Consider the following 72,089-nt stretch of genomic DNA (forward strand, 5'->3'; position numbering starts at 1 on the left):
GCTGCTTAGAGCATCCTTTATGGAGGTAAGAGTTCATACTCTGAAATATAGTTTGATTGTTGCTGCTCATGATAAGCAGTCGTTCCTGTAGCTTAAAAACAGGAGACAAACTAGGAGAAGCTGGTAAGTCTAATCAAAGAAGTATTTGATCTATATCAAAGGATACTTAGGGAATGTTATGACTTGTAGCCTTGGGCTCAATAATGTCCCCAAGTATTATTAGAATTAGGAAATCATAAAGCAGTGGTCCAGGAGATGGCACAGTAGGTAGAGCATTTGACTCTCAAGCACAAGGTCCTAAATTCAATCCACTAGCAGCACCACCTGTGCCAGAGTGATGTCTGGTTCTTTCTATATTTCATCTTATCCTTCTCATACATAAATAAATAAAATCTTTAAAAAAAAAAGAAAATTACAAAGCAAATCAACCACCATTTTTTTTTAACTTTTAGCATTGCTTTATTATTTTTTATTTATAAAAAGGAAACATTGACAAAACCATAGGATAAGAGGGGACACAATTCCCACCACCAGAACTCCATATCCCATCCTCTCCCCTGATAGCTTTCGTATTCTTTAATCCTTTGGGAGTATGGACCTAAGGTCATTGTGGGATGCAGAAGGTCTGGCTTCTGTAATTGCTTCCCTGCTGAACATGGGTATTGACAGGTCAATCCATACTCCCAGCCTGCCTCTCTCTTTCCTTAGTGGGGTGCGGCTCTGGGGAAGGGAGGCTCGAGGACATATTGGTGGGGTTGTCTGTCCAGGGGAGACTGGTCAGCATCATGCTAGCATCTGGAACCCGGTGGCTGAAAAGAGAGTTAATATATAAAGCCAAACAAATTGCTGACCAGTCATGAACCTAAAGGCTGGAATAGGGCACATGAAGAGTTGGGGTGGGGGTCAGCCATTTTGTAGATAGTTAGTAGGCATATTTTAGTTAAATTCCAAAGGCTATACTGTTTTTTTTTTTTCCCTGAGCCTGAAATCTGATATGCATGTTAATCATACAGTCAACAGTATTTATACTCTTTTCCCATATTAGGGAGTTACTCTCTTCCCTGATCCAGCTTTCTGATCCTTTTTTAACCACCTTTTTTTGAATGAGTTATTTGGTAGCAAATAGAAGTCTATTTTATTTTATTTTTTTAAAGATACATCTTAAAAAATATTTTACTTATTTATTTATTTATTCATATATTTATTTATTTATTATTGGATAGAGACAGAGAGAAATTGAGAGAGGAGGGGGAATAGAGAAGAAGAGAGAGAAAGAGGCACATGCAGCCCTGCTTCACCACTAGTGAGGTTTTCCCTCTGCAGGTGAGTACCAGGGGCTTGAACCTGGAACCTTGAGCACTGTAATGTGTGCACTTAACCAGGTACACCACCACCTGGCCCCCTAAAAGTCTATTTTATAAATTAATTTCAGTGTTAACTAATAGATATTTCTTGATGGTTAGTGTGGAAACATAAAAAGTTAAAAATGTATATGAAGATATTGATGCAACAATTCCATTTTTGGAAGCATATATTTAATTTAGTTTTCTAATGGAAATTATGTAAAATAGAAGAATTATGTCTGTAAATATTTTATACATAAATAAGTTATATATATTTTAATCACCTAGTACCATAAAACTAACTGTATATCAAAATTATTATTACACAGAATTTTACTGCATATTATTATCAATGCAAATTAAATTGAGAAAGTGAAAATATTAGAAAAGCTGCCTTTTAGAAAATTGCATTAAATGAAGTGTTCAGTGAGATATTTTGGAAAAGGATAAACAATATATGTGTATTTTTAATTTTTATTTATAAAAAAGGAAACACTAAACCATAGGATAAGAGGGGGACAACTACACATAATTTCTACCACCAGAACTCCATATTCCATCTTCTTCCCTGATAGCTTTCCTATTCTTTATCCCTCTGGGAGTATGGACCCAGGGCCATTATGGGGTGAAGACATGGAAGGTCTGGCTTCTATATTTGCTTGACTGTTGAACATGGACATTGGCAGGTCGATCCATACTCCTAGCCTATGTCTCTCTTTCTCTAGTGGGGTGGGGCTCTGGGGAAGAGGGCCTCCAGGACACATTGGTGGGGTTCAGTTTCATTCTTCTGCATGTTTCAACCCATTTTTTCCAACACCATTTGTTGAAGAGACTCTGCTTTTCCCATGTAATAGTCTGGGCACCTTTGTCAAAGATTAGATATCCATAGGTGTGGGAGCTTACTTCTGGGCTCTCAATTCTATTCCACTCGTCAGTGTGTCTGTTCATGTTCCATTACCAAGCAGTTTTAATGACAATGGCCCTATAATACTATTTGAGATCTGGTAGTTTGATGCCTCCAGTTCTGATCTTTCTTCTCAAGATTGTTTTGGCAATTGTAGGTCTTTTCCAGATCCAGATCAACATTTGTAGCATTTGTTCTATTCTCCTAAAATATGTGGTTGGGATCTTGATGAGGATAGCATTAAATTTGTATATAGCTGTGACAAGTATATTCATTTTGATGATGTTAATTCTTCCAACCCATGAACATGGAATATCTTTCCACTTCTTTGTGTCTTTTTCAATTTCCTTGAGTATACAATATATAAGTCTTTCACTTCTTTGGTTAGGTTTACTCCTAGATATTTTACTAGTTTTGTTGCTATAGTAAAAGGAATTTATTTCTGGATTTCAACTTCTTCTGACTTAGTGTTTGCAATAGAGGAATGCCACTGACTTTTGAATATTAATTTTGTAGCCTGACACATTATTGTATTGCCTGATAATTTCCAAAAGCTTCTTGCTGGATTCCTTAGGTTTGTGTATGTACACTATCATGTCATCTGCAAATAGGGAGAGTTTGACTTCTTCTCTTCCAATCTGTATGCCTTTAGTTCCTTGATCCTGCCTGATTGCTATGGCAAGAACTTCCAACACTATGTTGAATAATAATGGGGATAGTGGGCAACCCTGTCTAGTACATGATCTGAGGGTAAATGCTTCCAGTTTTTCACCATTGAGTATGATATTGGCTTTAGGTTTGCTATATATAGACTCCACTATGTTCAGGAATTTTCCATCTATTCTCATTTTTGGAGTGTTTTGATCATAAAGGGATATTGTATTGATCATAAAGGGATATTGTATTTTGTCAAAGGCTTTCTCTGCATCTATTGATAGGACCATGTAGCTTTTGGTCTTGCTTTTATTAATGTGGTGGATAACGTTGATTGATTTATGTATAATAAACCCACCTTGAATGCCTGGGATAAACCCCACTTAGTCATTCTTTTGAATATACTGCTGTATCCGGTTGGCTAGAATTTTGTTTAATATTTTTGCATCTATGATCATCAGAGATATTGGTCTGTAATTTTCTTTTATGGTTGTGTCCCTGTCTGCTTTTGGTATCAAAGTGATGTTGGCTTCATAGAAGCTGGAAGGGAGTATTCCAGTGTCTTGAATCTTCTGGAAGACTTTTAAAAGTAGAGGTACCAGTTCTTGTTTGAAGGTTTTGTAGAATTCACTTTAAAACCATCTGGTCCAGGACTTTTATTTTTGGGAAGGTTTTTGATAACTGTTTCAATTTCATTAGCTGTGATGGGCCTGTTCATGTTATCTAGTTCCTCTTTACCTAATTTTGGAAGTTAGTAGGAAATCGTCCATTTCTTCCAGGTTCTCTAGCTTGGTGGCATATAGTTGTTCACAGAAGTCTCGCATAATATGCTGAATTTCGCTCAACAAATTGTTTGGCTTCATATGTTAACTCTCTTTTCAATCACCAGGTTCCAGATGCCACCAGGATGCTGGCTAGGCTTCCCTGGATTGAAGAGCCCACCAATGTGTCCTGGAGCTCAGCTTCCCCAGAGACACACCTTACTAGGGAAAGAGAGAGGCAGACTGGGAGTATGGACTGACCAGTCAATGCCCATGTTCAGCGGGGAAGCAATTACAGAAGCCAGACCTTCTACCTTCTGCAACCCTCAACGACCCTGGGTCCATGCTCCCAGAGGGCTAGAGAATGGGAAAGCTTCCATGGGAGGGGGTGGGTTATGGGGATTGGGTGGTGGGAATTGTGTGGAGTTGTACCCCTCCTACCTTATGTTTTTGTTCACTAATCCTTTCTTAAATAAAAAATTAAAAAAAATATGCTGAATTTCTATTTTGTTACCCTGTTCTGATAGTGTTTTAGCTTGTTCAGCGAGTTGTGTTCTTAGCTCAGCTATTTCAGCTTTCTGATCTCTAATAACCTTGAGATAATTTGTGTTTTCTTCCAGAGTCTCATTTGTTGTTTCTGCATTTTTGATGACAATTCTTTCAAACTCTTTACTCACTCCTGGGATTATTTCCTTAACTAGTGTTTGGATGTTGACCTCATTATTTTGTGCTTCAACCTTTGGGGGGCTTTTAGCTGGACTCTTGTCCTGGTTCATTTCTCCAGTATTTCTCCTTGTTGGTTTAACCATTTTATGTAGTATGTAGTATGTAGTATGTTATGAGGTCCATCTCTCAGTTCTTTTCAAATTAATGATCAGTTACTGCCTGGATTGACTCGTGTCTAAGTAAGGTAATTAAAGGGTTCACAGTTGTGGAAACTGACAGTTGTTTCAATAATATTTTAATACCTGAGTTGGAGCTCAGTGGCTTAAAAACTCTTTTGTTCTTTTTCTTCCCTGTAGGCTATGGGAGCCTGAGGGCTTTTAAACTATAAGGAGGCTTCTTAGCTTAATCACTGACTCCTGACCAAGAGATAAAGCACGGTTGGCAGAGATAATCCAGTGGTTATGCAAAGAGACTTTCAAAGCCCCACTGCTAGGCCACCAAGGTATGGATCTTCTCCTGAGTTTCCTGGTTAGTTCTCTGTCCTCCCTGTCGCTTCTTCAGATTCTAAGGGCAATTGCAATGGAGACTCACAGTTGCATATGGTGAGTCTTAGGGGAGTCCTCTTTTCCCTTCAGCTGGCCCCTTGGTGGTGAAACAGACTGGAGGTATTGTCTCAGCTGGTAAACTGCCAGATTGTTACCAGCCACTTAATCTCTCCCTAGGCTCCTCTCTGTTTTGGGGCCACACATGTTTGCACTCACCAGTGATTTGCTGGGTTCTTGAAGTAATTCTAGTCTTGTCTTGTTGTGGTCCCTGGTAGTCTCCTTTGGTATTCCTAGTTGACATGGGAGAAAAGAGGAGAGAAACATAGCTGCTGCTGCTTCATAGCTCTATTTCCTGAAGTCTCTGTTTTCAAATTCTGAAGGTGAGATTACCACAAACTTTAGATACTTCAATGTAGATTTATTTGTGAAATATATAATGGGAAATATAAGTGGACACAAATGAAGGGAATGTTCATCAATCTCTGTCCAACTAGAAGGAACTTTTTTCACCTCTCTGCACTGCTATGAAAAATGAATAACAAAAACTATTACTGAGAATGGCTTTCAATGTTAAATGTGGTGTTATATATAACAAATGGTTCCAGTAATATGAATTTAAAGGCATTTGAAATCAGCAAAGCATTATTGATTTTTGAGAGTTCACCTCTAAATGTGTATAATATAGCTGATGTGCATTGTTGAGTCATCTTAAAGAGATTAAATGTCTCCAAGTTCAGCAAAATCTTACTGTAGTATTATTTAATGAAGTTTAAAAGTTCAATTTTAAAAGTCTAAAGTATATAATGCAGTGCTTCTCACAGTCAAGTGATATATTGACCCCTTATCAGAATTCAAAACTTAAAAAAGTATTCCAAGATGAATAAATATATAGCAATAAATTAAATGTAATGTAGACCAGTATCCCTGACAAACAGATTAGCAGAACATTTTATGATTTATGCTTCATAAATATCTTCAAAGACTCAAATCCAAGACTAAAGAAGTAAATAAACCCATATGATTACATCACTATTAAAAGCTTTTGATTAACAATGGATACCACCATCCAGACAAAAAGAAGACACCCTATAATATAAGAGAATATTTTTATACAACATACTCCAGATAAAGTACTAATAGCCAAAACATATAAAGAACTCAGTAAACTTAGACTCTCAAAAAGAATCCCACTATAAAATGGGACAAAGACTTGGATGTCAATAGGTATTTCAGAGAGGAAGAAATCCAGAGGGTCAACAGACATATTAGAAAGTGCTCAATGTCATCGAGCCTCAGAGAAATGCAAATATATAAACAACAATGTCACTATCATACTTCACACCTGTGAGAATGTCACATATTCAAAAGGATAATAGCAACAAGTGTTAGAGAATTGTGGGGGAAAGCACTTCTGCACTGCACGTGGGATTGTAGAGATTTCTCAACACTAGAAATGGACCTACCCTTTTCCGGTTGGGCTTCTGATAGCATGGTATTACTTGGACAGGGAACACAAATCTTAAGTTCTAGAGGTAAAGAAAGGCAGTTACAAATCCTGTGACCACTGACATTTTCTACTGGAAAAAATGGGAAACAATTTGAGAGAAAAGTAAGATTTTTCTTTTACCTAGATATGCATTTCTAAAAATGACTGAGCATGTTTTTCAGACAGAAAAGATAATAATAAGGGATTCTGTAGTATCAAGAAAAAAACAATATTACTAAACATAAAAGAATGTACATAACATAGACTATCTGCATCACTTCTCTATATATGATTTAATTAAAATGAAACTGCAATGTCACTTAATGTTCAAGGTCATTATACGTAAAAGATAAAAAATATACTGAAACGATAAAAACATCTCAGTGGAAATCAAGTTTCTACATTTCATCTAAAGTGGTAGATATTAATAGGCACAGACTTTTATGAGTCGGACGGTAGTGCAGAGAGTTAATAGGCACAGACTTTTATAAGTCAGATATGTTCTTAAGAAGTTGGCTGTTACCATCCCACATATTACAATGTGCAAGGACCTGGGTTCAAGTCCTGAGGAAAGGTTCACAAGTCATGTAGCAGTGCTGTAGGTGTCTCTGTCTTTCCCCCTTTATATTTCCCTTTTTCTTAATTTCTGGCTATCTCTATCAAATAAATAAAGATAATTAAATACATTTAAAAATGCTATGGATTGGTACTGGAGAGATAGCTTATCCAAGAATGTGTCTTCTTTGCATTGTGCAAACCAGCTTTAAGCTTAGTTTTCACACAGTTGGGTGAAGTTTTGGTGCTGTGATATTTTCTTTTCTCCCTTTCTTCCTCTATCTCTGTCTCTCTATTTTGTTAATTTTTTAGATAGAGAAAGCAGAAAAAGAGAGATGGGGAGAGGGAAAGGAAAAAAGGAAAGGGAGAGATGAGAGAGAGAGAGAGAGAGAGAGAGAGAGATCAAAGTTCCATTCAACCTGCTGGGACCTGGGCTCAAACCTCCTGTGTAGTATACTTAGCAAAGGAATACTACCTAAGTGAAAAAATTCACTAGCCCTAGAAATAAACTTACCATATGACCCAAGAATATCTCTCCCAGGAATGTACCCAGTCAATGAACACAGAAACACTTTTCAAAGAGCTTTATGCACACATATGCTCTTAGAAGCAATGTTTGCAATAGCCCAAGTTTGGAAAGAACTCAAGTATTCAGTAAAAAATAATAGTTGAGAAAGTTGTGTTGTATTACACAATGCAATGTTCCTTAGCTTTAAGAAATGATGCAGAGCACCTGGTTGAGTGCACACCTCACAGTGCATGAGGACCCAGGTTCAAGTTCTCAATTCCCATCTGTAGGAAGGAAGCTTCACAAATGGTGAAGTAGTATGTCAGGTATCTCTCTTTCTCTTATCCTCTTTGTCACCCCCTTCTCTCTCAATTTCTCTGTCTCTCTACAGTGAATAACTAAAAAAAATAAAATACAATAGAAACAATGGAATCTTATCTTTTGTTGTGTCTTGGATAGAACTTGAAAACATCAAACAGATTTATCAGAAGGATGGATGCAGAATAATCTCACAGGCAGAAGAAACTTAATTTTTTTTCATTTTTTATTTATTTATTGGATAGAGAAAGCCAGAAATTGAGAGGGATGGAGTGATAGAAAGGGAGAGAGACATCTGCGACACTGCTTCACCACTCGCAAAACTTTCTCCCTGCACATGGGGCTCCAACTTGGACCCTTGCACATTGTAACATATTCCCTCAACCAGCTGTGTTGCCACCACCAGGATCCCCCAGGAGGAAGTTAAGAGATGAAGAAAAGACAAAATTAAATGTAGACAAACCGTGTTGTTGAGGGGGAAGCTCTATGCATTTGAGCGATTTGGAAACCAATGAAAAATGGTGGAGGAAGACATCATCTAGTGACAGGATTGGTAAACAGGTGCCTATCACAGGGATATAAGAAAATGTATTCATATATCAAGTGTCCAGTAAATCATTATTTGTCCTAGTAAAGTGATTCAAAATAAACATCACCCTCCAATATTTGATGTATATTTGCAGTGATACATTTAGTCTGAAAGAAAATACCAACTTCTGAAATAAGCCAAATTTATTAATATCAAACAGAACTATAGGGACAATATAATTTCAATTAGCAATTAAAAAGTGAATGAATGGTATTTGCCCAAACTTAACCTGTTCATAATGCAACTTACTTTAAGCCAAGAAGACTTCCTAAATGAAGTGTTCTGAATCTTATTTTCATTTTACAAATTGTTCTTACTAATGTGTGCAAGATTTATTAATGAAGCAATCGATATAGGTTGAACAGAAGAGCACTTTGTTATATAAATGGAGTAGTCAAGATGCAGTTTCATTGCATTTCTAAGTGGGAAAAAAAATCAATGCTATTTACCTCTTTCTGGGTACATGTGAAGTCATGCTTCACCTTGACTTTTTAATTTATTTATATGTGTGTCATTACCAGTTCCCTCATTGCTTTTTTTTTTAATTTATTTTTTTATTTAAGAAAGGATAAATTAACAAAACCATAGGGTAGGAGGGGTACAACTCCACACAATTCCCACCACCCAATCTCCATATCCCATCCCCTCCCCTGACAACGTTCCCATTCTCTATCCCTCTGGGACCATGGACCCAGGGTCATTGTGGGCTGCAGAAGGTGGAAGGTCTGGCTTCTGTAATTGCTTCCCCGCTGAACATGGGCGTTGACTGGTCGGTACATACTCCCAGTCTGCCTCTCTCTTTCCCTAGTAGGGTGGGTTTCTGGGGAAGCGGATCTCCAGGGCACATTGGTGGGGTCTTCAGTCTAGGGAAGCCTGGCCAGCATCCTGATGGCATCTGGATGCTGGTGGCTGAAAAGAGAGTTAACACACAAAGCCAAACAAAATGTTGAAGAATCATGGACCCAAAGGTTGGAATAGTGGAGATGAAGTGTGTGTGTGGGGGTACTCACTGCAAACTCTAGTGTACTTCTGCTTTCAGGTATATATTTTGCACTTGTTTATGGATACGTGTGAATATATGCTATCTCTCACAGAACCTGGTCTATATCTAGGTTTTGAGACTTTGTTAGAAAGTGATCCACCTGGGATGGAATTAGAGAATACTGTGAAAGGAAAGGTCTCACCCGAATGAAGCTGAAGGGTTGTCATTCCACACCTGAAGTCTCTGGACACAGTCTGAGCTGAAGCATGTTGAGGTGGCAATCGTTGCATTGGTTGCGATCGGCTGATGCAATATTATTTGATATGGATTGGGAGAGGCATGCGGGAAAGTGGGCCCTATCCTAAGGTTCCAGGACTGGGGGAAATATAGGCTCTATAGTGGAGATGTGAGGTTTCTGCTGTCTTAGGGTTCAAAAAGACAATCGATAGTTACTGTTATCACATTATTTGGTAATTGGGTTAACTTTGAAAAGTCCTTTTGTTAGGGTTTGTTGTATAGTACCCAGTATCTTGTAAATAGCTTTGCCACTGGTTGCTTCTGATCTACTTGGTCTAGGCTTTTGAGAGAGTCTGCATATCAAATACACAGCCTATGTATTAAAAAACTCAGCCTGTGTTTTTAAAACTTCGAGACATACAATTAATTTCCCCCCTCTCATATTAATTAACTAGTGATTTATATGACTACACTTTACTAGGAGTGTACATAAACACCATTCTCACCACCAAAAGACTGTGTCCCATCCCACCCACCGGCCCAAGAAGCCGCATGTCTATACAGGGTTTTTACTTTGGTGCCCTGCTTTTTTTTTTTTTTTTATTATGAAGGATAATCTAAACAACTGGGAGTATTTATAATCTGACTAGAAACAAATCTGGTTTGAAAGTGTGCCCTGTATAGACTGTGTGAGCTATTCTCAGTTACCCTTTGATATGACCCAGTCTTCACTTCAAACAGCCTGTGATGTGTTAAATGAGTTTAAATTTGCTTCGCATTATTTACAAGCTATTAAAATATGTCACAAATGTAAAACTTTGAATTCAATGTCTAGATGAAAATGATGTAATGTACTGACTTTTGTTACATCTCAGTATCTGCTCAGATTATTCGCTTGGCATAAAAATTAGAATACCTATTTTAAACATATCCAGAGAGAGTTTGCCTACTTTTGGAATATAGTTTTCAATGACTCTTGGGGAAATTTTCTTTGAAGTATTTAGGCACCTAAGCATAAAATGTGTCAATCAGAAAAATTGTCATGGATATTTAGTGATACAGACATGAAAAAAAAAAAGGAAGAAAGGGAGTTAAACACACGTGACACAAAGCGCAAGGACCTGTGTAAGGATCCTGGTTGGAGCCCTTGACTCCCCACCTGCAGGGGAGTCGCTTCACAGGTGGTGAAGCAGGTCTGCAGGTATCTGTCTTTCTCTTCACCTCTCTGTCTTCCCTTCCTCTCTCCATTTCTCTGTGTCCTATCCAACAACAATGATGTTAACAACAATAATAATAATAACTACAACAATAAAACACCAAGGGCAACAAAAGGGAAAATAAATAATAAAAAAAGAAAGAAAGAGAGAAAGAAGGAAAGAAACCTAAACTGGGCCATGTGCAGCATCACAGCTATGTGCTGACTCTGTAACTTATATAAACACAGAAAAAGAGGGAGCAGCACCACAACATTGGATTTCTTGTGCAGTGTGACTCTCATGTGATCCTAGGACTCAGTGGGCAAGCCTGTATGTTATAGTAGGTGCCTACCTGGAAATTTCTCTCTCTGACCTTAGATATTATTTATGAACAAAGATCGACAATGGTATTTTGTAGATACAGGTTGCAAAGGGCTTGCAAATTCAGTTCCTTGTGTTATTTATATTTGGGTCTTTGTCTATTCTCTTACCAGGACAACTCAAGTTATTACTTTACCAGTGAAAGTATACTTTTGAAGTAAGTGTGGTTCTGGACTTCAAATGCCTGGTCACTGGTATTCTTATTTTATCAAGATATAAAGGAGTACAGACTGAATGTTCAATTATAGATCAGTAAGAGAGAAAGTAAGAAAGAGAGAAACACATTTGAATGTTTCACATTAAATAAAACCAAAATATAGTTAGAGAATTATGATTCCGGGCCAGGCAGTGGCACACATGGTTAAGTGCACACTTTACAGTACACAGGGACTATAATTAATTTAAAAAGAGTGAGAATTATTATTCTACTATCTCAGCCCCTCAGCCATGATGAGCTTACTGAGTCAAGCTGTAGTCATTTTTAAGTCTAAGGTCATCAGATAAAGAGAGGACTACAAAAGCTGGATAAGTGCAAGAGACTGGCCCACTTAATGATGGCCCTGTTGGTCAATATCACACCAGCTCACCACCTGGGGCCCTAGTTAGGGAATCTTTGAATTTCTACAGAAACATAATGGGTTTAGACCTCTAATGGATCTCTCTCTACATCATCACTGGTCACTTCCATCAGGGATGATATTTTATGGACCCTCCCAGGACCCGGCCTTCACCATAAGACAGTGATGATAGGGACAGCCCCAGTGTCTGAAGGGAGGCTGGGGTATCCTGCCCTGCCACTCAAGGAATACTGGTCCTGAAATGAGGGCAGCCTGAAATGTTCCCAGCTGTAACCATGAGCTGAGAGCTCAGACTAATAAGGACTCAGATGTTACACAGAATCTGGTGCTAAAAAATATATATATGCCTTGGGTTAGGTAGATGGAGGTTAATGGTTAATTTTATCCGCAGCAGCTAATCCAGCTTTCCAATTTTATCCGCAGCCCTAATCCAGCTTTCCAACTTTCTAGCCCCTTTCTCTACTCTGACACAATGTTCTTTTTTTTTTTTTTTTTTTGCCTCCAGGGTTATTGCTGGGGATTGGTGTCTGCACCATGAATTCACTGCTTCTGGAGACTATTTTTTTTCCTTCAGTTGCCCTTGTTGTTTTATCATTGTTGTGGTTATTATTATTACTGTTGTTATTGATGTAGTTGTTGATAGATAGGACAGAGAGAAATGTAGATAGGAGGGGAAGACAGAGGAAGACAGATGCCTGCAGACCTGCTTGCCCTGATCCTTGCACTTTGCACCATGTGCGCTTAACCTACTATGCTATCGCCCGATCTTCTCAGACAATGTTCTTATCCAACTTCAGGCTAGCTATCAAACTCCAGTAAAACTATCATAGTTGTGTGTCCTCAGGAACATGCCTGAAAAGGACTTCCTAGCAATCTTCTACCTTAAGATCCCTAAGCTCATCTGCTCTGTTCCTACTTTTTGGTTCCTGTTCACTAACCATTGTCTCACTTTATGCCCTGTCACCTTCCAGACTCCAGGCTGAAGATACTACTATAATTTCATCCTTGACTTCTCTGGGCAGAGGACCTCACTACTGTGTCCTGGAACCTTGCATCTCCAGAGCTCTGGCCTACTAGGGAAAGATAGAAACAGGCTGGTGATAGGATATGTATCAACCTACCAATGCCCATACTCAGTGGAGAAGTAATTACAGAAGCCAGAACTCCGACCTTCTGCACCCCCAAAACAACCTTGATCCATACTCCCAGTGGGGTAGAAGTGGTAGGAGGAAGAAGATAAGAGAGCTTTGAACTCCAGTTCCATTAGCACCTGGAGAGAGAGGAGGAAAAGGAGAGGGATGTAGGGAGGTAGTAATGTCGTGTGTAGCTTTGAGGAGAAGAGAGGATTGGATCAGGAAGAAAAAAGGGCCAGTTACATATAAATGTAGACACATAGTTTTAGAGAAGATCCCAGGTCTACAACCTTAGGGGAACTATGGTGGCTTGCAGTGGGGAGACTGAAGATTCAAAACTCCAGTGGTGGGAATGGTGTGGATTTATACCCCTGTTGACATGTAATTTTGTAAAAAATAATAATAATAACAAAAATAAAAAAATTAGTCATTTCACATTAGAATATATACATTTAACATTAAAGAGGTATTGAGGAAAGTCAGAGCACTAACTCAAGCATACGTGGTACCAAGGGTTAAACAGGGAATTTCTAGAATGGCAGCCCAATGTTCAGCTACCTGATCTGTCTCCCCAGTCATCCATTCTACTGCTTAACAACCCAAATATCTATGGACCATATGATGTACTGGACCACTCTATCCTTCAGAATGAAGTGAATAAACACCATAGTGTTTTGAAGGAAACTAACTAGCATTAAGTCACCCCTTGTAGTAAACGGGATACTGCTCATTCAGGATTCCTGCACTGATCCTATTAAAATTTCAGAGCTGGGGAGTCCGGTGGTAGCACTGTTGTTTTCGATGGGTTATGTTGTTTTCGCCAGGCTGGCTTCACGGGCGGGTAACAGACGACCAGGGACTCATAGTTGAGCTGTAGGCAGTATCTCTTTATTCATGCAGGACGCAGCACAATCTAAGACGAGCTAAGCTAAACTCAAGGTACTGTAAAACTCACAATGCTGTCTTTATATATACTTGCCAAGTAGGGTGGAAACAGGATGTGACATAGAGAGGGTGGAGAGAAAAGTGACTGGTGAAAATCAGAGTGTGACAAGGAGGGGGCAGAGCAGGCGAGAATCCTATCACTGAGCCACCAATGCCCTGGAGTGCTTTATGTAAATGTAAAAGTGATTTATGTAAATAGACCAAAGCTTTGAATGGGATTAAATCTATCCCTATATAGGCATATGGTTAAGCAGAAGCCAGGGGGAGCTGGCATACTATCCAACAGTAGCACAGCAGGTTAAGTACATGCTACATGAAACGCAAGCGTAAGGATTCCAGTTGGAGCCCCCGAATCCTCACCTGCAGGGGAGTCGCTTCACAGGCTGTGAAGCAAGTCAGCAGGTGTCTCTCTTTCTCTCCCCCTCTGTCTTCCCTTCCTCTCCCCATTTCTCTCTGTCCTATCCAGCAATGATGACATCAATAGCAACAGCAATAATAACTATAACAAAAATAAAAAACAAGGGAAAGAATAGGAAAAATAAATATAAAAAAAGAAAAAAAGAAAAACTTCAGAGCTAGGTTTCAGCCTGTAGTCATTTCTATATAATTCTTCTTTCATTTTTTACGGCAAAGGACTCACACCTGTATTTTGATTCTATTTTGCCCTAATTTATGGATACATGTGAACATATGCCCTATCTCATGGGACCTGGTATATATCTAGGTTTGGGGACTTTGTTAGGAAGTGAACCACATGAAATAGAAGTAGAGAAGCCTATGAAAGGAAAGGTCTCACCCGAGTAATAAGGCTGAATGATTGACATTCCACGCCTGACATCTCTGGACACAGTCTGAAGTGAAGCTTGCTGAGGTGGTACTCTTTGCATTGATTAGGTTGGGATCAGCGGATGCAATATTATTTGGCACGAATTGAGAGAAGCATGCAGGAAAGTGCGCCCCACCCTAAGGTTCCAGGACTGGGGAAATATAGGCTCTATAGAGGAAGTGGGATGTTCCTGCTGTCTTGGGGTTTAAGAAGGCAATAGATACCTACACTCCTCACCTCTAGACACCTCTGCCTTCTATGATCAAGTGTTTGCTTTTAATTGGGGATAGAGTGTATGGTGGGGTTGGGATGGAGGCTGGTGGGTGAACCAAGAACATCAAACAGGAATAATACTTTGCAAGTTATAAAGTTTCCAGTCCAATTTATATTTTCTACATTGAGAGGAGAGAAGGCAGGACACAGAAGCACTGCTCCATGATCCAAGGAATAACTTAGTTGTTCTTTGGTGTTGTTCAAGGTGGGTTTTGTTTGTTTGTTTTGTTTTTTTTTTTTGTTTTGTTTTTGCCCCCCGGGTTATCACTGGGGCTCGTTGCCTGCACTATGAATTCACTGCTTCTGGTGGACATTTTTCATTTTTATTGGTTAGGACAGAGAGCAATTGTGAGAGGAAGGAAACAAGGAGAGAGGGAAAGAGAGAGGATATGAGAGAGAGAGACCTGTTTCACTGCTTGTGAGGTAACTTTCACTCCACCCCACCTCCCATTTGCAAGTAGAAGCCAGGGCCTCTAACTGGGATCCTTACATGGGTCTTTGTGCTTGGTACTATATGTGCTTAACCCAGTTTGCCACCACCTGACATCCCGTTCGTGGTGCTGTTATTAGTTCCTGGGACTGTATTGAGGAGCAGAAGCTTTGCAAGGTATTTATTCGTTTATCTCTTGAACCATTTTCTGCCCCCTCTTGGCATTTGTATATGGATGGAAAAGGTATTGAGATACTCTATAGAAAATTATTAAAATGAAAATACAATACTCTGAGCTTTAACTTTAAATCCTTTGATGCATCTGAAATAGTGTCAGTCATAATGTTGCAATGCTACTATCTTGATGAGAACTACCAGCATATCTCAATTTACTCAAGCAGTTTCATTATCTCCTTTGACTCAAAATAAGGCACCAAATCCCATTATGTTTGACTAGATATTCTAGTAAACGTAATTATAGTGAGACTAGTTAAATTGGGTACAAAACAATTCAGGAGCAAATTATAGTACTAAAGGCTTCTTCCCTCTACTATAAATATATAATCATTATTCTGCTTTCCTTTCAAGTTGATTGACTTTCCTGGGGTTAGAGAGAGAAATCTGCATATTTGTCTTTTATGTTAATCTTTGGAGGTAAACTCTACAAAGACTATTAGGAAATGAAAAAAAAATTCCCTGATTAATTGTTTCTGATGTTGAACAATTAGCAGAAACCAATCATTTGCATTTTAATAACATTGTAACCATCTGTTAAATGAATGCATTAATCTTGATTAGCTTCGTTCCAGACACTTCAGTGGAGGTTTACTGATGTATACACTGATAAGGCGATTTTTTTTTTTTAAGTCATGAACAGTTTTAATTTCCACAGTGAAAAGTAACTGAAGAGAATAACGCAAGCTTAACTAATGTGCTGATACAGCATAGGAAAGAAAATACTAACACGGTACAAGAAATTTTTACTATGGGTCAATTAATTCAAACTGGAAAAGTGGATGCATTTGTCGATTACATTTTGTATTACAGAAAAAAGTAATGTAGGGGCCAGGTGGTGGTGCACCTGGTTGAGTGCACATGTTAAAATGTGCAAGGATCTGAGTTCAAGCCCTGGGTCCCCATCTGTGGGGGTGGGGGGTGGGGGGTGGGAAGCTTTGTAAGTGGTGAAGCAATGCTACAGGTGTCCCTGTTTCTCTCCCTTCTCAATTTCCAGCTGTCTCAGTATAATCAGTAAATAAAAATATAGATAAAGATAAAGAACTAAAAAAGAAAGAAAATAAAAGTAACAGTAAGTCAGTAAGGCAGCATTTGATAACTTGCCAATCTGAAGATATGATTGCTCTATTTTTTTCATTTTATAAAAAAATAATAAGTAATAAATATGTGTAGCCAAAATTTTGCCTGCTAGACATGTAGAAAGAAAAATAAAATTATTGAATTGCTATTCAACTATCTCTCTAAAATGAATAACAAAGGAGTTATTCTATAAAATCCCATCATAGGACTGTTATTTTGCATAAATAGTCTCTGTGTGGATTTGTTATTTTTACAAGTCTTCATCTTCCTGCAACTGTAGCAACATGAGTTACCTATAAACTCTAAATCAGGGTTAGTTGCTAGAGATGTGCATGCTTATAATTATGTGTGAATTTTCTTATTTTTTTTCTGCCAGGGTTCTTGGTGGAACTAAGTGTTTACAGGAAGTACCCATCATTCATGACTAACATTTTTCCTTTTTTTTTTTTTTAAATATTATGACAGAGACAGAGAGAAGTAGGACTAGAGGGAGTTCAGCCAGTGCAGCAGGTTAAGCATACATAGCGCGAAGCACAAGGACCAGTGCAAAGATCCAGGCTCCCCACCTACAGGGGAGTCCCTTCACAAGGGGTGAAGCAGGTCTGCAGGTGTCTATCTTTCTCTCCCCCTCTCGGTCTCCCCTCCATTCTCCATTTCTTTCTTTCCTATCAAATATCAAATATCATTATCAATAACAACAACAATAATAACCACAACAATGATGAAAAAAACAACAAGGGCAACAAAGGGGAAAAAATAGTTTTCAGCAATGGATTCCTGGTGTAGGCACCAAGCCACAGAAATAACCCTGGAGGCAAAAAAAAAAAAAAAAAAAAAACAGAGAGAGAAGTAGGACAAGACAAAAATAAATAAATACTAGAACCAATAACCAATATCTACAATAATATTAAACCGGCATTTAACATTTAACCAGTACTAGATACACTCTTAGAAGACCACAGTACTATTTATAAAGGTATCAATGTAAGATTTCAGGAAACAGGAAGTATTTTCAAAAATGGTGTGCGAGGAATATGGCTATTCATCTTAATATTATAAAGTGGATCTTTTTCTCACATTTTTAACAGCAAATTCATTTCTAACGTAAATATGTATGGTCATTAAAGGCAAAATTATTGCAATGTTTAGAAGCAAATGCTCTGAGATTTGGAAATCACTAGAAAATTTAGATTAGAAATCATCTTAAGATATAGAGAGATAGATATATCACACAATTTTTTTATAAAGGTATTTTGCTTAAAATGAATCAACAAGTCACAGAACTGGAAAATATTAAAACAAAATATTTTATAGAGTCTACTATTTTGGCATATTATGGACTTTGCAACTCACTAATGAAAGGAAACAGACTCGTTAAAACTTGCAACTTCACAGACGTCTTATCAGAATAGTCACACTGATAGCCAGAAATGCTCACACAGTTAGCACTAATAGTCATCAGGGGCATGGAATATGAAATCACAATTTGATATCAACACACATGCTCACCAGTACTAAATATCACTGGTGATTTAAGATGCTTGGAACACTTAGACATTGTTGATGGGGATGTTAAGCTGATGGCATATGACAGAAATGCCTCAAAGCATCTCTGAAAGCTAAACAGGTAGCTTTCTTATAATGACATTTTTTTTTTAGAATTATCAAAGAGAAATGAAAATGTATTCACAGAGTGACTAGCACAAGCATAATCATTACAAGTCTTATTTATAATAGTCAAAGCTGGAAAGAGTCTAAAGTTTCATCAGAAAGAAAAATAGTCACATATATTGCAGTAGCCTAGCCATATATATCATGTTTCTTGGCAAAGACACACAGAATGAACTACCAGTACATGCAAAATGTTTACTGTGTAGAATTCTTTGACCAAAGTAGAAGATGCTTGATTACAGTTATATGAAATTCTATCATTGACACAAATAATCTATGATGAAAATATAATAAGTTGTATATTGAAAATAGGAGTATAGATTAATTGGAAATAACATTAAAGAATTCTGAGCAGGTAGGGATGCTTTATGTATTGATAAAAATGAGTTTCATTGGTATATGTGTTTGTAAAACCTAGAAATGTACACTTCTGCTGTTTGCAGTTCATCTATGTAAAGTTTATATAAATGTTCAGAAAGACTGTCAGCAAATATTGAGTCAGTTTGGATGACTTCAATGCTGAAATATTTAGTGATATCATAATACTGTCTCCAAATCACTGTAAAATACACTTAAAGACAGCTTGGTTCATGATTAGTCAACAACTTGTTTGGCTTTATATGCTAACTCTCTTTTCAGCCACCAGGTTCCAGATGCTAGCATGATGCTGATCAGACTTCCCTGGACAGACAGTCCCACCAAATGTGTCCTGGATCCCCAATTCCCCAGAGCTCTTCCCCATTAAGGAAAGAGATAGGCAGGCTAAGAGTATGGATCAACCTGCCTATGGCCATGTTCAGCAGGGAAGCAATTACAGAAGCCAGACTTTCCACCTTCTGCATCCCACAATGACCTTGGGTCCATACTCCCAGAGGGCTAAAGAATAGGAAAGCTATCAGGGGAGGCGATGGAATACAGAGTTCTGGTGGTGGGAATTGTGTGGAGTTGCACCCCTTCTTATCCTATGATTTTGTCAATGTTTCCTTTTTTGTAAATAAAAAAATTAAAGAGAAAAATGCGTTTAAAGAATAATGACTCACTTTGTGACTGGCTTGATATATACATAAATGGGTAGATATGGCTAAAAGAAGTAAATTATTTCAAATTACTTGAAAAACTGAAAGGTGGTAATACAAAAGTATCACAAATTTCACTTGACTTTGTTGGGCATGGCCTTCTTTGAAATACATTCCTAGGGGCCAGGTGGTAGGCACACAGAGTTGAGTGCACACATTAACATGTACTAGGACTCAAGCCTTGATCCCACCTTGCAGGGGGGAAGCTTACTTAACAGATGGTGGAGCAGTATTGCAGTATCTCTCTCCTTCTCTGCCTTCCATTTCTTTCTCTCATCAAATAAAATAAGTAAATGTTTAAAAGATACAATTCTAGAGAAATGCTATAAGCTACTTGTCTAGGAATTTCTCACTATATACATTGCTGACATACATTGTTTATTTTTGGTAGAACTATGGACTTAAACATGATGGATTTCATTACCTTTCCTTCCATGTAGAGAGACAGAAAAAAGGATGTTCACCACAGCCCTCGCTATTTATTCCTCCATCACCTGATAAGCGAACCCTCTGTTTCAATATAGTTTATTTAGAAAGCAGCAGTTCAAAACATTGTAACTTGACAACCAGTGGTCACAGTCCACAAACTAATTCAATAGCATGTGCATTATGATCAGTGATCAATCGCTCCACTTCTTAATGACTGGTAATCATATAGAATGCATCCCAATGTATCTTACTTAGCCGAAAGCTAAGCAGAAACTCAGTAAAATGTGCAAGTGTATCGCCTCCTTGTCTCCCACATGTCATTTCTAAAAATGAAAATAATGAGAGCATCGGAATCATCTAAGTAATGCTATCAGCGTTTCTACATTTGTTCTTTCAAGGGGCTGAACTACTAGAGTCTGCCTCCCCCAAACAGAGTGGCAGAAACAGGGACCTTCCTAAATATATTCTCAGTGTTCCTCTCTAAGATGGACTAATTCACAAACACGGCACGTGCCATGGCCACCTCTGTTATATGAAACGTTTTTTATTCCTTCTCATCAATGGTCCTATGCAAACATGTTCCAATTAACTTATGCCAACATCACTCTTCTTCATGTTTGTCTTAAACAACTAGCCTAATAAAATGTCCTTCCCCCAGCCCCAAGATCATGGGGACAGATAGGAGTTTTATCATCGCTGTCCTTCACTGGTCATTGTCATAATAAAATTCTTTTCTTGAAATCCCTTGCAACACTTTAGACCTTCTGTATAAGTCAGTCTATAAACCCATTATTATTTTTTTTAGCAAAATTGTCCTCAAAGATGAAAGTGTAGGAAAAAAAATCCAAAAGCTCTAAAAATTAAATTCCAAGATAGTATGATTAGATTTGTAGTAGAAATCAGTGACTGGTAATATTGGCATTAACATGCTTGAGAGACACAGTTATTGACAGAGATATATGAGAAGATTTAAAAAAAATGGATGAAGATATCCCAGAGGGAGTGTGTTGGCAAAATAATCTGCACTAAAGGAATGCTCAGAGATATTTCATGATTTTAAAACCCAAAGGAGAAAACTTTGAAGTTAATTCATATATGGTGCTTTTTTTCTCATATAATTTAAATGATAAAGCAAAAAGGTTTTTACACTTCTTGATACAATTATTTGAGATGAGTTGAAGCATTTTCCTTGACTTTTATAATGATTGAAGTTACAGACCAATAAGGAGACATTTTATTATGTCTTCATTTATTTGATTATTACAAATGACAGTGAGAGATTTGGTATTTTGACAGATATTTCAAAAATTACAGAACATATAGATCTTTTTCCCTTTGATTCCTAAGACTGTCTGGTCGTTTCCATGGAGTTGTGATCTTTATAACTGGTAAGCAAAAGGGGTTCAGACTTTATACTGCAACAAGCTCACACATTGTCCCCTGAGAAAAACAAGAGTGGGATCTTGCAAGTGTGATCAAGTTTGGTTATAGTAAAGATGCATTACTTTTCAAAAAGAAGCGAAAAAAAAATTTTTTTAAACAGAAGAACATATGATTCACACAAAATAATAGAAGTGAGAAACAATCATTAGTGCTGAGTAATGACAACTTGATTTTTTTTTTCTGTGTTGAATAAAAGCATTTAGATCCTTCTACCATTTTCAAGCCTTCTCAAAAGTTCTTCCTTAAAGAGAGATGACCAGGGTTACCATGCTGTCTACATCATGTACATGTCTCGGGAAGAGTAAATGAGTTCTTTCAGTAAGCATAATATAGAATGCCCACGCTGGCCTATGATCTCTGCGGGAATTTTGACATGCTAATTAAAAAAAAAAAGGATTAAAGTGTGAAAATGTGCATCAACTTTGTCTGTCACAATGAGGAGAAAACAGCATCTGGCAGTGGCACATAAGGTAGAGGACTTGTGTTATCATGCTAGGGACCCAGGTTCAAGTCTCCAGTTTCCCACTGCTGGAGAGGAAGCTTCACAAATGATGAAGTTGTACTGCAGGTGCCTCTCTTTCTCTCATCTTTCTATCTCCCTCTCCCCCTTAACTTCCTTCTGTCTCTATAAACAAATAAAGATAAGAATGATTTTGATAGTCAATGATGCTTAAGAACCCGAGGAAATGAGTTAAGTATAAGAAAATGGGGGTCGGAGTCGGGTGGTAGTGCAGCAGGTTAAGCAGACTTGGCGCAAAGCGCAAGGGTCGGCTCCCCCCCTGCAGGGGGGTGGCTTCGCAGGCAGTGAAGCAGGTCTGCAGGTGTCTGTCTTTCTCTTCCCCTGTCCTCCCTTCCTCTCTTGATTTCTCCCATCCTATCCAGCAACAATGACATCAGTAATAATAACCACAACAAGGATAAAAAAAAAAGGGCAACAACAAAATGGCCTCTAGGAGCAGTGGATTCGTAGTGCAGGTACTAAGTCCCAGCAATAACCCTGGTGGCAAAAAAAAGAAAGAAAGAAAGAAAGAAAGAAAGAAAGAAAGAAAGAAAGAAAGAAAGAAAGAGAGAGAGATAATGGGATATTTGATACCAAGTCTTCCTCAGTGGTATGGTGAGAATTAAACATTTTTATTCAATTTTTGGAAGTTTATTTTGAAAATTCATAAAAGAATCTATATGGATCAGGTGATAGCATAGCCAGAGAGGTACACTAGTTATATATATGGACCCAAATCCAAGGCTTTTGGCTCCCACCTTCAGGGGATACTTCACAGCTGGTGGGGCAGTGCTGCAGGTGTCTTTCATTTTCTCTGTCTCACTATTTGTTGAATCATTACTAACTTCTATGAAGTGTTTCTTTAACTTGTATTTGCCCTCAATCCATATATGGCATGTAAATGTCTTCTGCTGTTCATTATGGTGTCTCTCTGTTTTGGTGATGGTTCCTTTTGCTTTGCAGAGCATTTAAGTTTGAAATAGTCTCAGTGGTTTCTATTGCCATTTGCTTACCTTACAGTCACTCTCAAAACTCTGAAGACATTTCCAAAGCCAACTTTTCTGCTGGTGTGTCCTATGTGTGCTATAATTTCTGGTCTAACATCTAAATGTTTGATCCATTCTGAATTTCCCTTTATGCATTGTGACATGTGATGGTTCTAATTTATTCTTCTGCATGTGGCTATTTTTTCCAAAAGCATTTATGAAAGAGATCTCCTTCTCTCCATTTAAAGTTCTGAGTCTCTTTGTCATAAACTAACTATACATAAATGTGAGGCTTTATTTCTGGGGCCTATTCCATGGGTTTGACTATTTCTATTCCAATACCACACAAGTTTGATAACTACAGATCTGTAACTTGAAGATGGGTTCTTTGGGTTACAGAGAGTTAAATATCAAATACTTTATTTTTAAACTACAGGAAATCACTTGTGTATTAATTGTGGTGGTTGACTCTGTAGCATGGGGTCTCAGGCATGCAAATCCTTGATTTGGTGTGATGTGATCTCCCAGATTCTAATCAGGTCTTCATAGCCATGCAACAAAGTCTGTTCCCAGTAGCATCATAGAAGCTTCTTTGTCTTCTACAAACTATAAGAGGTGAGGTGTCGGAGTATCTCCTACTACTCTCTGAGCTCTGGTCAGTTTTTCTCCTCCCACCGCAGGCTTAAGTTTCCAATAGTTCTCATTTACATTTAAACTTTACAGCGGGAAAATTAATTGGGGACAAAGAAGCCATTCTATAAATTCTTAATAGTGGATCAATGAAAATTTTCACAAACAAAACCCAGGCAAATCCTCAGGCTGTAAATTGTGTTGTATATTTCAGCATCCGCTGTCCTATAACTTCACTCAATGCCTATCAAGAAACAGAAATAAATAATCTTAGCAAGTTTTAAGGAACAAAGAAAGCCACCTTTAGCTACACAATAAGTTAATTATGCCTGTTTCCCAAGAGTTCTCTAAGAATCTCTTCTCCTTTTGCTTTTAAGATTTTATTTATTTATTTATTTATTTATTTATTTATTTATTTATTTTATGTATCTATATTTTGTGGGCTGGATAGGGACACATCTGGTTGAGTGCACAAGTTACAAAGCACAAGGACCCAGCTTAGAGCCTCTGGTCTCCACTTGCACAGGGAAAGCTTTGTGATTGGTGAAGCAGTGCTACAGATGTCTCAGTCTCTATATCCCCTTCCCTCTTGATTTCTGGCTATCTCTATCCAATAAATAAAGATAATTAAAACAAAGATTTTATTTATTGATTGATGAGAAAAATAGGAGAGAGAGAAAGAACCAGACATCACTATGGTACATGAGCTGTCAGGGATTGAACTCAAGACCTCATGCTTGAGAGTCCAGTGCTTTATCCACTGCACCACCTCCTGAACCACCTATAAAAATCTCTTATTTTCCACATTGGGAAATTTTAATTCTGGTTCCTAGTGTATAAGCATTTTTTCTTAACAAATCGCTTGAAATGTGACTTGTAAAATCATACTGTTTTGCTCATTTCTATTTTCTCTTATTGACATGTTGGTAGTAATTTCTACGTATCATAAAGACTTCAGTGTCTTACAAGTGTTTTGTTTATCAATTTTGGAAATATGAGGATTCTTTATATTTTTCAAGTCATGGACATTTAGTGGTTTGGAATCTCAGATATACTTATCCTGCCTTCTAATCTTCCTTTATACTTGCCACACATATGTAACTGAACCCAGTGGTCATAATCCCACTTTCTTCACAGCTAGATGTATCTACAGTCCTTGCTTACTTACTTTTTGCTCTCAACCACCTGCTTTCACACCACTTTTTAAAAAACATTTATTTATTTATTCCCTTTTGTTGCCCTTGTTTTATTATTGTAGTTATTATTGATGTTGCCATGGTTGGATAGGCCAGAGAAAAATGGAAAGAGGAGGGGAAGGCAGAGAGGGGGAGAGAAAGACACCTGCAGACCTGTTTCACTGCCTGTAAGGCAAAGTCCTTGCGCTTTGTGCCACCTGCACTTAGCTTGCTGTGCTACCACCCTGCTCCCTACATCACTTCTTATTTTGTTCTTTTTCTTTTTTTTTTTTTTTTCCAATAGCTTTATCACTGTGGTTCTATACCTATATGACTCCAACTCTCCAACAGCCATTTATGAAGTTTATGCTCTGCAGGTTTTCCTGCGTGGTGATCCTGGATTTGAACTTGGTTCTTTACATATGGTAATGTGCAAGCTTTACCAGGGACTCGCTTCCTACACACATGGATTGTTTGTACAATGAGGACTGAAGTCACCAAAAAAAAAAAAAAAAGAGTTAGCTTTGCTAAAGTGCTATATTCATACGTGCCTTTTATATATTTCAGGGCTACATAACCTTTTTTTCCCTTTTTTTTCACCACAGCTCCTATATTTTCTTCTTTTCATCTACTTTAAAACTTCTTTCCTTCTTTTTTAGATATTCTCTCTCTCTCTTTCTCTCTCTTTTAATTTGTGATGAATAGTAGTGTTAGGTTTGGGAATCCAAGGAAGACACCAAGAGACAAGAGTGATGCAAAAAGCAAAGAATCTTTATTTCTAGCCGGGCTAGGGCCGAGAAACTACACAGACACAGCTGTTCTAGGTGATGGACCTCGAACCCCAGCACACAAGGAGATATATAGAGTATGGGTTACACAGCATACGTGACAAGCTTAGCCTTGTGGTTATCTTCTTTATACATCTGGGGAAAATGTTGGGAAATGTTTAATAGTCTGTATCTTTCCGGAGATGCCTTGGGAATGCTTAATGGTCTCTATCTCTCCGGAGATGCCTTTCTTAATGCTCAGCTTATCTTTGTTCCTGTTGACTCAGGGCCATGGGTTCAATTTCCAGTAACCATGCTGAATTCCAGGACCTGTTTTTCTCAAAACTGCGGCCTATCTCATTTCTGAAGTTTTTGGAGCCTGTCATGGAGTCACTGTAGTCTGCATCCTTCAGTAGGTTATAAGATTGTAAGTTGACAGTTTAAAGTTCCACACCACAGTCACCACCAAAGTTCTGTGTCCTCATGTTGAAGTATTTCCTGATCCCAGACTTCCTGAGATTTGTTGTTAGAAATCCTCCTGTGAAATAAAAAAGCCAATAGGCTGCTGGTGGATGCCCACTTCCGCATTCCAGCATCCCAGAGGCAGTGGCACTGATTGAAGCCAACCAGCTCTCAACTTTACGGTCAGCACCTCGATGGCCTCTGTAACCAATCAGCTGGTGGCGCGCCCAATTTGAAAATGATAAAAGCTGGGTACTGAGGTACAAGTGTGTGCAGGTCTGGCGGGAATCGGCCTGTAACCCCTTAACGTAAAATAAATGTAACTCTCTGCCCTCTATGCGTCCTCAGGTCTCATTCTTTCATTACTTTTGAGCTATAATATGGATTTTTATTACAACTGATATTTTACTTATATCCTATGCTTGCAAAAAATATGTCTGCTTGTTATTTGCTAACAGGTATATTCCTTTGTCTAAAAATACCTGGGGACTTGCCCAGAAAGAAACACTTCCTTTGTTACAATTCCCACTCCAGAGGTCTGGAATAAGTCTAGTTAAACTTTAGCTAGCAGGAGTCTGGTGGTAGCACAGCAGGTTAACGGCACTTGGTGCAAAGCTCAAGGACCGACCTATGGATCCCGGTTCGAGCCCCTGGCTCCCCACCTGCAGGGGAGATGTTTCACAAGCAGTGAAGCAGGTCTTCAGATGTCTGTCTTTCTCCCTCTCTGTCTTCCCCTCCTCTCTCCATTTCTCTCTGTTCTATCCAACAACAACAACATCAATAACAACAACAATAATAAATACAATAACAATTAAAAAAAAGATAAGTGCAACAAAAGGGAAAATTAAAAAAAAAGTTTAGCTAGCACACAGGCCGAAGGACAATAGCAACATGCAATTATCCATGAACTCTAACACCAGACGTCCTCCCTGAGAACTGAGGATTGTGATTAATAAGATGATTGGAGTGTAAACTCAACATGTCTTAGAGCATCAAAGTGGTGTACCTGGCATAACAACATTCAGACAACTGCGACTGTAATTAATTTAATTACATGCATTTCTGATGTCTTCTTGCTATGAAAATATGTTCTGGTCTATCATTTATTTATTTATTATTATTTATATTTATTTATTTCCTTTTGTTGCCCTTGTTGTTTTATTGTTGTAGTTATTATTATTGATGTCGTTGTTTTGACTTGTTTTGATCTTTCTATATTGATGTATAGCTACCTATTATCTGTGCCTTGACATTGGCTCCTGATGTATGTTTTACTAAGAAAGAAAGAGAGAGAGAGAGAGAGATCTTATCTGCCTTGTTCCATTTTGATGTGATGCATAAATTTACCAATAAATCTCTGTAGGACTGCCAATGAGAGTTGTTCACTTGAAACTTTGCTTTGTGTGTGTTGTGTATCCTTCCAGATCTCTTCTGATCAACATTATGATGACTAAAGTTATTCTCTCTTAACTCTGAGACACATCAGATCTTAGGGTCCTGACATCTGGCTAAGGTTCTCTGTCTCTCTGTCTCTGTCTCTCTCTTGCCTCCAGGGTTATCACTGGGGCTCAGTGCCAGCACTAGGAATCCACTCTGCCTGTCGACTGTTTTTCATTTTTGCGGTAGGACAGAGAGAACATGAGAGTGTAGGGGGAGATAGAGAGACACCTACAGACCTGCTTCCCTGCTTGAAGCTGGAACCAGGATCCTTGTGCAGGTCTTTGCATTTTGTACTATGTGCACTTAACTCGGTGCGTCATCAGCCAGCTCTGTTCTGGCTTTGCTTCTCCCCCAGTAGTCACCATATTCCCACCCTCCCACCTCTCAGACATGATCACTATAGTTGTCACGAGTCTTAGAAATCATTTGTTGCCTTCTGGTTCTTTTTATTTGTTTGTTTCTTCGTTTGTTTTTCCCAAGTCCACCTATATCAGCTCTCCAGATTCCATGTATGTCTGAAATAACCTGGTTGTTGTCTTTCAGATTTTTTTTTACATATTTTGCTAAACATAATCACCTCAAGTTCCATCAATTTTGTCCTAAAGGATACAGTATCATCTTTTTGATCGCAACATAGTAACTCCTGGAGGCTATTTTTTCCCTTTTATTGCCCTTGTTGTATAGCGTTGTTGTTGTTATTATTATTTTTTTTTCACTCTGAAAATACTTTTATTTTACAGTTCAGGAAAGTTCCTAAATTGCTATGGCCAAGATTTGGTTGTGATAGAACAAAGGATTAGAGTAGATTAGTCAGTTCACCAGTTTTCTGTTTTCTTTGAATGATGAGAGTACATAGGGAAAATATCATGGGCACAAAAGAAAAAGAAGAGGAAAAGGAGGAATAGGCACAAATGGAAATCAATTCTGGATTTTGTTCTCTGGCCTAGATTTAAACATTTTTGTCTTCTCTGTATTCTCCCTCCATTTTCCTTATATCTGTCACCATAGAAGTCAATGTCTACGGGACTGAGAAAATTGAATAACCGTCACCAACAGCTAACACTTTCAAGAGGCTAGGAATCAGAGTTCCCTGGCACTTAAAAGAAGTTCCCAGTTTGCTGCCTTAGGAACCACAATCAAGGCATATTCAGAGATCACAGAAATGACTAGACTCTGAATCCCCCTGTACACATCCAGTTCTTTCCATGGACAGTTAATACTTTAGTGCACACTTAATCAAGGGCACAAGCAATGGGATCCTCCTATTTTATAGACCAGGCACAAATCTCACTGTGATGATGTCTGCACATCCAGGGAAAGAGTCAGCGCTCGATCTGTTTTGCAAGAGACCTAATTAGATATTTTATGTTTCCTAGAACTTATTTTAAAGGCAGGACTATCTTCCCTCTGTGGAAAGAAAGGAAAATATATAAAATAAATGAGGCAAAGAAAGTTTCATAAAAAAATGATACTGGACTTGAGATTACTAGGCTTACTCCTGGCTAGAAGAAATCGCTCAGCATCTATCACCATACAACGGAAGGCTCAGCAATCAACTATGGAGCTTCTTCAGATATTTAAAAGTGCTCAGGGTCTGGGCAGTAGGAAAAGCAGATTTGTTGATCCCTGCAGCTATAATCTGTGCTCATCTACCCCTCTATTGTAGGCACTTTCTGTGGGCAGTTGGGAGAAACTATCTGTAAATGGGAAGACTGTTCCACTGAAACAGACGAGTGGAGGTGAGGGAAATCCAAGTTCTGCGGAGTGGTCCAAAAGGTGAGAACTTTGTTTATAGATGACCTGTGAAACACAGAATGAGCAGGACATGGACCACCAGAAAGTAGATGGCTGCTAGCAGTGGCACTCGGGTTCGAGAGTGACATAGTGAACGCAGAACCCGCTTCCATCCAACACCACTCCGGGTCTGACGACAACTGCTGCTTGTAAAATTTATTAACAGTGCCTGCTCCTGAGTGCCACAGGAGCCAATGATAGGAGTCCTAGCAGAGTCCCATTCACCATGCTCCAACCGCCTGATCTGCTCCTCAGCCACAGAGAGGGCATTCTCAGCAGTTGCTCTTTGGTCTCGCTCTTCTTCTAGCAGTTTTCTCAATTCATTCATCTCCTGTTTAGAGTTGTAGAGCTGCTTCTGGGCTTCTGAAAAGCTTAGCTGTGCCTCTCTTTGTTCGTCAAGATCATCCTTCCTGTGAGTGCCATTCTTTTCCTGTGGAGCTCCTGGAGCAACATCTTTAATCAATGGCCCCACCTGCAACTCTTGAACTTGCTTCTCCAAGACTGCACAATGATTAAAGAGGTCACTGTAATGCTGCTAGTTCTCACGAAGGCTTTGGCTGGTATCACAAAGTTGAATTGAAAGGGTATTTTTCTCCTCTAGTAGCTGTGAAAACTTGCTGTTCAGTTGCTGGATTCTTAGTTCCTTTTGGTGAACTTCCTTTAAGGTATTATTGAGCTGGGTCCTAAGAAGATCTGTCTCATAAACTAGGTTTTGTGACCTATCCTGGGATGCTGATGTCTCTGGGGATGCCTGCCTTTGGTATTGCACTTTGTTGAGGGTATCACTCTGGGAGGACGCAGAACTCAATTCCCTTATAAGATTCCGTAAATGACTGAGTTGCTGATCTTTGTCTGTGATAGCCATGAAGTACTGCTCCTTCATTCTCCTCTCATGAATTTCCCAGGAACCTTTCTCCATCCTGAGCTGATGTAGTTCATGCTGCCAGGAGAGATGTTCCTGTCTGAGCTCTTCTTGCATAATCTGAAATGTCTTTGTCTTATCTTGAGACTCCTGAAGTTGAGCCTTCAGTGGACGTAACTCAGTGACTTCTTTGTTAATCTGTAAGTACTGCTGCTGCAGATTCTTCAATTCTTTCAGTCTGGAGAGTCAGTCTTCAAAAGGCTGAGGAATTAACAGCACCAGGTTTCTCTGGGAAAAAAAAGTAATAGGGGTAGGGAGGAGGTGGTTTGGTGTAATACTCCAATTCCATTTCAGGTTCGACTTGTGTTTTCTTTTCTAATCTTGTTTTTCAACTTCGGCCTGAGAGTGAGATCATCCCATATTCATCCTTCTGTTTCTGACTTATTTCACTCAGCATGATTTTTTCAAGATCCATCCAAGGTCGGCTGAAAACGGTGAAGTCACCATTTTTTACAGCTGAGTAGTATTCCATTGTGTATATATACCACAACTTGCTCAGCCACTCATCTGTTGTTGGACATCTGGGTGGCTTCCAGGTTTTGGCTATTACAAATTGTGCTGCCAAGAACATTGCCAAGAACATTATTATTGTTGTTGTTGTTGATGTCATTGTTGGATAGGACAGAGAGAAATGGAGAGAGGAGGGGAAGACAGAGAGGGAGAGAGAATGATAGACACCTGCAGACCTACTTCACCTCTTGTGAAGCAACTCCTCTGCAGGTAGGGAGCTGGGGGCTTGAACCGGGATTCCTGGTCCTTGAGCTTTGCGCCATATGGGCTTAACCTGCTGTGCTACTGCCTGCCCCCCCATAACTTCTTTATCCAGTCATCTGTTAATGGGTATTTAGGCTGCTTCCACTGTTTGGCTATAGTGAATAATGCAGCTATGAACTCAGGGTACATCCATCCCTGTCCACTGGATAAACACCTAAGAGTGATAATGCTGGATCACAAGGCAATTCCATTTTTATTTGTTTAAGGACTGTTTGTACAGTCTTCCAAAGGGGCTGCACCTATTTACATTCCCACTAGCAATGTAGCTGAGCTCCTTCCGCAAGAAGATAAAAAAGTAATGTCCACACATACTTATATACATGTCCTGAGGTTTGATTTAAGATGAAGTAGCAGAAGTTGAGAGAAAGGAGAGAACTCTAAAGTTTACACACTTGTCAATGATATTAACTCTCTTCTGTTTGAATTGTTTCATGTTACTTTCCTAGCACTCTTGAATATTAACTTACTAAATAACAAAAAAAACTATCATGAAAAATTACTGATGCCTCTATTTAAATGAAGACAGAAAAAATTTTTTGTCAACTTTCATTTTCAAAGAATAGTAGCACCTGATGTCATAAGAGAATATAAACAGCTAAGGATTGACAGGTAGAAAATAAGCATTCATTGTTTGAGGCAGAACTTAACTCCAAATGTTCCTTTTTTTAATTACTGCAAAAGGGAAAAAAATCACATCCCCAATAAGAGCTTTAATCATTTTTCACCTCAGCAATTGTCTGTGATATATCCCTTAATTAAGTGACTTCACGCAATAGATAAATGTTCTCAGCTGGGCGTCTAGATAATATGGGGTTGAATGTCTAAGAATGTGCTTTTTAAATTATTAAACTTACTTATTTCTTGGAGAGAGAGAGAGAGGAATCATGAGGGGAGGGAAAATAGAGTTGGAGAGAGGAAGAGAAATACCTAGAGTACTTCTTCACATCTTGTGAAGCCCCCTCCCTGAGGGTGGGAACCAGGAACATGAACCTACCTGGGTCCTTGAGTTTGGTAACATGTTCACTCAACTGGGCCTGCCATTTCCAAGCCCTGGGATATGCCGTATAACATCAGCTAAAATATTTGTCTTACAAAATGATGAATTAGTGCCATACTCTCTATTTTACAAGCAAAGAAACACATAATTGATAAAATTAGCTAAATTTCCAATGTTTGCAGTGTGAATAGATTGCCAGATTACTCTATAATTCTAAAGAGGTAGGTAACTCTTTTACATATGATAAAGTATACCTGCTAAGAATACATAAGATGATAGTTTTGTATAAAGAATAGTTATTTAAGGGCCAAAGAATAGAAATGAATGTGATCAGATATATTCAGCCTAGTATATATATATATAGGAAACATTGACTAAACCATAGGATAATAGTGGTACAACTCCACACAATTCCCACTAACCAGAACTCCATATCCCCTCCCCTCCCCTGATAGCTTTCCTGTTCTTAAACCCTCTGGAAGTATGGACCCAAGGTCATTGGGGGATGCAGAAGGTTGAAAGTCTGGCTTCTGTAATTGCTTCCCTGCTGAACATGGGTGTTGGCAGGTCGATCCATACTCCCAGCCTGACTCTCTCTTTCCTTAGTGGGGCAGGGCTCTGGGGAAGTGGAGCTCCAGGACACATTGATGGGGTCATCTGTTCAGGGAAGTCTGGTTGGCATCATGCTAGCATCTGGAACCTGCTGGCTGAAAAGAGAGTTAACTTACAAAGTCAAACAAGTTGTTGACCAATCATGAATCTAAAAGCTGGAATAGGGCACATGAAGAGTTGGGGGGGAGGGTCCTCCATTTTATAGATAGCTTGTAGGCATATTTTAGTTATATTCCAAAGGACCTGTGCTGTACAAGTTTTTTTCTTCTGTTTTTCCCCCTGAGCCTAAAATGTGATATGCAGGTGGAGATTATTATCTGGGGAGATGATGTAATGGCTGGGAAAAGGACCAGAAACCTGGATCAGGGTAGAAAGTAGCCCTAGTCCGCTAATATGGGAAATGGGTATAAATATTATTGACTGTAAACCCCACTGATGTGATGTGATGTGATCTGGTGCCCATCTTCAGATTAAGAGCTTATGTAACTACCTCTGCATTCCTGTAGATCTGAGCTCACATTCTGTGGTCATGAGTAGGAACATTCCAAGCTGCCCCAATATCAACCCATCTTCCTCGGGTGCCACGGACCACCACAGCGGATGAGCAGCAGGAGAGTCAGGGGTCTCGAAGGCAACCTCCCCGGTGGGTCAGGAGTCGGTGCAAGGGAGAACAGATAGACACCACACTCTATTGGAGGGTGAATCTGGACTCATTTTAATAGTGAAACTGCATTAGCTTTTTTACTTTTTCAGGTTATATTCAGGTTGTCTAGACAACTAGCTCATAAGGAAGTAGCAATAAGCATCATAGTCTTGTGGCTTCGGCAGGATACATGTTACTCCCTATAACTGTAAAGAATGGTACAATACTTAGTATTGCCCTGTTCTCAGGGGAGGTCATACCCAGAATTGTTTCTGACTTTTGCAGAGGGCTCTTTCTATCATTAATCTTCTATGGGGGGCATACGAATCTTTGCCTAGTCGTGGACCACTGCTCATCTAGGTTTGGTACAGTTTAACTTTTAATCTTTCTTTGTTTCAATATGTCAACTTGTACCTGGGAGGCCTCAATCTCTGCATTATTTCTTTGAGGGGCAGGTCATAACATGACTTGTTTTGTCCATCTATGTTGACCCACCTTCCCCACTTTCATAATGTAACTTTCAAATATGCCCCTGTGTAAGGGAGAGGGGGTTCCTCTGACTCTCCATTCCCACCAGGCACTGCCAAAGCACTATTAATCAATTGCAACAGTATAATTATTTGTAGCAATAACGGGAGGAGAATGCGTCGACCCATTCTCGTCCTCCTGCCCAGCTTCTTTGAAGTCTGAATGCAGGTCCAGAGGAGATGACCCTGTCAGGATCCCTGGCATTTGTGATGGGGTGCCGCACTCGGGTATAGCATAGAGTATGTTGTCCATCCTCCCTTCGGAGGGTAAACATTCTCTAATGTTGTTGATCCAAGTTGTGGGCAAGGTCCTATGAGGAGCCCACAAAGGGGTCTATCTGATTGTCATAGAAATGCAAATAAAGACAACAATGAGATAACACTTTACTCCTGTGGGAATGTCATACATCAGAAAAGGTAACAGCAGCAAATGCTGGAGAAGTTGTGGGGTCAATAGAACCCTCCTGCACTGCTGGTGGGAATGTCAGTTGTTCCAACCTCTGTGGAGAACAGTCTGGAGAACTCTCAGAAGGCTAGAAATGGACCTACCCTATGACCCTGCAATTCTTCTCCTGGGGATCTATTCTAAGGAACCCAACACATCCATCCAAAAAGATCTGTGTACACATATGTTCTTGGCAGCACAATTAGTAATAGCCAAACCCTGGAAGCAACCCAGGTGTCCAACAACAAATGAGTGGCTGAGCAAGTTGTGGTCTAGATACACAGTGGAATACTACTCAGCAGTAAATAATGGCGACTTCATTTTTTTAGTCGAGCTTGGATGGACCTTTAAAAATACATGTTAAGTGAAATAAGTCAGAATCAGAACTACAAATGTGCTGCTCCCAGTGGCCATTTTTTCCTGTTTTCCTCATTTTTTTTTCTTAGAGAGAAATTGAGAAAGGAGGGGAGGTAAAAAGGGAGAACTGCTTCATAGCTCATAAAGCATCTCTCCTGCAAGTGGGGAGCAGGGGCTCAACCCTGGGTCCTTATGCTTGGTAATATGTGTACTTAACAGTGCACCACCGCCAAGCCCTAGAAATAAACCTTTATGGCTACCACAGGAAGAAAGTCTGGAGTAGTACTCGGGAAAGACATAGTAAAAAAGAGCTAATTATCTGAATGAGTGATCAGTCTTTTCAGAGAGTAAGTGTTGTTTCAATTACAAATGGTTTTCTAGAGGAGTCCAGCAGGCAGAGTAGTAGTAATAGTAGAGTTTTGGATTTAGAAACTTTATATTTTTCCCCTTTTGTTGCCCTTGTTTTGTCATTGTTGTTGTTATTATTGCTGTCATTGTTGTTGGATAGGACAGAGGGAAATAGAGAGAAAAGGGGAAGGCAGAAAGGGGAGAGAAAGACACCTGAAGACTTGCTTCACTGCCTGTGAAACGAACCCCCTGCAAGTGGGGATCTGGGGCTGGAACCGGGATCCTCATGCCAGTCCTTGTGCTTCACACCATGAGCTCTTAACCTGCTACGCCACCTCCTAGTTTTAGATTTACAAGCATGATGAGGTTACAAGTTGGACCCCTGGCACTGCACATAGTAGAGTGCAGCTCTGATCTATATCTATTTATCTGTCTGTCTGTCTATCTACCTACGTACCTATGTACCTACCTATCTTTATCTCTCTATCTCTCCTCATGAAAAGAAAAAGAACAGAAAGATTGCACTCCCCAAAACAACCTTGATTCATACTCTCAGTGGGAAGAAGTGATAGGATGAAAATAAGAGGGGTCTGAACTCCAGCTCCATCATCACCCAAAGAGAGAGAGAGAGAAGGAGAAGGAGAGGGAAATATGGAGGTAGCTATGATGCTATGCTTGGCTTAGAGGGAAAGAGAGAATTGAATCAAGAGAAAAGGGGTAATTATGTACAAATGTAGACAGATAGTTGTAGAGCTGATGGTTGGCCCATGTCTACAACCTTAGGGAACTGTGATGGATTGCAGTGGGGAGACTGAAGATTCAGAACTCTAGTGGTGGGAATGGTGGGAATTTAAATTGACATGTAACTTTGCTAAGTAAATAAATGAATTGAATTTTTGTGTCTCTGAAAAAAAAAAAAGATTTACAAATTGTATGTTGGAAATAGGTATAATCAGAAAGGAACCTGGTCTACTTGTTGCAATCATTTTGTTTTACACTAAGCCATTGGCTTTTCTTAAAATTTTTGTTTTATTTACTGATTATTGGATAGAGACAGAGAGAATTTGAAAAGAGAGGGGGATACAGAGAGGTAGAGAGACAGAGAGACACCTGAAGCCCTGCTTCACCACTCATGAAGTTTTCCCCCTGCAGGTGGGGACCAGAGGTTTGACCCTGGTCTGTTTGCATTGTCACGTGTGCGCTCAACCAGGTGTGCCACCACCTAACCCTGCTATTGCCTTTTTAACTTACACAGTTGCTTGTGGAAGATTCTTTCCTTGGTAAATTTATGAATATCTACAACACAGCATTGCTTGGATAATATGTATGTATGCTTGCATGTGCATACATAGATAGGTATGCTTATATTTGCACCTATGTGAAATGTATCTATCTAATAGACATACACTGCCTCTCTATATGCACATTTCGTTAGGATGACTGTGGGACTCCTCATGTAATTGTGCTTCCTTTCGATTTTTTTTTTTTCATCTTAAAAACAATCTCTTTAGATATAACATTTTGTTGTTGATCCAATGGAGGCACACAATTCTTCCTGTATTTTTTTTTTTCAGAAAAGAAAGTTTACCAGAATCTTTTTGGTTTTCAAGTAATATATAAACTTGAATGGGTAAGGCAAGTAGCAGGGGTTTTTGGTTTTGCTGTTGCTGTTTTTCCCCCAAACACTAGTGATCTCCACAGTATTTTTCCTTTTCTTGCCTTAGGTATAAATGCTAGCAGTTTAGTGACAACAGGGACTCTCACTGTGCTGCCTCCTCGGCCTACATCTGCTGCAGAACCTTTTCCTCTGTGTCTCACTCAGAAATGACAGCCTGCTTTGTCACTCAGTAATTGGTGTGGAAAAATATTCCCAGGTATGTGATAAGTCGCTGCCACTGTTTAATGAAACCCATCAAAAAGGCCTCTTCTATCCTAATGGAGGGAAACTTGAGATGCCGTGATATGACTTTTAGTGGCAGCTAACGCTTCAGCATTCCTCAACAGTGAATCACGGATCTTCTCCCAAATTATATTTTTACATTTCAATTGATGGTACAAATATATCTTCTAAATATTTTTTAACATACACACTTGTTTTTATATTTTATTTTATTCAAATGAGAGAGATACAGAGGGAAAGAGATAGAAGAGAGAGAAAGAGAGACACTGGAGCTCTGGCATGTGGTGGTGCTGGGGACTGAACCAGGAACCTCAGTGCCTTAGGCATGAAAGTTTTTTGCATAACAACTATGCTGTCTTCCCAGCTGTACACATCGTTACTGATCATTTGGTCCAATAGCATCAATAAATATAATCATACTCAAGCATCATAAAATGAAGACACAGTTTAGTTACCTTGAGTTAAGATCATTTTAATGTTCATGAGAGTAAAAATAGTTGTGAAACAATGTTAGAAGTATGCATTTCCATTGGTATCACATGGTTCTGAAAAGCTTCTGATCATTGTTTTCTATTGGAAGAATGGGATAAAATGAATGCTTGTACATCATATAGATTTTGTTCTCGATATAGACAAAGAGATAGTGAGGAAGACAAATAAAGGGGAAAAAGACAACAACACCGAAGCTTCTTTTAATATTGGAGGGACTGACTTTAAACCTTGGTTTCTCAGGAATGATTTATCTTGGTCCACCTTAACAGGCACAACAGGTTCAGAAGTCCAATTAAGACTTCAACTTCGTTGACTCTGCTCAGATTTTTATTTGGCTTGTTGGACCAAGAAAAGTGAATTAAGTAGTGATATGATGGGAAACACCATTACTGAATTATATTGGTTTATATGGTTAGAGCCATTTCCCCTGGATATAATATTTGGATTTATTCTTGAACAATACCTGAATCACTGCAGATACTTCTTCTTGACCTTTCTACAGAACCTGTTCTTTATCTGTAGGAAAAGAAAAGTATATGGTGGTTCAGCCAACTATAAAGTGCTTCCATTTCAACTATGTACAGAGAGGTCAGGAAAATGACCTCTGTGGGGTTTTGTAAGCCCACCGGACTCAACATGAGGTAGATTGAGATTGCACTCTGTGTATTACTAGATCAATGTTACCATTCTAGAGCAGGAAAGAATAAATCTACCCTTGAATGGTCACACTCTGATTATAGACCCAGCAAGCTTCTTGCTAGCTAACATATTGGGGGATTAAGGTGGAAGACAAAATTCAGGTCACTAATAGGCTGAGTTGGACCTAGGGTATGATGATTATCTGGGTAGGGCAGATGCAGTTAAGAGAATCTTTTAGAAATGGAAGATGAGAATAGAAATTGAGGATACACGGCTAAATTAGAGAAGGAAAACCAGCAAATTATGAAAGTCAAATCCAATCAAGTATTGCTGCCTTTAAGGATAGAACAATGGGATGGAGAGCCAAGGATCACAGATGTCTCCAAGAATATGAAAAGGTCAATGGAATGAGTTATCTTCTAAAGTCTTCAGAGAGGAACATAGCCCAACAATAACCTCGAGTTTCAGTCAATGAAATGCATTTCATAGTTCTGAAATCTAGAACTTGAAAATAAACCTTCGTAAAATGTTGTTGTTACAAACATGGAAAACTAATATGGCAATTGAATGCAAAATCATGATAATGTTTTACTTGCTGTGTAACAGTTTTGACTTCAACTATGTATCTATAGTCCTTAGAATATCTTTATAACACCCTATCCCAATTATACACTCTTTTTTTTTTCTTTTGTAAAGGACACAGTTCTATTTAAGAAGAATACTTCGAGCTACTGTTGTAACCACCTGATAAGACTTGTAAGATTGTTTTTCATGGGAGATTGGACAATCTTTTGTCACAAGTTTCTGAATCTGATAAAAGTAAATATCAAGAAGTGGACAAGTTATTGTGTTTGCTTTTAATTGGGTCAGCAGAATCCAACCTCCTGACTATCTAGATTTCGTGTTTATAGATGGAACACTGCATTTGCTCAATGCCCTATTGTTCTTGTCCACGGGTTGCTATAGTTTTTTAAATAATTCTGAAAACTCATGGGGTCATGCACCCCAGGATGCCAATCAGGCACTGCTGTTCATTAAAATAATTTTGTTCATCCTATTTCTGATGAATAATCATCACCTTTTGACCTCTATGATTTTAGCAATCTATTTTTCCACAGCTCTCAAGGAATCCATTTTGGCAATAGCATTTAATACACCCAGCCCTTATTTATAGAGAAAAACCAATAATGAGCTTGTCAATGCAGTCATCTTCCTCTCTGCTATCTGCTCATCATTGTGGTAAATACTTAGCCCTCCAGGGGCCCCTGGCCAGTGGTGCACTGGTTTATGTGCACATAGTACGACCAAGCACACAAGCACTCCTGAGAGGACCCTGGTTTGAGCCCAGGCTTCTCACCTGCAGAGGGGTTGCCTCACAAGTGGTGAAGTAGGTCTACAGGTGTCTATCTCTCCCTCCTCTCTCAATTTATCTCGGTTCTGTCCAATAAAAAGGAAAAAATGGCTGCCAGGAGAGGTGGATTCATAGTGCCAGCATGGAGCTCCAGTGATATAACCCTGGAGGTTAAAAAAAAAAAAAAATCCTTTGTCCCATAGACCCTACCATAGAGCAGAGTCTCCTAGTAGATTTCCTCAACTTTTACAGAATTGCATTCTCTTAGCCTGGCAGAATGATTGTTTTTTTTAAATGTGATTGTTATTGTCTGACCAGCAGGTGATTCATCCCATGGAATATTCATGCTTCCATATGCAAAGACCCAGATTCCAGCCCTGGGCCACTGCATGAGAGTGATGACAGAGGGAAGTTTCTGGAATGCTAGAGAAGTGCTGCAATGCCTTTCCGTCTCCTCCTCTCTGTACCCTCTGTCTCTGTGTGATTCTCTCTCTCTTTTTCTCTCCCTGTCTCCCTTATTCTCTCTCTCTCTGTTTTTTGCCCTCTTCAGGCACAGAGCTCAGGAAATAACCCTAGTAGTAAAAAAGAAAATCATACGTATGTACATATATATGTTTTTCTAGTTGTTGAATCTATTTTTTCTATTTGTCTAATCTATTTGTTTTGAAAATTATGCCTTCTAAGCTCTGTTTAGTCTATGTTTTTGCCATACGTTTGATCTTAACCTTTCACTGTCTTTTAATTATAAGATATGGGCATGCTTAAGTTGTGCGTGTGTGTGTGTACATACATATAAACACACACACACACACACACACACACATTGTTGTTGTCACAGGAGTACAATTTAAGATCGCTACCCTTACCCTAACTCTGGTACCTCAGTATGAATCATTATTTCTTCAGTTCCTAATGAATTTGTTCTGGCTCCTAAAATTTAGCTGTGATCCTAAATTATATATCACAGCAGTATAGCTTGATACTGTTGAACCCCTTTTAATCTGACTTTATATTCTAGACATACAGGGCTATATCAAACATCTCCCTTCCAGTCATTTCAAATCTATTTCCCAGCATATTGCCTATAGGTTGACAAGATAACTCTCCTGGGTAGGGTGCCTGCTTTGTTTCCTGAGTGACTCCAGACTATGTCTGACCACAGCTGCAGTGTAGAGAGCTGAGGTGCTTTCGGGTCTTTCCAATATCCCCTCTGTCTCTTTTCTCTTTCTGTCCAAAAAAAGATAGTCTGAAGTAATAAAGCCACAGTGGTGACAGAAAAAGTGAAAGAAACTGCTTCACCACTTGGGAAGTTTCCCTTTCTGCTGGTAGGTACTTGGGGCTTACACCCTGGTTCTTGCAAATTGTATTATGTGTGCCACTGCCTGATTTCAAATATTTACTTTTCTCTTATGTTTATCCTTCTTCGGGATGCATTGGATCGACCTTCTCGTGGTGCATCCAGTGAGTACCCATTTATTGGGGAAACTGACGATCCTTCCTAGCCGACTGAATCCACATGGATCCCAGTCACTTTCAAAGCCAGCAACAAGCAGACATCAGGCTCAACCTGACGCTGTTGACTGGCTACGGAAGAAGGGCAAACGCTAGAAGAAGAATCCTTCTTCTTTCTTTCTTTCTTTCTTTGTTTCTCTCTCTTTCTCTCTCATCTTTCTTTAAACATTGTTTAGCTTTGGTTTATGGTGGTGCTGTGAATTAAAAATGAACCTTGATATTTTCATAACTAATCTATTTGTTTTGATAATTTAAACTTTTTATTTTTTAAATCTTTTTAATACTTATTTATTCCCTTTTGTTGCCCTTGTTCTTTTATTGTTGTAGTTATTATTGTTATTGTTGATGTCGTCACTGTTGGCTAGGACAGTGTGAAGTGGAGAGAGGAGGAGAAGGCAGAGAGGGGGAGAGAAAGACAACTGCAGACCTGCTTCACCGCCTGTGAAGCGACTCCATTGCAGGTGGGGAACTGGGGGCTCGAACTGGGATCTTTAAACCGGGCTCTTGCACTTTGCACCACTTGTGCTTAACCTGCTGCGCTACCGCCCGACTCCCGATAATTTAGCCTTTTAAGCTCTATTTAGTCTATGTTTTGGCCTTACATTTGATCTTAACCTTTCACTTTCTTCTAAATATAAGATATGGGCATGCCTAAATTGTCAAGAAAATCTGCTGACTTGCGTGTTTGGATTGATTCCCTAATCTTCCATTACTTTTCCTCAGTATATCTGACAGAGTCCTGCTAGTACCTTTTAACTCTGTACACTCTACAGTAAAAACTTTTCAGAATTCAAATGCCTACTATAATACAAGCATCAGGCAAACATGTCCATTTCTATCAATAACATTTACTAGTAATGAAAGTTGCAAACACTGACCCACTAACAGCCTGAGCTACATTACAGGCTTCCCACATTCAACTAGTGATGAGATGCACACTGTCATTTTGATTGCTCATCTTCTGGTTTCAAAGTCACATTGGTAGTGTCTCTATCATAGGACCATAACCACTTTAAAATCTTCTCTATCTGACTCTTTAAAATATAGTTCATGGGAGTTGGGCTGTAGAGCAGCGGGTTAAACTCATGTGGCTCAAAGCGCAAGGACCCGAATAAGGATCCTGGTTTGAGTGCCTGACTCCCCAGCTGCAGGGGAGCCGCTTCACAGGTAGTGAAGCAGGTCTGCAGGTTTCTTTCTCAACCCCTCTCTGTCTTCCCCTCCTCTCTCCATTTCTCTCTGTCCTATCCAACAATGATGACATCAATAACAATAATAACTACAACAACAAGGGCAAAAAGGAGAAAATAAATAAATAGAAAAAAATTAAAATATAGTTCATGACAGTGGCTAGTTTGAACATCCAACTAGTCTAATGATATTGGATATCTAGACCAACCCTTATTTTTTGTTGATCTCATTATCTCTGGGTTTCATCACTCGGATTATCTTTTTTTATTATCATTTTTAGCTACAAAGAGACAAACGGAAAAAACATAAAAACACCACAGTACCAAGGCTTTTAGTACAGTGGGGGCTAGCCTTGAACCTGGGTCCATAGATGACAAAGTAGGTATACTGTTCACCATCTTGCTGGGAGAATCCCTGGGCTTTAGTGGGGCATCGTGGGAGAATTTTAACAGTGATGCAAAGTATAAAAGAAGAATCTGCAGTTGCTATAATGTGAAGTTCTGAGCTGTCTCTTAGAGAACTCCACTTGAGTTTATATTTCTTTTTTTCTTTTTCTTTTTCTTTTATCTTTAATGTCAGTCCAAGACTAGTGTGGAATATCACGGGGAAGCTTTGGAAATGTGAGGTGAGGTATCTGTCCTGGGTAGTAGATACAATTTAGATACCACAGAGACAATTTAATTCATGTCATTGGCAGCCACCAACTTTGACAAACACACCAGGACTATTTCTACTGGAGGCCAGAGAAAGTCTCCCACCACAGAGGGTTTATGGCAAAAGGTTAAATTCATAAGAAGGTCCCTGTTGGTAAGATGAGGGTGTTTCTTGGAAATAATATTTACATGTAAACATGTCCCTCAAGGATTTCACCCTGAATGTCCTATATTTCCCAGACCTTGAATCTGCATACTCCTGATTGAATCTTTTCTGTTTGCCTTCTCTCCTGCCCAATGACCTCTTAAATGAGTTGACTATTGATAGTCTCACCCATGTGTACAGAAGGTAAATCTAATATCCATACAATTCTTCTGATTCTTACTCTCATTTGCCTGCCTGATGATTGATTGGCTCTTGGCCCAGTCTCTATAGAACTCAGAAGGATACAAGGTTAATTAATTTGTTTATTTATTTTATTTATATATTGGATAGAGACAGAAAGAAATCAAGAGAGAAGTGAGAGATGGGGAGAGACAAAGAGAGACACCTGCAGTACTGGGAAGTTTTCTCCTCCTGCAGGTGGGAACTATAGAGCTTGAACCTGCGTCCTTGTACACTGGAACATGTACACTCAACCAAGTGCACCATGCCTGCCCCTTAGATATCTAAGGTACCTAATTTTACCTTATGTCTGAGACACTGACAAGGGACTCTTTATTTCTGAGTAATAAAAATGTGAAATAGTATATTACTAGGGCTTCATTTGCAAAGAGTGAAACAAACCCAAACAAGGCTAGTATCTTTTTAACTGAGAACAATGACTCATAATTAGTTGGGGGGTGTAGATTATTTCAGTCACTGATTCTAATAGAAAGGAAGACTACAAATGGGCTGAATCATACAGAATGCACTTGACTAGACAGTTTATTTTCTAAGTTCTGTAAATGATAACGGCTACATAGGCTTGTGATAAAGAGACAGTTAATGAAATGTATATGAGATCATTAGTCACTGTGCATGGTACACTGGGGAATAATAGACACTCTAGTGGATATTTTAACAACAGAGTGGACTTTGTATAAGAATTAAAATACTTGAACTGCAGAGAGAAAGGCACTGAGATAACCTTGAAATAACAAGGGCATAGAACTGTCTCTATTCCTAGGACTGAGGGAAGAGAGAAAGAGAGAGAGAGAGAGAGAGAGGGAGGAGAGACATTTTGATAGTGCCAGAATCTGGAAGCTTAGCAGAGTCTCTTTAAAACATTTAAATGCAGTTCTCTCAGGCAGCAGACTAATTCAATCACTGACACTACTTCACTAATTCCGGGACACATTGTAGCTGATATGGGAAGCTCTCTGCTGATGTAAGAGGTAACACTGCTGATGTAAGTCTGAAGGAAAAAAATCAGGAAATACACTCAGTCAGAAGCCATTCCCACTTCTCCTGCCTTCCAGTATCCATCCATGTCTCCTGTTAGTGAAGAGAAACAGAGCAGGGGTAGCAGGAGTATATCTACAGAAGAAAGGAACATGTTTAAAATGCGTCCAGTGCCCTATAACTATAGTGTCCCCCAATATTCAAGGCGTAGTTCAAAAGAATGACGTCATTACTGTTGGTAACATATGGAGTCTGGATCTCTGGAGTTAACTGAGCTTACATTCTCCTGGACAATTTAATTGGTTACCTTCCATTTCATGTCAGGGTCCCTGAGTAAATTCCAGGGTGGATCCCATTTTACCTTACTACTGTCCAGCTATGAAATAAACTATGGATGCCTGCTTCCCAGGGAGTTAATTTATTTTAGAGTCTGTGCTACCTTTTCAGTATACAAAAGCCTGCCATGTATGAATTTTATTCTGGACCTGAGTTCCACATTTTACCCACAGTTCATTTGCAAGAGAAGTTTTTGAAAGTGTGAGTGTGAATATCTCAACAGTTACAAAGATTAATGCCCATTATGTATTAGAATTTAATCTATGCAAAATATAAGATGTGTACAAATGCAGATAACTCAGTTTTATAAAAATAATATATTGATCTGTGGAAAAACATTTCACTCGAGTGCATGCTTATGAAGGAAATAATTTTTACCCATACATGTCAAAACATGGAAAATTGAATAAGTCTTTAAAATTTGATATTTTATAGAAGTAGCAGTTTTTGTTAATGCAGAACTCACAACTATATATACCAAATGTATTTATTTTATTTTAACTGTTTACGTAGCATTATTTAAAATTATGAGTTGCTTAATATTGATCCACAAAATTCTTGTTTTAAATTTATTTTTCATTTATAAAAAGGACACATTGCCAAAAACATAGAATAAGAGGGGTACAACTCCACACAATTCCCATCATCGAACTCCATATAGCATCCCCTCCTCTGATAACTTTCCTATTCTTTATCCCTCTGGGAGTATGGACCCAAGGTCACTGAGGGGTGCAGAAGGTGGAAGGTCTGGCTTCTGTAATTGCTTGCCTGCTGAACATGGGTATTGACAGGTTGATCCATACTCCCAGCCTGTCTCTCTCTTTCCCTAGTGGGGCAGGGATCTGGTAAAGCTGGGCTCCAGGACACATTGGTGGGGTTGTCTGTTCAGGGAAGTCTGATTGGCATCATGGTAGCATCTGGAAACTGGTGGCTGAAAATAAAGTTAATGTATAAAGCCAAACAAGTTGTTGACTAGTCATGAACCTAAAGGCTGGAATATTGCAGATGAAGGGTTTGGGGGGGGTCTTTGTTTTGTAGATAGCTAGTAGGCCTATTTTAGTTTTAGTCCAAAGGGCCCATGACTATAGTAGGTTTTTTTTCTTTTTCTTTTTTTTTCCCCTGAGCCTGACATCTTATATGCAGGTGGATCCAAGTTATTATCTGGAGAGATGATGTCATGGCTGGAAAAAAGGACCAGAAAGCTGGATCAGGGAAGAGAGTAGCTCCCAAATATGGGAAAGGTGTATAAATATTGTTGACTGTTGGGTAGTTGCCACCTCCCTCTGGCTTCTGCTTAACCATATGCCTATATAGGGATTTTACTGATCCAAAGCTTTGGTCTATTTACATAAATCACTTTTACATAAAGCACTCCAGGGCATTGGTGGTTCTATGATAGGATTCTCTCCTGCTCCACCCCCTCCTTGTCACACACTGATCCCTTCTTTGTCACACTCTGATTTTCACCAGTCACTTTTCTCTCCACCCTCTCTATATCACATCCTGTTTCCACCCTACTTGGAGAGTATAAAAACAGCTGCTCTTCTGATTAAAGACACTTGGAAATTGCTTTCCGGCTCCGAGAGTTCCAGAGTGTATCTCCTGCGGAAGTTGGTGCAGCACGAGTTCCTGATCCCTCTCCCACACAGCAGCCTAGATCAGCTCCAGTTGAGTTCTCTCCAACCCAGAGAGCACTAGCTCGGGAAGAAGTACCCTCAGGCTATCCCAGCAGTTGACTGTAAACCACATAGAACTGATGTGGTCTGGGGCCCATATTCAGCTTAGGAGCCTATGTGACCTCTGCATCCCTGTAGATCTGAGCTCACATTCTGTGGTCATAAGTGGGAACATTCCAAGCTGCCCCAATTTCAGGACCCATCTTCCTCAGGTGGAACATAGAGTATGTTGTCCATCTTCCCTTTGGAAGATGGAACATTCTCTACTGTTGTTCATCCAAGTTGAGAGCAAGATCCTATGGGGGCCCACAAAGGGGTCTGTTCTTGATAGAGATAACCAGTAACATTGGGAAGAGGGATCTATTCAAGGTCTAGGCCCATCATGTGTGTTTGGGAATCTCAGGACTACCCAATTAGGGCCACAGTTGATGGGGTGGCCTGATAGTGACTAAAGAGTCATCATTAAAGTATGCCAGTCTGTTGCGCTTATTCAGCTTTTGCAGTCTAATACAACAGGGGTATACAGTTACACACTTTCCCATCACTAGACTTCTGTGTCCCTGCTCTCTCCATTGGAAATGATGACAGTTCTTCAAATGTTGCAGATACGGATTATCTATTATTTCTATAACTATCTCTATATACATTTGCCCATTTTCCCCTATGTCTCTACCCTCTTTTTCTTTCTAAATTACACCTGAGCCTATTACTACTTTCTAATGCCCTTCCTTTTTTTTTTTTTTTTCTTCTCTCTCCAGGTCCAGATGGAATTGAGTTTCAGAGTTCTCTGGGCACCTCTCCCTAACATCTCTACTCCTCTGGGAATAAGAATGAAAATTCCTTTTGTGGTACAAATAGTGAGAGTTCTGGATTCTGTAATTGTTTCTCCCCTGGACATGGGCATTGGCAGGTCAGCCCATGCCCTAGTCTGAACACATATGTTTAAGAGGGGGAAACTACATAAAACCAAATGCTAAAGTAAATGAATTATCAATAAAATGACACTTGACTACACACACACACACAAAAAAAAAATAGTTGACTTTAACAGTTACCTATATTTATTTATTTGCCTCCAGGGTTATTGTTGGAGGTGGTGTCAGCATTAAAAATCTGTTGCTCCTGGTGGCCATTTTTTTCCCATTTGTATTGGAAAAGACAGAGATAAATTGAGAGACATGGGAGAGACAGGAGAGAGGGGTCAAGTGGTTGTGTACCTGGTTGAGCACACATGTTACATACAATGTATAAAGACCCAGGTTCAAGCCCTCCGTCCCCATCTGCAGGGGGAAAGCTTTCCAAGTGATGAATCAGGGCTGCAGGTGTCTCTGTCTCTCTCCTTCTCTAGCTCTCCTTTCCTCTCTATTTCTGGCTGTCTCTATCAAATAAACAAAGATAACAATTTGAAAAAATAATTAAAAAGAGGGAGAGAGAAAGATAGACATCTGCAGACATCCTTAGCCTCTTCTGAAGCATCCCCCCTGTAGGCAGGGAGCAGGGGCTGGAACCCAGATCCTTGCACATAGTGATTTTTTTTTAATTTATTTTTTTACTAGAGCACTGTTCAGCTCTGGCTTATGGTGGTGCAGGGGAATGAACTTGGGACTTTGGAGCCTCAGGCATGAGAGTCTATTTGCATAACCATTATGCTATCTACCCTCCGCCTGCACATAGTGTTATATATGCTTAACCGGGTGCACCAATGCCTGCCCCCCTTACTTTCATATTATATCTTAGTTGTCACCAGAAATTCACTACTCATAGCTGACATTGTTTAGATAGGAAAAGAGAGAGACAAAAAGAAAAACATAAGAGTAGAGAAAAAAAATACCACAATGGCAATTCTTCTTTGTTTGCTTGATTATCTTATTTATTTTCCCTATTCATTCAGTCATTCAATTATTTATCTATTTATTTATTTATTTATAAAATGGAAATACTGACAAGACTACAGGATAAGAGGGGTATATTTCCACATAATGCCTAACTCTGGAAATCCCTATCCAATCCCCTCCCTTGATAACTTCTTTATTCTTTATCCCTATGGATAAAGAATGGATAAATAAAGTATGGATCCAGGATCATTGTGGGGTACAGAAGGTGGAAGGTCTGGGGTCTGTAACTGCTTCCCCTCTGAACACGGGCGTTGGCAGGTTGATCCATACTCCCAGCCTGTCTCTCTCTTTCCCTAGTGGAACAGGGATGTGGGGAGGTGGGACTCTAAATTTGGGAGCTACTCTTTTCCCTTATCCAGCTTTCTAGTCCTTTTTCCAACTAAGACACCATCTCCCCAGACAATAACCTGGGTCCTCCTGGATATTAGATGTCAGGCGAAGGCAAAAACTAGTAAAGTCATGGGGCCTCTGGAATATACCTAAATCTTCATCTGCAGTAACTCTGCCTTTAGGTTCATGATTAGTCAGCAATCTGCTCTGTATCATATCTTAACTCTTTTTCAGCCATCAGGTTCCAGATGATATCATGATGCCAACCTGACTTCCTTGGGCACGATACCAATTCTTTCTCTGGGCTCATTGGGGGAAGGGAACTCAAACCCTGGTCATGTAAACATTTTAAAAATATGTTTGACTTTATTTATATATCTTTGGATACAGACAGATAAATTAAGAGAGGAGGGGCAGATAGAGAATGAGAGAGAGGGGGGCCAGGCAGTAGCACAACAGGTTAAGCACACTTAGGGAGAAGCCCAAAGACCAGAGCAAGGATCCTGGCTTGAGCCTGGGCTTCCTACCTTCAGGGGGGCCCATTTACAAGTGGTGAAGCAGGTCTGCAGGTGTCTCTCTTTCTGTCGCCCTCTCTGTCTTCCCCTCTTATCTCAATTTCTCTGTCCTACCCAATGGCCATGAGGACAACAGCAGTGAAATAGGAAAACTGTCTGCCAAGAGCAGTGGATCTGTAGTGCATACAAGCATGAGTGCCGAGCCCCAATGATAGACCTATAGAACTAAATCTAGAACCATTCATCCCCTTAACTTCCTGAGATAATGCAAGCCTAATATGAGTCTGTTCAAGCAATTAATCCTAGTTGGAGAGGCATGCAGCTGTCTTACACAGAACTTGCATACAAGAGGAGCCAGGTCACAGTGCAGCCTACGGAATACACAAATTAATATTTGTCAGGACCTGGCTTCAAATCCTCAATCCCTACCTGTAGGGAGTGGAGTGGAGCAGAGCAGCAGGTATCTCCTGTTCTCTCTCTTTCTTTTCCCTCCTCTCTCTTTCTATCCTCCTCCTCCTTTTACCTCTCTCTCTCTCTCTCTTTCTCTCTCTCTCTATTTCTTTCTGTCTCTAAAATAAAAAAAAATAAAATAGAACTTGTAAACAAGATGTCTGATGTTCCATCCTGAGCGCTAGCTAAAGATCCCTAGCTATATATTCGATGTGGAAAATTAAAAAAAAAAACAAAAAAAAAACATTCTCTTCTACACAAATACCTAATTCTAAGTATCTAGTCAATTCATTTTAAAACTGAATGTGTTCTGTTGTTTTAAGATAAGTCACTTGACATAAACTATGGACATGCATTATTAAGCACATAACTAGGAATGCAGTCGAATGACAAGAAAAGGGTCTCTCAAAGAAAGAGTCCCAGTGGAACAAAAAGAAAAGGAAAGAAAGAGGAACCACGGAGTTGTGTATGTGAAGGCAGTCTAGATGGACTTCTCAAGAGAGGTACACTGGTCCACACTGTGAAGGAAGTACCAAAAGTGAGACTCTGCTTTATCTTAGGAACACAATGGCAATCTTTATCATGACAAATAGATTATTCTCCTTTCAAATAGACTTCAAATTACTCATGAGTAAATGAGCAAAACAGCAAATCATTTATCAAGAGCTAACCAGAATTAATGGGAAAAGACCCTACTTAGATGTAAACTTGAGATATTAAATATATATATATATATATATATATATATATATATATAGTTATTAACTCCAATGTATTTTGTGTAAGTGATGCCCAAAGTAGAACAACTAATTCAGTGTTTTAAAAGTCAAATGAAAACACCATAAAACAATTAATAAGCCTGTGGTATTTGTGTTTCTACTTAAAAAAAAAATCAGGACATGTTCTAGGGCACTACGGAGGGAGGGCTTTCTATAGAGAGGAATATCAAGAGCCTGAAACATAGACTTGAATCTACCACTGGAGGCTAGTGGCAGTGAATCCAGGATGTCAGCAGAATAGCAATGACAAAGTTAGAGATTTCTTTTTTTTTTTTTTTCAAGTTGTTAATATATTTCTTTTTTTTTTTCTTTTCTTTTTTTTTTTTTTTAATTTTTTATTTAAGAAAGGATTAGTGAACAAAGGCATAAGGTAGGAGGGGTACAACTCCACACAATTCCCACCACCCAATCCCCATAACCCACCCTCTCCCATGATAGCCTTCCCATTCTCTAGCCCTCTGGGAGCATGGACCCAGGGTCGTTGAGGGTTGCAGAAGGTAGAGGGTCTGGCTTCTGTAATTGCTTCCCCGCTGAACATGGGCGTTGACTGGTCAGTCCATACTCCCAGTCTGCCTCTCTCTTTCCCTAGTAAGGTGTGTCTCTGGGGAATCTGAGCTCCAGGACACATTGGTGGGGTCTTCAATCCAGGGAAGCCTAGCCAGCATCCTGGTGGCATCTGGAACCTGGTGATTGAAAAGAGAGTTAACATACAAAGCCAAACAATTTGTTGAGCAATCATGGATCCCAAGTTTGGAATAGTGGAGAGGAAGTGTTAGGGAGGTACTCACTGCAAACTCTAGTGTAATCCTGCTTTCAGGTATATATTTTGCAGTAGTTTATGGATACGTGTGAACATAAGCTCTCTCTCACAGAAACTGTTGTATGTCTAGGTTATGGGACTTTGTTAGAAAGTGAACTACCTGAGATGAAATTAGAGTGTACTATAAAAGGAAAGGTCTCACCCAAGTAATGAAGCTGAAGGGTTGTCATTCCACACGTGAAGTCTCTGGATACATTCTGAGGTGAAGCATGTTGAGATGGCAATTGTTGCTTTGGTTAGGTTGTGATCGGCGGATGCAATATTATTTGGTATGGATTGGGAGATGCATACGGGAAAGTGAGCCCTATCCAAGGGTGCCAGGACTGGGGGAAGTTGGGGCTCTGTAGTGAAGATGTGAGGTTCCTGCTGTCTTAGGGTTCAAAAAGACAATCAATAGTTAATATTATCATCACATTATTTGTTAATTGGGTTAACTTTGAAAAGTCCCTTTGTTATGGTTTGCTGTACAGTACCCAGTATCTTGTATATAGCTGTGCTATTGGAAGCTTCTAATCTACTTGGTCTAGGCTTTTGAGAGAGTCCGCATATCAAATACGTAGCCTATCTATTAAAAAGATTCAGTTTGTCTTTTGAGAACCTTTGAGACATACAATTGATTTCCCCCTCTCATATTAATTAACTACTGATTTATATGTCTACATTTTGCTAGGAGTGTACATAAACACCATTCCCATCACCAAGGGACCGTGACCCATCCCTCCCGCCCACTCCCACCCCCCACTGGCCCAGGAAGCTACTTTTTTTTTTTTTTAATTTTTTATTTAAGAAAGGATTAGTGAACAAAAGCATAAGGTAGGAGGGGTACAACTCCACACAATTCCCAACACCCAATCCCCATAACCCACCCCCTCCCATGGTAGCTTTCCCATTCTCTATCCCTCTGGGAGCATGGATCCAGGGTCGTTGAGGGTTGCAGAAGGTAGAAGGTCTGGCTTCTGTAATTGCTTCCCCGCTGAACATGGGCGTTGACTGGTCGGTCCATACCCCCAGTCTGCCTCTCTCTTTCCCTAGTAGGGTGTGACTCTGGGGAAGCTGAGCTCCAGGACACATTGGTGGGCTCTTCAATCCAGGGAAGCCTAGCCAGCATCCTGGAGGCATCTGGAACCTGGTGATTGAAAAGAGAGTTAACATATGAAGCCAAACAATTTGTTGAGCAATCATGGATCCCAAGCTAGGAATAGTGGAGAGGAAGTGTTAGGGAGGTATTCACTGCAAACTCTAGTATAATCCTGCTTTCAGGTATATATTTTGCAGTAGTTTATGGATACGTGTGCACATAAGCTCTCTCTCACAGAAATTGGTGTATATCTAGGTTATGGGACTTTGTTGGAAAGTGAACTACCTGAGATGAAATTAGAGTGTACTATTAAAGGAAAGGTCTCACCCGAGTAATGAAGCTGAAGGGTTGTCATTCCACACGTGAAGAAGTCTCTGGATACATTCTGAGGTGAAGCATGTTGAGGTAGCAATCGTTGCTTTGGTTAGGTTGTGATCGGCAGATGCAATGTTATTTGGTTTGGATTGGGAGATGCATACGGGAAAGTGGGCCCTATCCAAGGGTTCCAGGACTGGGGGAAGTAGGGGCTCTATAGTGAAGGTGTGAGGTTCCTGCTGTCTTAGGGTTCAAAAAGACAATCAAAGTTAGAGATTTCAAGGAGGAGTGGGGAGGCTGAAGCTTTGGTAGAGTAGTTCCAAGATAATTTAATGGAAATGTTCAAGGAGGAGTGGGGAGGCTGAAGCTTTGGTAGAGTAGTTCCAAGATAATTTAATGGAAATGTCCAGTTAAGAGGCTGAATGTGGCAGAAAACAAGTAGAAAACACATTTGCTTAGGGTAACTCAGGCAATTAAGGCCTTTGAAAGGTCAAGGACTGGGCCTGGGGAGACAGCTTAATGGTCATGCAAAACGTTTTCATTCCTGGAGCACTAAGTTCTATATTGGGAGGAAGGGGGACCAGAGCCTGTTTTCCCAATATTAACATTTAAAAAGTTTGGCATGCATTATCTCAACAAATAATTGCGGAGAAAGCATGTTTTTCAGGATTTTTAGACTTTATTTGGGAAAAAAATTGGAACATTCACATGTTAGACTGAGGGGGGGGGAGAGGAAGAAACCCTCAGAGCTCTCTTACATGTTGATGGGGTTCTGACCTAGGGCAGAAAGCCCAATGAAGAGAGGACATTCACAAGGTGATTTAAACAAAGAGAACATGAGGGAGAGAAAGAAACCCCCTACTCAGATCTTACTAGGAGGTCCATGTAGGTAGAAAGAGAGAGAGAAAGTGAGAGAAACCCTTAAGAGCTCATACTCACATGATGACCTGCACACAGAGTGCACCAAGAGCCACATCTAGCTTTTAACAGCCAAGCCTTCCCCCTGCCTTTCGAAGTCACACCTGTTGGGAGTTGGGCGGTAGCGCAGCGGGTTAAGTACACATGTGCAAAGTGCAAGGACCCCAGTATTGGAGCCCTGGTTCCCCACCTGCAGGGGCTTCGCTTCACAGGTGATGAAACAGGTCTGCAGGTGTCTTTCTCTCCCCCCCTGTCTTCCCCTCTTCTCTCCATTTCTCTCTGTCCTATCCAACAACAATAACATCATTAATAACTACAAAAATAAAAAAAAACAAGGACAACCAAGTCACACATGTCACCACTCCCATTTTCTGAGCAGTCCCCTCCAGTCCCCTCAACAGTTCCAGGCTTAATCCCCAGCATCACTATAAACTAGACCTGAGCAGCACACTGGTGTCTCTGCTTCTCTCTTTGTATATTTTCTCTGTATTTTTCTCTCTGTATTTCTCTCAGTAAATAAATACATAAAATTATATAAAAAGAAACACGTACAGGTAAGTACTGCACAATGGTAAAATAAAAGCAAATTCTGGATAATATATGATTAAAAGATATTGGTAGCAATCCTGTTTAGCTCAGATGGATGATGAAGACTGAAATTTAACCTTTATTCTGTGATTCTACAGAAAACAACACGTTTATTGGAACTTTTTTTCTCTTTTTTTGCCTCCAGGGTTATCGGCTGGGGCTCAGTGCCTGTACCATGAGTCCACTGCTCCTGGAGGCCATTTTTTCCCATTTTGTCTCCCCTGTTGTTGCCCTTATTGTAGTTATTGTTGCCACTGATACTGGTGTTGTTGGATAGGACAGAGAAAAATCGAGAGAGGAGGGGAGATAGGGGGAAAGAAAGAGAGTCACCTGCAGACCTGTTTCACCACTTATAAAGAGACTCCCCTGCAGGTGGGGAGCCCAGGGGGCTGGAACCGAGATTCTCATGTGGGTCCTTGTGCTTCATGCCACCTGTGCTTGACCTGCTGTGCTTGATAAAATGATACTGTGTCTTTGGGAGAAAATGAGGGAAATAGACATGACAATGCTCAGCTAAATAAGCGAAGAGGTGACAGACAAGCTACCAGATGGTTTCACTCATCTGTGTAATCTAGAGAGCTGATGCACAGGAATTTGGGGAGATAAACAGCGGAACCAAGCAAACTATTTTATTTATTTATTTTCCCTTTTGTTGCCCTTGTTGTTTTTCATTGTTGTTGTAGTTATTAATTTTGTTGTTGTTGATGTCGCTGTTGTTGAATAGGAGGACAGAGAGAAATGGAGATAGGAGGGGAAGACAGAGGGGGAGAGAAAGACAGACACCTGCAGACTTGCTTCACCGCCTGTGAAGCGACTTCCCTGCAGGTAGGGAGCCGGTGGCTCGAACCGGGATCCTTGCGCTTTGCTCCAGGTACACTTAACACGCTGCCTACCGCCCGACTCAGCCGACAAACTATTTCTAAAACCTATGAGAACTGTAGTAGTTATCTCTGGAAAGTGGGAATGTGGGAATACAGAGTTCTGGTGGTAGGTGCAGTGTGAAACTATCCACTGTAATCTTACAGGCTTGTAACCAACTATTAACAACAAATAAAAAAAAGAATATGCTAGTTGCAATATTAATCTATGAAAATAACATAATTTTGTGCATACACAAACTATTGGATTTACTTTAGACTGTAAAACATCAATCACCCAAAAAGAAATTAAAATAAAAGAAAAGAATGGAGAAAAATAATATCTCATCCTTAAAAATTGAGAAATAAAAAAATTACTATTGTATTAACAGACATGACAAAAACAATAAAGTTTTGTTCGAAGTGTCAACAGAAAGAAACACTGTCTTCAGAGGACTGTTGACAACATACTCTGTTGCACCTGAGGAAGATGGGTCCTGCAATTGGGCTGCTTGGAATGTGCCTACTCCTGACCACAGAATCTTCTTCTTCTAGCGTTTGCCCTTCTTCCGTAGCCAGTCAACAGCGTCAGGTTGAGCCTGATGTCTGCTTGTTGCTGGCTTTGAAAATGACTGGGATCCATGTGGATTCAGTCGGCTAGGAAGGATTGTCAGTTTCCCCAATAAATGGGTACTCAGGGGATGCACCACGAGAAGGTCGATCCAATGCATCCTGACCACAGAATGAGAGCTCAGATCTATAGGGATGCAGAGGTCACATAGGCTTCTAAGCTGAATATGGGCCCCAGGCCACATCAAATCAATGGGATTTACAGTCAACAATATTTATACACCTTTCCCTTATTTGGGAGCTACTCTCTTCCATGATCCAGTTTTCTGTTCCTTTTTCCAGCCATGACATCATCTCCCAGACAGTAACTTGGATCCACCTGCATATAAGATGTCAGGCTCAGGGAAAAAAAAAAAAAACTAGTATAATAGTACAGTCATGGTTTCTTTGGAATATAACTAAAATTGGACTACTAACTATCTACAAAACAGAGATCCCCCAACTCTTCATCTGAACTATTCCGGCCTTTAGGTTCATGATTAGTCAACAATTTGTTTGGTTTTATATATTAACTTTTTTCAGTCACCAGTTTCTAGATCCTAACAGGATGCCAATGGGACTTCCCTGGGCAGAGACCACCCCAATGTAGAGCCCTGTTTCCCCAGAGTCCTGTGCCACTAGGGAAAGAGAGGCAGGCTGGGAGTATGGATCTACCTGCCAATGCCCATGTTCAGCATTGGGCCCTCCTCAGTCGCTATCGAACAGGCCATGGCCGGTGCGCCGCTATGTTCCATCGCTGGGGAGCCAGAGACGACCCGAACTGCCCCTGCGGCTCCAGACAGACTATGACCCACATAGTCAACGACTGCCACCTCTCCAGATTCAAAGGAGGTCTCGAAACTTTACATCAGGCTCAACCTGACGCTGTTGACTGGCTACGGAAGAAGGGCAAACGCTAGAAGAAGAAGAAGCAGAGAAGCAATTACAGAAGCCAGACCTTCCACCTTCTGCACCCCATAATGACCCTGGGTCCATATTCTCTGAGAGTTAAAAAACAGGAATGCTTGGGGGGGGGGATAGAATATGGAATTCTGGTGGTGGGAATTTTTTATAAATAAAAAAGAAAAAGATTCTTACTGTTAACATCTGATGTAATGCTTAACAGTTGCATAAGAATCTGGAAAATTAATGGAGGGGAGGGAGAACAGTGTTCTGGGGAATAGCACAACAGATGCTGAATGGTTCCCTCCAAAGCAGCAAAGGTGGCGTGAAACAACTACATTTTAAAAATTTATTTATTTCCTTTTTGTTGTCCGTGTTGTTTTATTGTTGTAGTTATTGATGTCGTTGTTGTTGGATAGGACAGAGAGAAATGGAGAGAGGAGGGGAAGACAGAGAGGGGGAGAGAAAGATGGACACCCGCAGACCTGCTTCACCGCTTGTGAAGCGACTCCTTTGCAAATGGGGAGCTGGAGCTGGAACTGGGATCCTTATGTGGGTCCTTGAGCTTTGTGCCACTTGCGCTTAACCTGCTGCGCTAGAGCCGGACTCCCAACCAACTTCATTTAAATCATTAATTGAAACTTACTATCTGTAGTAGAAGCATCCATAAGGTAAGTGATAACTACAAGAAGGTAAATATTAAATATTGTTTAGTTGCTGAAGACTTCCTTCTAAAGTTGTTGAAAAGTGACTTAATGCTTACATAAAAGTGGCCAGGCAACAATGTATTAAAACAAAACACTACTCCATGACAGAAAACTTTGGCCTGAGTTGAGTGATGTGAAGACACAGTAAGGGCAAAAGTAATATCCCTGGGATACATGGATAGTCTTGCTTCTTGCTCTACGAAAATATTCTGGGAGTAAATTTAATAGAACTTTAAGAATCTGTTGATAATTAAGGGCCATTTAAGGAAAGATATACCATAGTTTTCTACTTTGGGTGAACTGGAGGAGAATTGAACACAGGGAACTAATTATGAAAATTTAAAATGTCCTGTAAATGTGCTCAGTTAAGTTAGAGAAAGAGGAAGGATAATTACAAGTAATGAAAACAAACAAAAAAAGGAGTAATGTAAAATATTAAATATCATTTTGTGCTAAGAAATGGATGGAATTTTTTGCTTTCTTCTCTGGATTAGTTTTTAATTAAAATGCATTCAACATTAATTAAATGTAGTAGGATTTCATTAAATACAATGAAACAACAGCTAACCCTCAGGGTTTTTTTTGCCAATGTCTTTTTTTTTAAATTTTTAATGGAATTTAATGGACACTCAGCCTTTCTCTGTGTTTGAGAGATGATACAGTTTTTGAAAAACTGCGAGGAATGCAAGTCAGTATGCTTGACAGAATGGAAATTTACCCCACTGGAACTCAAGTGATTAGCTGTTTGCATCTATGGGTATCGGCAATGTTTCCGTCTTGGCGTCTTTTTCTACAACCATTCCAGCTGCACTACCAGTTTCTGCCTTGAGGTACTTCTTTGATAAGACCTTATTTCTTGATTAAAGATGGATAAATTATTTATCATGTGGGTATTTATAAATATACTATCTTCATATTAGTTATTTTACTTTAAATATATATTTGGAGTCAGGCGGTAGCGCAGCGGGTTAAGCACAAGTGGCGCAAAGCACAAGGACCTGTGTAAGGATCCAGGTCCCAGGTCCGAGCCCCAGCTCCCCACCTGCAGGGGAGTCGCTTCACAGGCGGTGAAGCAGGTCTGCAGGTGTCTGTGTTTCTCTCTCCCTCTCTGTCTTCCCCTCCTCTCTCCATTTTTCTTTGTCCTATCCAATAAATAAAGACATCAATAATAACTACAACAATAATGAAAAGCAACAAAAGGGAAAATAAATAAATAAGTATAAAAAGTTAATATATATATATGTATATCTCTTTTGCAATTTTTTTTCATAAGAAAATGAGAAAGGGTGAGTTTCATATGAGAGAGAGCAGGAAAAATCAGCACTGCTGTAGGTCCTTAAGTAAATAGGCATAATAGGCCCATAAGTAAATAGGCTTAGGGCTTATGCTATCTCATAGGTAAGATTTAGGCATTGGATCTCTGTCATCCACCACTAATTCTAAAAAGAAAAAGGTGTGGGCTGTAGATATAGCATAATGGTTATGCAAAAAGGCTTTCATGTTCAAACCACCAAAAAGCCCAGGTTTAATTCCTAGCACCACCTTAAGGCAAAGGTAAGTAGTACTCTGATTAAAAAAAAAAAAGTTTAAAAAGAAAAATCTCGGAAGTCTGGCGTTAGCGCAGTGGGTTAAGCTCAGGCGGCGGCACAAAGTGCAAGGACCAGAGTCAGGATCCCAGTTCGAGCCCTGGCTCCCCACCTGCAGGGGAGTCGCTTCATAGGTGGTGAAGCAGGTCTGCAGGTGTCTACCTTTCTCTTCCCTTCTCTGTCTTCCCTTCCTCTCTCCATTTCTTTCTGTCCTATCCAACAACGATGACAACAAAAACATCAATAAAACAAGGGTAACAAAAGGGAATAAATAAATAAAACCTAAAAAAGAAAATTCTCATATATATGCATGTATATATTAAGTATAATGAATATTTATCAGTTTTTCAATTAGACAAATGTATACCACACATAAACTTAAAAATTAAATACATGAAAGGAATATTTAAAGCTGGATTTATACTTTAATTTCAGAGCAAGTTTCTTTCAAAGTATTTTTCATTAATGCATCTTATTTTGTATAATAAGAACAGATAATACTTGAGAATAATTTATTAGTACTTTTTGCGTGAGCCCAGAATGAAATTCATGAATATAACACTTATTGTGGCGCAAGCTTATTTACTAAACCAGGTTATTAAACGAGGTAAACTCTGAATAAGAGAGGAAGGAAGGAGAATGGAGAGCATATAGACACAAACACATGAAATTAATAGATTTGGGACTGACAAAGTAGTTCACTTAGCTAGTGCTCTGCTTTCTCATGTCCACAACCCAGGTCCTATCCTGCATTGATGGGAGTTTCCGTGTTATGGTCTCAGTCTCTCTCTCTTCCTTCTCCCCCTCCCCCTTCACTCCTCTATCTCTACCTGAAAGAATACAGAAAATTAATTGGTTTTCTAAGAAATACATGAGTAATTTTTAAGAAAGAAAACTTCCTGTAGGTGGCTGAGGGGCGGCATAGTGGGATAAGCGCACATAGTAGGATGCTCAAGGACCCATGCAAGGATCACAGTTCAAGCACCGGGCTCCCCATCTGCAGGAGGGTCAGCAGGTGTCTTTATTCCCCCCCCATCTTCCTCTCACCTGTCAATTTCTCTCTGCCCTATCCAATAAAACAAACAAATAAAAAATGGCTACAGGGAACAGTGGATTTGTAGAGCCAGCACTAAGCCCCAGCAGTAACCCTGGAGGCAAAAAGGAAAAAAAAAATGTATAAAGACATTTAGGTCTTTCCAATTGGCATGATTTATCATATCAAACATGAAAAAAATTCTACAAGTTTTTTTTTTCAAAAAAATCTGATAATTATGCTTTTGTTCTTAGGAGTAATTTTACATTATTACATACCATTAAGAGTTTCATTTATTTAAAAGCCTTAAATTCAGCAGCAATCTACTGATCGTTCAATCTTTGTTTCCTTGAAAATTCCACATGTATTATACACACATTTAAAAAGTTTTTTTTAATTGTTTTCTTCTTGTTCTAAAACTTTCAAATACTTCTTTAAATTTATTACAACCTTGGGTAGGGAGATAATAGTGATTATGAAGAGAGACTCTCAAGTTCAATGCTCTCCACCACCATAAGCTAGAGCTGAGCAGTGCACTGGAGAAAAATAGGACAATTACATACAATGATATAAGACCCTTACATGACCAACAGTTCTTCTTATCAAGAGAAAATATGTTTCTCCTTAATTTCTGAAGAATGGCCTTCAGCGTCCTGCCAACACATGAGATTATTCAAAGAGCCAATCACATCTTCCCATTCCAATGGGAACCAAGGCCACCATATCCTCCTGTCATGACAAACTCTGACTCCCCTGGAAATTCACTTTACTTGGGATTGCGAGCCTTCGTGTGGGCCAGACAGGAACAATCTTCTGTCTCCTCAGGCTGTGAAGGAGACAAAAAAGTGTTGTTGCTGTCTTCTGTCCAGTGTCTGGAGACGTGAGTTCAGCCATTTCTATATTTCAAGAAGCTGAGTCTCTCCCCTTAGTGAAGATGATTGCAAAACATGGATCGGGCTAGTCTTTCAACGTGTGCAAAATGCATGTACGCTGGGCTTGGAGCTTGAAAGTTCAGTGCAGGACTAGCTGATCCCCAGAGTCTTGAGCAAAATTGGATGTGTTACTGGAACAAGGCCTCATTACTTGATCTGAGTTGCTAAGGCATTTCCTCCTGGCCTTTCTCCATGTTCTCTGGAACAAGGGCGACACACAGAGCCAGAGAACACCGCAAAGTCAACTGTCAGAGAGAAACTGCTGCCACTTAGAACGCACCATCCACCTGATGTCAGCACATGGCTGAGTAGCTTGAGTCAATGTGTGCAAGCTTGATGTGCTCTCCACATCGATCTTGAGTAAGAAAAGAAAAAAAAAAAAAAAACAGCTGTAGCAGCAGACGGCTCCCTAGAGAAAAACTAATAGGCAGGGCCTGGGTAATGTAATAGAAGAAGCAATGACAACAGTAATCCTTCAAGAAAACCTGTTAGAGTGCACAGAAAAGAAAAGTCCATGCGGCTAAAATTGGATAATGTTCATTTTGGTGGGAAATAGAATGATTGGCGGCGGGGGTCAGTAGATGGCTCAGCTGATAGAGTGCAGGCTTTCCCATGCACAAGGACCTGGGTTCCAGTCTCTGACCACCACCTGGAAATGTGGAGATGGAGGGGAGGTCTCACATGGGTTGGAGTAATGCTACACAGCTTCACATTCTTCTCATTCCTGTCTCTCCTTCTCTACCACATTCTCTCTGAAGAGAACATTAGTAGTTTACCAAAAACTGTGGGATCACTCAGGCATGAAGTCTCAGAGAAGTCTTGATTGGGGACTGGATGGTGGCCCACCTGGTTGAGCGCACATGTTACAATGAGCAAGAACCTGGGTTCGAGCCCCCAGTCTCCACCTGCAGGGGGAAAGCTTTGCGAGTGGTGAAGCAATGTTGCAGGTGTCTCTCTGTCTCTCCCTCTCTATCACCCCCTTCCCTCTAGATTTCTGACTGTCTCTATCCAATAAATAAAATAAATCTAATTTTAAAACATTTTTAAAAAAAGAAATCTTGGTTGAAAAAAGTATTATGTGCTAAAAAATGGTCCATTTTGATACTTAAATTGGTGAACTGGGCAATGAAGTAAAAGAAATCACTCAATAATCAAAGAAACAATGTGCAGATTTGGAATTCCAGAGGAAAATGGTGTCCAGAGACCCCACTTGGAAGGATTCCCACTCCTGCAGCTTCATGGGCACCATTCACCTAGCAAAACCCCCCAGGTTTGTGCTGCGAGTGTCCCCAGAACTAAGACCTATGTGACTACTGGATACTCAGAAGGAAAGTAAACAACCGAAGACAGGAGATGCTGGAAGCATATAAACAAAAAATTCTCTGCATTAAGAACTAATTTGCTGGCGCCAGTCAATGGTACAGCTGGTTAAACACATATAGTAAGTACTATGTGCAAGGATCTGGGTTTGAGGCCTCAGCTTCCCACCTACAGTAGTGAAATGTTGATATTTTTCTCCCTTTATATCTTCCCCCTCCTTTTTCAATTTCCTTCCATTCTATCCAATAAAATGGGTAAAAAAAAATGGCCACTGGAAGTAGGGGATTCATAGTGCTGGGGCTCACCTCCAGTGATAACTCTGGAAAAAAAAAACAAAAGAAAGAAATAATTTGCAAACTGAAAAGGCTCATACATTTCTAAGAAGCTTGGTAAGAAAGGACAAATCTGGGGGTCGGGAGGTAGTACAGTGGGTTAAGCGCACGTGGTGCCAAGTGTGAGGACCGGCACAAAGATCCAGGTTTGAGTCCCTGGCTCCCCACCTGTAGGGGAGTCTGCAGGTGTCTGTTTGTCTCTCTCCCTCTCTGTCGGCCCCTCCTCTCTCCATTTATCTCTGTCCTATAGAACAAGGACAACATCAACAACAACAATGATAACTACAACAAGTTAATAAAACAAGTGCAACAAAAGGGAAAATAAATAAATAATAAGAAAAGACAGATCTGCTCATCACTTGTTCTCACTGCAGAATGCCAAGGACAAAAAGAAAATGTTAGAAACTCTCAGGCAGGACAATAAAACTAATAAATGCTCTTCAAAGCCTAGAGAGCTGACCCCTTACCCTTTGAGACTGATCAAACAGGTTAGCGGTCCAGGACCATTTTGAATAACAGCCATTTAGAAGTGTGGAGAGTGGAAATCTGACCAAAATGACTACACTTTCTGACTGGGTCAGGGGCACTATGACAGCTAGTCAGCAGAAGCCGGGAACTCTGCTTTCTCACTTTGTCCTATTAAAATAAAGGCCAACATTTCACAGAGAGAGGGTCTTGAGTAGGTCTGCATTTTCCCCCAAATCACAGCTGAGGCCCTCTGACTTTATATTTTAAGGCAATTTAAAACATTTTGAAACTAGTATAATTCTAAAACATTAGGCATACAGCATTAGAATTCCAGATCACCATCAGCTTTGGTTTCTACATACTACTTTCTGATGGTTCCCTTAATCCAATTGACTCACACCCCTATTATTCTCAAAAAGGAGCTACCATTTTGTTCTTATAATCTATGAGTTTTAGCTTTTGTTTCCTTCTGCTTGTTAATTTGTTTTGTTTCTGTTCCTTTCTCTGCATTATTATTATTATTATTATTATTTTGCCTCTGGGGCTATTGCTGGGACTTGGTGCCTACACTACAAATCCACTGCTTCTGAAGGCTATTTTTCCCTTTTGTTGCCCTTGTTGTTTACCGTTGTTGTTGCTATTATTGTGGTTGTTATCATTGTCATTGTTGTTGAATAGGACAGGAAGAAATGGAGAGAAGAGAGGAAGACAGAGAGGAGGAGAGAAAGATAGACACCTGCAGACCTGCTTCACTGCCTGTGAAGAGACCCCCCCCCCCCCACACACACACACACCCGACCTGCAGGTGAAGAGCTGGGGACTCCAACTGAGATCCTTACATCCATCCTTGCACTTCGAGCAGTGTGTGCTTAAACTGCTGTGCCACCGCCCAGCCCCTCTCTGTTTAAATTTAAAAAACAAACAAACTGGGGGGGGGGCTTACAAGGATGGAAGTTATCTGCTGCTTCATAGTTCAGGTATACTTTTCTCAGACAAAAGGAAAGAGACAAAAATGGAGAGAAGATGTCAGGCTGCGACACAGAGGAGAGAGAGAAGAGATCCAGAGCGGAGAGGGAACACAATTCTTTATTTAGCGGGCACCTCAGAGTTGGGTGAGAGAGCAGCAGTTCGGGCCAAGTGGAACCAGCAAAAATGGCCACCTCCTGCTACACGCAGCAACCCTCCTCCACGTCCTCAGGTGAAGAGGCTAAGAGAGCGAGGGGTGGAAGAAGAAGGGCTTTTATGGGAGAAAGTTGGGACGTGATTGGTTAGGAAACAAGGCACTCGGGGATAGGATAATGGGAAGGGAGAGGAGTAAACAAGGCACTCCAGGATAGGATAACAGCTCTCCCGGGAATGGGAAGGGGGAGGAGTAAACAAATGGGAAGGGGGAGGAGTAAACAAGGCACTCCGGGATTATATCATCAACTATGGGGGGAATTGACAATGCCCTGAGGGGACAACATGGTGGATGTGACCTCATCTGCATAATTTTCCAGCATCTCCCCCTTTCATTTTATCTAGTGGCCACAGTATAGGACAATTTAGAGTGGAGCAGGCTTAAGTGTTTTTAAGGAATGCCATGCTCAGGTGGGAAGATGTAGGACATTTTTGTGGGGGAGGGAAGACTTACATGGCCACCAACCTTGTGAGATATATGTGTCCCCCCTGTGCTCAACATCTCTGTAGAGAGAGAGAGACTTACCTGGACGGACTCATCTCATAAGTTAAGCTCTGCCAGGCTCCACCGTCTCCTCACAATTTTTCTACATCTTTCCCTATCTTTCTATCTAGTCATCGCATTAAGATGGGTCAATGTCTGTAAAAGACTCCATCTGTGACAGAGGAATAGTAGTGTAGGGGTGAGAAGAAACCTTTTGGGCATAAACCTGAATGATGTAACAAAACAGGAAGGGACAAGTAGGGGAGCAGTAAGAGCCAGTGTGATGCCAAGGGAAGGCTGTTGGGCAAGGGGGCATTTCCTGTCTCTGGGGGCATCTCCTGCCTCTGGGGTCAGGGAGCTGGGGACTCCAACTGAGATCCTTACACCCATCCTTGCACTTCAGGCAGTGTGTGCTTAACCTGCTGCGCCACCGCCCAGCCCCTCTCTGTTTAAATAATAATAAAAAAAAAACATTGGGGGGGATTTTATAAGGATGGAAGTTATCTGCTGCTTCATAGTTCAGGAATACTTTTTTCAGATAAAAGGAAAGAGACAAAAATGGAGAGACGAGAGATGGAGGGATACAGAGAAAAATGTCATAGCAACTACGCTTCTGCTGATGAGATGGAGGCTAAGCTTAAATCTGGGTTTGATGCCTAACAAAGCAGGTGCACCATTCAAGCGAGCTATAGTACCACTTCTGGTTTAGTCTGTTTTCCTAGTTTCACAGTCATTGTATTGGGAAGATAATAGCTTAAGGTACAGTTGTTGAGAATGGCTTGTAGTATGATTGCTATCTCCCTATTATTTAATTTTTTTGTTTTTGCCTCCAGGGTTATCACTGGGCTCAGTGCCTGCGCTACAAATCCACTGCTCCTGGAGGCCATTTTTCCCATTTTGTTGCCCTTGTTGTTGTGCTTGTTGTAGTTTTATTGTTGCCATAGCTGTTGTTGTTGTTGGATAGGACGGAGAGAAATGGAGAGTGGAGAGGAAGACAGAGAGGGGGAGAGAAAGATAGACACCTGCAGACTTGCCTCATCACCTGTGAAGTGACTCCCCTACAGGTGCGGAGCTAGGGGCTCAAAACAGGACCCTTGTGTTGGTCCTTGCTCTTTGTCATGTGTGCTTAACCCACTGCACTACCGCCCAGCCCCTAAAATATTTTATTTATTTATTTATTCATGAAGAATGATAGGAAAAAGAGAGAGAGGGAGAGAGAGAGAGAGAGAGAGAGGGAGGGAGAGAAAGGGAGGGGGGGAGGGAGAGAGGGAGAGGGAGAGGGAGAGGGAGAGGGAGAGGGAGAGGGAGAGGGAGAGAGAGAAAACCAGACATTATTTTGGTGCATGTGCTGCCAGGGATTGAACTCAGTACCTCAAACTTGGAAGTTCAATGTTGTATCCACTATGCCACCTTCCAGACCACTGTTATGTTCCTATTATAGATGTCTGTAAACCACTCTCACCCTCAACATAGGACCTTTCCAGAATTGTACACTTGATCTTTCTCCCACATGCATGGAATTACATTTCTTTTACTTTGTCTCTTTTATTTCACTTAGCCTAATGGCATCAAAACTAGACTTTTGTTTTCATTTAATCTCTTATTGTACGATAGTAAAATAATATTAGCAATTGCTCTGAGATCAAAATCAACTACTCAGTCCTTTTTTGTTGACAGCTAACTGCTCTTGTATTATTTATTCTTTAAAATACTGCATTTGTTTATATTTTTATTGTTTTATTTATTCATTTGTTTATTGCATTGAGACAGAAAGAAACTAAGATGGATGAGAGAGAAGGGAAGAAAGACACTTACTTTATTTTACTTTTTATAAAAATGAAACACTGACAAAACCATAGGATAAGAGGAGTACAACTCCACACAATTCCCACCACCAGATCTCTGTACCCCATCCCTTCCCCTGATAGCTTTCCTATTCTTTAACCCTCTAGGAGTATGGACCCAAGGTCATTGTGGGATGCAGAAGGTGGAAGGTCTGGTTTCTGTAATTGCTTCCCTGCTGAACATGGGCTTTGCAGGTCCATCCATACTCCCAGCCTGTCTCTCTCTTTCCCTAGTGGGGTGGGGCTCTGAAAGATACTTATATCCCTGTCTCGTTGCTCATGAAGCTACTCTCCACTGGTGGAAACCAGAGGCTTATACCTAGGTCCTGTGCACAATAACACGTATGCTACACCAGGATATAAGCATCTCTCTCAGTATTCTGACAGGAAGTTTGTGACATTTGATCAAGTCATCATCTCAACAGAGAATTTATTAGAAAGAATGTGGAGTTTAGGAATTACATGAACTAATATTGTTTCATTTTGAGACAGTATGAGATAACAGAAAAAAAAGGGATTTTTCTAGAACAGAGAATCTCAAAAAAGAGGGATACCCCCCTTTGTGTTACTTATGAAGGAATCTCATAATGGTTGATTTTATTTACCACAAATAGTTTTAGCATCAGTCTCTGTTGGAGAATAGGGCCCACTGTCCCAGGAATTCCAGGCTATTGTTTCCATGAGGTTCATGCCGGTTGACCCCCCAACTCTCACTTTAGGTTGAGACAAGGGCAGGTTCCCCTGACCTCTTGAACCTATGATGGATGGCTTCTCCGAAAAGGGGTCTACCTTTTTGCACATGCCTCTCCTCTCTCCTTAAAACAAAGGCCATGAATTACTGTACATTGTATTTGGCCTAACTTGAAAGCCACCACATATGTTGCTCAACTGCCCCCCCTCCTCACCCTTCCACTGAAGTGCTTGTAATTTACCCCCGAGGTAATATGCATTGTGAAGCTTGTGATCAAACCTTGTATGGTCATTCTTCATTTGTGATCAAGTAGTTTGTAGGTCAACATGCGGCTATGCATTGTATTGCTCTGTGCTTGGGTTAATGATGACCTTGACCTTCTACCTGGGCAATGAGTATATGCATGGCTCCTGAAGCTTCCATCTGTGTGGGGGGCCCAGGGCTTGTACTCTGTCCTATTACCTGGTGATTTGTGCTTTTTCTAGTACCTTTCCACAGAAATCCACATTTCTAAACTGGAAGACATTGTTCTGTTCTATATCTTAATGCTTTTTCGCCACTAAGATGCAGATGCTATCACTACACTAAGCTGACTTTCCTGGGAAGATTACAGCGTCAATGTGTCCTGGAACTCATACCTCCCTGTCGGGCTGCTCCGCAGAGAAGAGAGAGAGGAGAGAGAGGAGATTTGGAGCGAAGAGGAAACACAAATCTTTATTTGCACTGCACCTCAGAGTTGGGTGACAGAGAAACAGGTTGGGCCACGTGGAGGTAGCAAAAATGGCCACCTCACGCAGTAGCCTTTCCTGCATCTAAACACCGAAGTAAAGAGCCAGCAAGAGAGTGAGGTGTGGAAGAAGGGCTTTTATGGGAGTAGCACTCAGGAGACTGGGAAGGGGGAGGAGTAACCACAGCACTCCAGGGGAGGATAACAACTCTCGTGAGATGGGAAGGGGGAGGAGCAACCAGAGCACGGCAACGATTGCGGGGGAATAGACAATGCCCTGAGGGACAACATGGCGGAACAGGCGCTCCGACTGGGGAACTAGCAATAGCCCAAGGGGACAACATAGCAGATGTGACTGTGTCTGCATAATTTCCCAGCACCTCCCCAGAGCCCTGCCCCACTAGGGAAAGAGGCAGAAACAAGTTCAGGTTATGGATTGACTTATCAATGTTCATGTCCAGCAGAGAAGCAATTTTAGAAGCCAGACCTTCCACCTTCTCCACCCTATAAAGATCTTTGGTCTGTACCCTAAGAGGGATAAAGAATAGGAAACCTTCCATTGGAGGGGATGGGATGTGGATGTGGTCAGGATTGTATGGAATCATACTGTTCTTATCCCACAATCTTGTCAATCATTATTAAATCACTAATAAAAATAAATTAATTTTTTTTGTCTCCAGGGTTGGTGCTCAATGAATCCACTGCTCCTGGAGGCTACTTTTTTAATATTTCATTTTATTTATTTATTCCCTTTTGTTACCCTTGTTGTTTTATTGTTGTAGTTATTATTGTTGTTGTTATTGATGTCATCATGTTGGATAGGACAGAGAGAAATGGAGAGAGGAAGGGAAGACAGAGAGGGGGAGAGAAAGACAGACACCTGCAGACCTGCTTCACCACCTGTGAAGCGACTCCCCTGCAGGTGGGGAGCCGGGGGCTCGAACCGGGATCCTTAGACCAGTCCTTGCGCTTTGTGCCATGTGCACTTAACCCGTTGCGCTACTGCCTGACTCCCAAAATAAATTTTACGAAAGAAATGAAAGGGAAAAGAACAACACAAAGTGAACCTTGGATTATGTGGACATACTACAACAAAGCAAAAGGTTCTGGGGTGGGAGAAGTCCTAAGGGAGTGAAAAGGATCATGAGATATTGATGCGCTTATATGGCAACAATCATACCCTAAACCAATATGTCACCAATAAGAATAAATAAAGTCACTCCTGAGCAACTTGAAGATGTCAGGAATGGCTTTACAATTGCTGCAATGGTCTAAATTAAAGTGCAAAGAAAAGGCTGTCACCTCTGTTCTACTATGAAGATTACTGTTTTTGTTTATTTGAGTTTGCCTTTGCCATTGCAAAGTTTTCAGTTTATGTATACAATAGCCAATACATTACCCTCATGAAGATGGATTCTAAAATGTCACGTGTGCCTATATAAAACAAGATAAATTTTCCTACAAGTTAACAAAGAAAAATTTAAAGTTTGATTCCAATGTACACTATTGAGATCGATAAATACATAGTAGGAACCCTTTTAATAAAACTTGCACCTTTCTAATCAGCATTCAAAAAAATTATCAATGATTTCTTACCATTTTTTTTCCTTACAGATATCATACTTCCAGTGACATTCTTTTTCAATATAGTTAAATTGCCTAATTTGGTAGATTGAGTAAGCATGAGTAAATATTTAACTGACTTCTTAGTAATACAATCAATATATTAACTGTATAACTTTGTGTTTTTAGATACTTACTGCAGTTTTCTTCCCAAAGGGCTAATTGTTTAGTCTTATTTTCTAATTGTATCAAAGAACACAATGATGTGGTTACTTTTAAAGTATTTATTATTGATAAAGATGATCAAGATCAGATGGCATAGATAATTTAATTGTGGCCCTTAATTGCATTGCCATGAACAGAGGTTATTATTGGTCATCATAATTATTAGAATTGTGTTTTGTAAAAGAAAATAATCATTTGGAAGTAGTCAAGGGACAGTTTAAAACAGACTGGGCTCTGCATTTACAATGAACAATAAGTATTTCCCCGTGATTTCATAAAGAATAAAATATCTATCACTTATTGAAATTGAAATCCTTATTTTTCATTCACCATGAAAGAGCGAAATGAAAATGATATACAAAACACTAATGAGATTATTTTTCCTTTGAATTTCAAGGTGCAGACTATTGGTCAGTTTTCTGGAATCTGTCTTCTAGTTAAATATTCTTGTGTTTGCTTTGCTTTATTTATTTATTTATTTATTGCCATGAAGTTTACCGTTTGGGCTTGGTGTCTCCATTATGAATCCACTGCTCCCAGTGACCATTTTTATTTTTTCTTTATTTTTTGAAAATATTTATTTATTCCTTTTGTTGTCCTTGTTTTTTGCTATAGTTATTATTGTTATTGTTACTGATGTTGTCATTTTTGGATAGGACAGAGAGAAATGGTGAGAGGAGGGGAAGACAGAGAGGGGGAGAGAAAGACACCTGCAGACCTGCTTCACTACCTGTGAAGCGACTCCCCTGCACATGGGGAGCCAGGGGCTGACCCCAGGATCCTTACTCCAGCCCTTGTGCTTTGCACTGCCTGCACTTGACCAGCTGCCTGCAGCTGTGCTACTGCCCGACTCCCTATTTTTCATTTTTCGTTCAGTTTTGATAGAGGCAGAAATTGAGATGGTGGTGGAGAGTGAGAGACACACACAAACACAAACACACAGACAGAGAAACACACACAGACACACACACTGACAACCCTGTACTATAACTCAGGAGGGCCCACTTTTAGGTGGGCCTTCCCCCATTCCTTCTCCAACCCACCCCACCCACCTTAAAAATCTTATAAATTACATTGCTTGATGCATATATTCTTTTTATTTTTTCAAATAAGTAAAATATGAGAAGTGACATTTCAGAGAGAGAAATCGTAGCACCACTTAGTAGATGAGGTGCCTGAAATGGAACCAAGAACCTTAGAAATTTCCAGCTGAGAAATGGACCTACCCTATGACCCTGCAATTCCTCTCCTGGGGATATATCCTAAGGAACCAAACACATCCATCTAAAAAGATCATATGTTCTTAGCAGCACAATTTGTAATAGCCAAAACCTAGAAGCAACCCAGGTGTCCAACAACAGACGAGTGGCTGAGCAAGTTGTGGTCTATATACACAATGGAATACTACTCAGCTATTAAAAATGGTTACTTCATTGTTCTCAGGCCATGTTGGATGGAGCTCGAAGGAATCATATTAAGTGAGATAAGTCAAAAACAGAAGGATGAATATATGATGATCTCATTCACAGGTAGGACTTGACAAACAATATCAGAAGAGAAAGCACTAAGCAGAACTTGGAATGGAGTTGGTGTATTGCACTAAAGTAAAATACTCTGGGGTGTTAGGATTCAGGTCCAGGAACAGGATGGCAGAGGGCCCAGTGGGGGGGGCTTATTGTTATGTGAAAAACTGGGAAATATTATGCATGTACAAAGTATTGTATTTACTGTTGAGTGTAAAACATTAATCCTCTAATTAAAAAAAAGAAAAATATTCCCAGCTGCAGAAAAAAAGTTTCATAGACGGAGGTAGATAGCATAATGGCTATGCAAGAAAGACTTTCATGCCTGAAGCTCTAAAGTCCCAACTTCATACTCCCACACCACTATAAGCCAGAGCTGAGCTGTGCTCTGGTACAGTTCCCCACCTGCAGGGGGTCGCTTCATAAGCAGTGAAGCTGGTCTGCAGGTGTCTATCTTTCTCTCCCCCTCTCTGTCTTCCCCTCCTCCCTCCATTTATCTCTGTCCTATCCAACAATGACAGCAATGACAATAACAAGAACAATAAAGACTATAAACAGCTAGGGCAACAAGAGGGAAAAAATAGCCTCCAGGAGCAGTGGATTTGTAGTGCCTGCACCAAGCCCCAGCAATAACCTTGGAGGAAAAAAAAAAGTTTCACCATTTCACCTCATAGAATGGAGGAAATGTCAACAGTTCAGTTATAAAGCACCAACTGTAAGAGTAAAGTGGTGAGAGAATGGGCAGCCAGGTCAGGGTCAATGGGTTCCTAGGAGATGCTACACTAAACATCAGATGAAACTTTCATCAGATGAAACCATTTCTTGTTTATGAGAAAGGAGGAGGGAGAGAAAGAACCAGACAACACTCTGACATATGTGCTGCCAGGGATTGAACTCAAGACCTCATGCCTGAGAGTCCAATGCTTTATCCACTGTGCCACCTCCAAGACCCAGATGAAACCATTTCTTTAGTCTTATCAAACAAACAAATAAATTCTATTTAGAGAAAGGAGGAAATCAATTTTCTTTAAAAGCAAACACGAAAACTACCTGAAAGCTTTTATTGAGAATCCGATGCGAGTGCATTATTAAATGATGAAAAGATAATTGCTTTTGAAATAGCATTTTGCATATGCTTATCATAATCGTACTATAATGTGTAGAGAAAATGTGAGATAAGAGGAATGAATGAGGGATCATGCCATAAAGCACACAATTTATTGTGTATGTGGACCCAGGCAGGTTTCAGTACCTGATCTCCACATGGGAGCACCTTGCCAAGAAGAGTCTTCTCAAGCAGGCCAGTAAGCTACTGGCACTACCATGTCACTATCTTCTCCTCCCCTCCCTTCTCCTCACCCTCTTCACTCTCCCTCCCCTCTTCTCCTCTCCCCTTCTCTCCTCTCTTCTCTTGTTTTCAAATAAGTAAATTATGCAAAGTGATAATTCAGAGAAAGAAATAAGAACACCACTTTGTACATGAGGTGCCTGGAACGGAAATGAGTTCGTTAGTCTGTGATTTTTTGGGTCACTTAGTCATCAGTGTCTCCATGCTGAAAACAGATAGTACTTACTCCAAGAGTGTTTGAGAAATTTTACATATTGCTGCCTTAGCCCAAGCGCTTAAAAAACATAGTCTCTGCTGCTAGTTGAGTTTCCAGATCAC

At 40.0% G+C, this 72,089-nt stretch overlaps 1 protein-coding gene across 1 annotated transcript; it reads right to left on the reverse strand.

Moving 5' to 3' along the window:
- Positions 1 to 28,919: 28,919 nt before the first annotated feature.
- LOC132538752 (golgin subfamily B member 1-like) lies at positions 28,920 to 40,080 on the reverse strand. Its single transcript, XM_060191930.1, is given in 2 exon segments — positions 28,920 to 30,096; positions 40,028 to 40,080. Coding segments are annotated over 2 exon segments (1,158 nt in total). The 3' UTR covers positions 28,920 to 28,991.
- Between the last annotated feature and the right edge of the window lie 32,009 nt (positions 40,081 to 72,089).

Source organism: Erinaceus europaeus, chromosome 5, assembly GCF_950295315.1.
Source record: "Erinaceus europaeus chromosome 5, mEriEur2.1, whole genome shotgun sequence".
Lineage (NCBI taxonomy): Eukaryota > Metazoa > Chordata > Mammalia > Eulipotyphla > Erinaceidae > Erinaceus > Erinaceus europaeus.